This window comes from Theobroma cacao, chromosome 1, assembly GCF_053813885.1.
Source record: "Theobroma cacao isolate CCN51 chromosome 1, ASM5381388v1, whole genome shotgun sequence".
In the NCBI taxonomy this organism is placed as follows: Eukaryota; Viridiplantae; Streptophyta; class Magnoliopsida; order Malvales; family Malvaceae; genus Theobroma; species Theobroma cacao.
The window spans coordinates 38,068,664-38,130,272 of NC_142639.1; the positions used below are offsets into that span (position 1 = coordinate 38,068,664).

The 61,609-nt window shown below is 36.6% G+C and overlaps 10 protein-coding genes and 2 long non-coding RNA genes across 14 annotated transcripts; 6 read left to right on the forward strand and 6 right to left on the reverse strand.

Moving 5' to 3' along the window:
* Positions 1–657: 657 nt before the first annotated feature.
* LOC18613808 (Sec23/Sec24 protein transport family protein) lies at positions 658–5,368 on the forward strand. Its single transcript, XM_007051230.3, has 6 exons — positions 658–953; positions 1,067–1,937; positions 2,152–3,972; positions 4,418–4,534; positions 4,642–4,713; positions 4,857–5,368. Exons 2-6 carry the CDS (start codon positions 1,458–1,460, stop codon positions 4,992–4,994), a joined length of 2,628 nt encoding a protein of 875 aa, XP_007051292.3. The 5' UTR covers positions 658–953; positions 1,067–1,457; the 3' UTR covers positions 4,995–5,368.
* Positions 5,369–5,865: 497 nt separating this feature from the next.
* On the forward strand, positions 5,866–11,442 carry LOC18613809 (Class II aaRS and biotin synthetases superfamily protein). Its single transcript, XM_007051234.3, has 13 exons — positions 5,866–6,046; positions 6,618–6,659; positions 6,762–6,847; positions 6,948–7,040; positions 7,200–7,316; positions 7,751–7,938; positions 8,212–8,278; positions 8,945–9,067; positions 9,208–9,360; positions 9,579–9,863; positions 9,972–10,190; positions 10,454–10,547; positions 11,081–11,442. Exons 2-13 carry the CDS (start codon positions 6,626–6,628, stop codon positions 11,143–11,145), a joined length of 1,524 nt encoding a protein of 507 aa, XP_007051296.3. The 5' UTR covers positions 5,866–6,046; positions 6,618–6,625; the 3' UTR covers positions 11,146–11,442.
* A 543-nt stretch (positions 11,443–11,985) lies between these two features.
* Positions 11,986–19,105, forward strand: AGY1 (Albino or Glassy Yellow 1). Its single transcript, XM_088808135.1, has 20 exons — positions 11,986–12,632; positions 12,853–12,925; positions 13,361–13,567; positions 13,779–13,881; positions 14,009–14,189; positions 14,553–14,771; positions 14,933–15,046; positions 15,139–15,252; positions 15,437–15,604; positions 15,832–16,007; positions 16,144–16,210; positions 16,342–16,488; positions 16,627–16,722; positions 16,808–16,876; positions 17,099–17,200; positions 17,281–17,532; positions 17,635–17,702; positions 18,010–18,127; positions 18,388–18,627; positions 18,725–19,105. The coding sequence occupies exons 1-20, from the start codon at positions 12,210–12,212 to the stop codon at positions 18,860–18,862; spliced, it is 3,075 nt and encodes a 1,024-aa protein (XP_088664261.1). The 5' UTR covers positions 11,986–12,209; the 3' UTR covers positions 18,863–19,105.
* A 65-nt stretch (positions 19,106–19,170) lies between these two features.
* On the reverse strand, positions 19,171–20,542 carry LOC18613811 (Ribosomal protein L7Ae/L30e/S12e/Gadd45 family protein). The gene is made up of 6 exons (XM_007051239.3): positions 20,347–20,542; positions 20,207–20,254; positions 20,042–20,102; positions 19,838–19,942; positions 19,574–19,741; positions 19,171–19,489 (listed from the first exon to the last, which is right to left on the reverse strand). Exons 1-6 carry the CDS (start codon positions 20,406–20,408, stop codon positions 19,403–19,405), a joined length of 531 nt encoding a protein of 176 aa, XP_007051301.3. The 5' UTR covers positions 20,409–20,542; the 3' UTR covers positions 19,171–19,402.
* A 4,229-nt stretch (positions 20,543–24,771) lies between these two features.
* LOC18613812 (Pectin lyase-like superfamily protein) lies at positions 24,772–28,784 on the forward strand. Its single transcript, XM_007051240.3, has 7 exons — positions 24,772–25,482; positions 26,149–26,466; positions 26,864–26,984; positions 27,061–27,235; positions 27,376–27,446; positions 27,688–28,347; positions 28,489–28,784. The coding sequence occupies exons 1-7, from the start codon at positions 25,465–25,467 to the stop codon at positions 28,530–28,532; spliced, it is 1,407 nt and encodes a 468-aa protein (XP_007051302.3). The 5' UTR covers positions 24,772–25,464; the 3' UTR covers positions 28,533–28,784.
* A 217-nt stretch (positions 28,785–29,001) lies between these two features.
* On the reverse strand, positions 29,002–32,456 carry LOC18613813 (DHHC-type zinc finger family protein). Of its 2 annotated transcripts, XM_018113987.2 has the most exons (9): positions 32,247–32,455; positions 32,029–32,142; positions 31,585–31,911; positions 31,421–31,489; positions 31,228–31,299; positions 30,983–31,111; positions 30,817–30,897; positions 29,784–29,951; positions 29,002–29,704 (listed from the first exon to the last, which is right to left on the reverse strand). In XM_018113987.2, the coding sequence occupies exons 1-9, from the start codon at positions 32,295–32,297 to the stop codon at positions 29,192–29,194; spliced, it is 1,524 nt and encodes a 507-aa protein (XP_017969476.2). In that variant the 5' UTR covers positions 32,298–32,455; the 3' UTR covers positions 29,002–29,191. The 2 variants fall into 2 exon arrangements, with proteins under 2 accessions (XP_017969476.2, XP_088663914.1); XM_088807788.1 differs by lacking the exon at positions 30,817–30,897 and having other exon boundaries at positions 32,247–32,456.
* A 768-nt stretch (positions 32,457–33,224) lies between these two features.
* On the forward strand, positions 33,225–34,385 carry LOC148764797 (uncharacterized). The gene is made up of 2 exons (XR_016027250.1): positions 33,225–33,819; positions 33,932–34,385. It is a non-coding gene; the product is annotated as an uncharacterized LOC148764797 (long non-coding RNA).
* A 1,103-nt stretch (positions 34,386–35,488) lies between these two features.
* On the reverse strand, positions 35,489–39,118 carry WRKY47 (WRKY family transcription factor). Of its 2 annotated transcripts, none has more exons than XM_088808531.1 (6): positions 38,705–39,118; positions 38,496–38,567; positions 38,232–38,384; positions 37,050–37,400; positions 36,831–36,944; positions 35,489–36,678 (listed from the first exon to the last, which is right to left on the reverse strand). In XM_088808531.1, exons 1-6 carry the CDS (start codon positions 38,924–38,926, stop codon positions 36,058–36,060), a joined length of 1,533 nt encoding a protein of 510 aa, XP_088664657.1. In that variant the 5' UTR covers positions 38,927–39,118; the 3' UTR covers positions 35,489–36,057. The 2 variants fall into 2 exon arrangements, with proteins under 2 accessions (XP_088664657.1, XP_017969824.2); XM_018114335.2 differs by having other exon boundaries at positions 37,050–37,403; positions 38,705–39,116.
* An 11,468-nt stretch (positions 39,119–50,586) lies between these two features.
* LOC18613815 (Chitinase family protein) lies at positions 50,587–51,692 on the forward strand. Its single transcript, XM_007051247.3, has 2 exons — positions 50,587–51,091; positions 51,193–51,692. Exons 1-2 carry the CDS (start codon positions 50,634–50,636, stop codon positions 51,557–51,559), a joined length of 825 nt encoding a protein of 274 aa, XP_007051309.3. The 5' UTR covers positions 50,587–50,633; the 3' UTR covers positions 51,560–51,692.
* Positions 51,659–53,086, reverse strand: LOC18613816 (uncharacterized). The gene is made up of 3 exons (XR_001926262.2): positions 52,749–53,086; positions 52,004–52,120; positions 51,659–51,922 (listed from the first exon to the last, which is right to left on the reverse strand). It is a non-coding gene; the product is annotated as an uncharacterized LOC18613816 (long non-coding RNA).
* A 2,108-nt stretch (positions 53,087–55,194) lies between these two features.
* LOC18613817 (plasma membrane proteolipid 3-like) lies at positions 55,195–55,836 on the reverse strand. Its single transcript, XM_088810573.1, has 2 exons — positions 55,588–55,836; positions 55,195–55,429 (listed from the first exon to the last, which is right to left on the reverse strand). Exons 1-2 carry the CDS (start codon positions 55,720–55,722, stop codon positions 55,343–55,345), a joined length of 222 nt encoding a protein of 73 aa, XP_088666699.1. The 5' UTR covers positions 55,723–55,836; the 3' UTR covers positions 55,195–55,342.
* Positions 55,837–57,260: 1,424 nt separating this feature from the next.
* On the reverse strand, positions 57,261–58,321 carry LOC18613818 (auxin-responsive protein IAA20-like). The gene is made up of 4 exons (XM_007051250.3): positions 58,088–58,321; positions 57,787–57,992; positions 57,579–57,681; positions 57,261–57,480 (listed from the first exon to the last, which is right to left on the reverse strand). Exons 1-4 carry the CDS (start codon positions 58,237–58,239, stop codon positions 57,435–57,437), a joined length of 507 nt encoding a protein of 168 aa, XP_007051312.1. The 5' UTR covers positions 58,240–58,321; the 3' UTR covers positions 57,261–57,434.
* Between the last annotated feature and the right edge of the window lie 3,288 nt (positions 58,322–61,609).

The window sequence follows — 61,609 nt, forward strand, 5'->3', positions numbered from 1 at the left end:
ATCGGTTCAACTCATCCATAATGAAACTTGTTCACGAGTAAAAAGAAAAAAAAGGAAAGATAAAATAAAAAAGGTAAAAAAAAAAACACTTATATTTCAAAAAAAATAAAGAAACAGTTAACTTTCACTATTTACATGGATGAATGTAAGAATTATATATTTTTCTCATGTTGGGGCAAAAATTCCTGCATAATTCTACTATCCTAAGGGCTTTAGGAGGTTGGGAAGAGGAACTTGCTTGTGACAGTTCTCACTCTTTTCTAAAGCTACCTTGGACAGTTTACATACTTTACATTTAGAAAGAGCGTTATCCTAGGAAGCATACCGTGAAGCAAAATCCCCAGATGTTATTTTGCAACAATTGGTAACAGACATTATTATTAGATTTACTACTGTCTCTCTTGTACTGTCATTGATTTTTATAGAAAGTAACCTCTGAACCAGTCTGTTTAACTAGCTAGGTGCTATTTCTGGAATATCCCAGCTTGTACTCTCCTGGTAGTAGTAGGTTTATTCTGTAAAAAATTTGATTATAAAAAAAAAAAAGAAAATCAGGGGCCCAAATAATTTGACACGTAGGACACTCAACGGCAACGTTTCGACAAGAACACGTCATAGGTCGTGCTGCCAACAGCATTAGACCAATCAAAGGAATCGATCGATCCAGCAGTGCGAAAAACATTGCCATGGGTGGGGTGGGCGCGTCAATGGTTACTAATTACCAAGCATAATACACCAAAGAGACAATGGGCTCTTCTGGGGGTTGCCTCGCGTCGCCCGTTTCGTAAGCCTAACCATAACCCAACACACAGACGAAGAAGGAGAGTTTAAAGACATGATCACATGATGATGAAAATGAAAAAGAGTCAAAGATTATTACTTCTATGATTCCAAGTCTTTGATAATTCAAATAAAAGACTCTGCCGTTCTATCTAATTTTCCTTTCACATCAGGTATGAAATTTCCTTATTTGTCTATTCTTTTTTTTTTCTTTCTCTATATACCGTAAAACCCTAGATTTAATTCCAGTTGTTATCTGTTTTTTTCCTGTAATTTTGAATTTTAGATTGAGTTATGGAAGAAGGGATTATATTGAAGCTTGAATTGAAGTGAAGATAGAGACCTAAGTGATCAAGTTCCGTTCTTTTTTTATCTGGGAAGGTGAATTGTGGTGAATTTATGGGGATTCTTGGATCTTGATTGACTTCTTGCATTTGATGTGGATATCTTGAATTGGGTTTCCTTCAAAATCCAATCTTGTTCATTATATTTTTATGTGGTTTTAAGGTTTTGATTGGGCTTTTTCTCTTGTGAACATTGCATTGAAGTTCTTGGCAAAAGCTTAAAACCTGCACCTTTTCTTCTCGTCCAAGAGCTGGAATTTGGTTGGCATTATTTGATATATCTCTGGTGTTTCACTGTTCGTGATATTCAATTAAGAAAAGCTTTCATTTGCAATGGCTACTCCGCCACAAGCTTCTCCTGGATACTCTAAGACTATTACTCCTCAGATGGATTCTCCTTCACCTAATCCTGATAGAAGTCCAATTGTTCCTGCCCCTTCCACAATCTCACCTGCAGCACCTAGATTTCCTCCGCCCAATTTACGAAAAGATCAGATCCCTTCCCCTTCAATAAAAAATCCTACTATGCTATCACCAGCAAATGGGGTCAAAACTGGAAGCCCTATTCCCCATCTGAGTACTCCACCTGGCCCTCCTGTATTTACATCACCTGTACGGCCTGCTGCTGTGCCTTTCCGGACCTCTCCTGCAACTCCTCAGCCAGTTGCTTTCTCATCAGGTTCATCTTTGCCCACATCTTCACCTCCCCACTTTTCAAATGGGTCAGTTGAGCTGCAACAGCAGCTTCCCAGTGCTATAGAGGAATCTTTGCCCGATGGAGAGTCACCATGCGTTTTGTTCTCAGCTCAGAAGGTATCTTTCATTTTGTGTGGTAGGAAATGAAAAGCTAAATTATTTTTTATTGGTCTGTTTTGTATGATTTCGATACTGAAGTCTCAAATTCCTTTTTTCAGATTTTATGATGGTAGATAGTATTAAATTTTACAATATATTTAGCTTTGCAATTATATGCACTATTTCTACTTATTATTTATTTGTACCCCTCTTCCTTCCAATTTTATATTAGGTGTTGAAACAGAAGAAACAAGCAAATGTACCTAGCTTAGGCTTTGGAGTATTAGTTTCTCCTGGGAGGGAGACTTCACCAGGTCCTCAAGTGATACAACGTGACCCTCATCGATGCCATAATTGTGGAGCTTATTCAAATTTCTATTGCAACATACTAATTGGCTCAGGCCAATGGCAGTGTGTAATCTGCCGGAATCTGAATGGAAGTGAAGGTGAATACATAACATCAAGCAAGGAGGATCTCTGCAATTTTCCGGAGCTGTCATCACCTTTGGTTGATTTCATTCAAACGGGGAATAAGAGACCAAGTTTTGTTCCAGTTACTGATTCAAGAACATCTGCACCGATTGTTCTTGTCATTGATGAATGTTTAGATGAGCCACATCTTCAGCATTTACAGAGCTCCCTGCATGCATTTGTCGAGTCAGTTCTACCAACAACAAGAATTGGAATTATTTTGTATGGTCGCACAGTATCAGTCTATGACTTTTCAGAGGAATCGATAGCATCTGCTGATGTGATTCCAGGTGGCACTTCACCAACTCAAGAGAACTTGAAAGCATTGATTTATGGAACTGGCATATACTTGTCACCAATGCATGCTTCCAAAGAGGTGGCACACCAGATATTCTCTTCATTGAGGCCATACAAGTTGAATGTGCCAGAAGCGTCAAGAGATAGATGCTTGGGTACTGCAGTCGAGGTTGCTTTGGCTATTATTCAAGGACCATCTGCAGATATGTCTCGAGGTGTAGTTAAAAGGCCAGGTGGTAATAGCAGAATCATTGTGTGCTCTGGTGGACCAAATACTTATGGCCCTGGATCTGTCCCTCATTCTTATACTCACCCTAATTATCCTCATAAGGAAAAGACAGCATTGAAATGGATGGAGGGTCTTGGTCGTGAGGCTCATCAACATAACACAGTGGTTGACATTCTCTGTGCTGGAACTTGCCCTGTAAGAGTTCCTGTGTTGCAGCCTCTTGCAAAAGCTTCAGGGGGTGTTTTGGTTCTTCATGATGACTTTGGTGAAGCCTTCGGTGTGAACTTACAAAGGGCATCTGCAAGGGCAGCTGGTTCCCATGGTTTGTTGGAGATACGCTGTTCTGATGATATTCTTGTTACTCACGTTGTGGGTCCTGGTGAAGAGGCACACATAGACACCCATGAAACCTTCAAAAATGATATTTCTCTCTGTATTCAATTGCTGAGTGTCGAAGAAACACAATGCTTCTCCATATCGATGGAGAATAAACATGACATCAAGAGTGATTATGTATATTTCCAGTTTGCTATTCAATACTCAAATGTTTATCAAGCTGACATAGCTAGAGTGATTACTATCAGATTGCCAACTGTGGATAGTGTTTCAGCCTATCTTCAAAGTGTTCAAGATGAGGTGGCTGCAGTCCTAATTGCCAAGAGGACTCTCTTGCGAGCAAACAATTATTCTGATGCAATTGACATGCGAACAACAATCGATGAAAGAGTTAAAGACATTGCATTAAAATTTGGGTCTCAAGTGCCAAAGTCAAAGCTTTATCGGTTCCCAAAGGAAATCTCTTTACTACCAGAGCTTCTATTCCATCTTAGAAGGGGCCCACTGTTGGGAAGTATAGTTGGTCATGAGGATGAGAGGTCTGTACTGCGTAATTTGTTTTTGAATGCATCCTTTGATCTGTCACTTCGCATGGTTGCCCCTCGTTGTTTGATGCACCGAGAAGGAGGCACTTTTGAAGAATTGCCAGCTTATGATCTTGCCATGCAGTCTGATACAGCTGTTGTTCTAGACCATGGTACCGATGTCTTCATTTGGTTGGTATGTAGATAACCTGTCTTTTGGCTTTGCAATGTTCTATAACTGCTATACTTGCTTTTTGCCTATTTTTGCTTCTATGTTGTTCATCTTTGAGCAATGGAGTCTGGCATGCATGTGTGTGCTATGTGGGGTCCATTTTTTGCTTTGTGATTGAACAGGAGATCCAAGGCAAGTTGCAAGCAAAGAGCTTAGCACATTTGTTCCTATATATATACAACACACACACACGCACACACACACACACCTGTGATAATCTGACCCTGGATGTATGCATTTTCTTTCGCAATGTTCTTCCACCTGTATGTATTTGCATGGTATGTTTGTGTTCTGAGAGAAAGGTTGGTGGATTACCGTGTTTAGATTTGTATTTATAAGCCACGTGTATTTATCAATTTATTTTCATGGGAATAATATTGAACATCTTCCTGTTGACTGCTGGCTACAGGGTGCTGAACTTGCAGCTGATGAAGGAAGAAGTGCAGCAGCTTTGGCAGCTTGTAGAACATTGGCAGAAGAGCTCACGGAGTTACGGTTTCCAGCTCCTCGGATCCTTGCATTCAAGGTTCTTTTTCACTTGAATGGTCCCCACATTCTATTAACTGTTCATTGTTGTGTTTTTATTTTGTTAGCCAACAGACAGAAGAACCTGATGATCTGGTTTTATTGCAGGAGGGGAGTTCTCAGGCTCGCTATTTTGTTTCTCGGCTAATACCAGCACACAAGGATCCTCCTTACGAGCAGGTACGAAAAATACAACGGGAATCCTCTTAGCTTTTAGTTCTAATAGGTCTATTTGTTTCTGTGTGTATTTAGTGGAAAATTAAGGACTACATATTTTGAAAAGTTAAAGTAATAAGTAACGTATTGGGTGATACTAAATGCAGGAGGCAAGATTTCCACAGCTTCGAACCCTGACAACAGAACAGCGGACAAAACTGAAAAGCAGTTTTATTCATTTTGATGATCCCAGCTTCTGTGAATGGATTCGGAGTTTGAAAGTAGTGCCACCAGAACCAAGCTAAGAGATTTTCTTAAAGATTTTTGCAGTTAATATTCCTCCAAAGGGGAGCACCGGGGAGTTGCATCCAACCATCATTTATTGGAATCTTTCTACTCTTCTTTTTGTTCTTCTTCTCCCTCTAAAGGGAATGTAACTCCGTTCATCTTTTCTCTTTATTATTATTTTTTTCTTGTCTAGCCCTCACTTTACAAAAATCCCCTTTCCCTCTTTTAAACTACAAAGAAACAGTTATACTTGGTAGTAACTCCCCTCTCAAAATTAACATTGTTGTCTCATTTTTTAGTTCAAAATACTTTGCTAGAGCAATAGTTTTAATTTAACTTTGTATCATTCCTGTATAAGTTATGCCCTTTTATAAATCTCTTCCAATTGGTATCCCTACTATCACTGCAACATATCTAGTTCTGGGCAAAGTCTAATCCCAGGAAGTCAGACTCAGTTCTCGCTCTGGCTTTGTGCACCATTGAGCCAGCAAATAACAGATATTGCAGTTGGTGCAATCAAATTTGGTTTGATTGAGAAGAACAGATGAAAAGATTGACTGGTAAGTAAATTTTGTGTCGGTGGCCAAGTTAATATGCGGATAACGCAATGGGAAGCAATGGAAGTTTCCTTGAAAAGAGTTAAATGTAAATCTCTCCTTCAACTCTAGCTATGATGATAGAAAAATTAAGTGGGCACACAAAATTATTGAAACCAAACTATTTCTTTCTATTTAATGAACATTTTGACCACTATCCCACCATTCCTAAAGAATCAGGCTTAGTATCGAATGGACCCGTAATGGGCGGCTGTATGGTGAGTTACTGAGCTGGTCTGACTCGGAGTCAGGACGACTATTTAGTATTTACCAACTAAACGGGTCCCTCATTTCCCAACGAATAAATTATTAAAAAACGAATATTGTAACTTGTGCAAATCCAGGGTTTTACACACTCTACCAGCACCTTTCTCCCTCTCGCCCCCGCCTATCTTCTTTCTTCATTTCTTTATCTTTTCTTCACTGTGTCGAGGGAAGGAGCCAACGCAACCAAGGAATCCAAACCATTCTCGGTAAGCCTTCACTTCTTCCCCTTGCTTCCATTTTTATTTACTTTCCCAGTTTTTCATTTCTACTTTTTGTTTCCTTACTTGGAAAATTTTATCTGATCTTCCAATTCTAATTCTAAAATCTGATATGGCAAGCATTTCTAGTTTGTGGGTGATTTAGGGTTAGCCATCTGAATTTTGATGAGAATGCACGCATCCTGCTTATGTTTATGTTGTTTTGTTAAAAAGTCAAAGAGACCTCGGACAATCCTGGAAAAATTACTTTTAAATCGGCAGGTGGTAATATCTTCTTGTCTTGATCTGAAAGTTAGCCAACGCGGTTAAAGGATAATTGCTTGTTCACTAACAAGATACTTGATCTGCAAGGATTTTTTAGCATGTTCGGGACCCAGCATTAATAGGCTTAAACAGATTTTAAACTCTTTAAGTTAAGAAAAAAAAGACTATAGTAATATGTGCAATTAGTAGGGCAACGGCTTTATTTTCCCTTATTCTGGCTATTAGCGTTTAAACTGATTGAGATGCACTGTTTCTAATTGTTCTAATTTAAGTTTTGTTTTAATTGTACTTTAAGTTGATGATATGGCTGGACGGGAGCAGAAAAAGTCTGGCGGTGGTAAGTATTTTTTTGCTCAGGTTTGTTAGATTTCGTTGTTAATGCATGCATAAAAGTATGGCTGTTTCTAATTTTGCAAATGACGTGTTGTTCATATTTTAGGAGGGAAAAAGAAGGAAGTGAAGAAGGAGACTGGCTTGGGTCTCTCCTTCACTAAGGATGAGAATTTCGGGGAATGGTACTCTGAGGTATATATTGTTGCAATGGTTTAATTGATTTGTGATTGTTATACTAATTTAACAAGATCTTAGTATCTTATGATTATATCAGAAATTTTGGCTTTTGTAGGTTGTTGTCAATGGTGAAATGATTGAGTACTATGACATTTCTGGCTGTTATATTCTGAGGCCATGGGCAATTTCAATTTGGGAGAACATGCAAGTAAGTCATATGATATTTATGTTCATTGTAGCTTAATTAGTAAATAACAAATGTTAATTAATTACAAGGGAAAAAGGGTCATGGATGCCATTCCTTGATCTTTTTTTTTTTCTTTCCCTTTCCTTTCGTGGTTAACTTATCCATGATGTTAAATTGCAGACATTCTTTGATGCAGAAATCAAGAAAATGAAAGTCAAGAACTGCTATTTCCCTCTCTTTGTATCTCCAGGTGTTTTGCAAAAGGAGAAGGATCACGTTGAGGGTTTTGCTCCAGAGGTGAGAACTAAGTTTTTCATGGCCTTGTGGAATGTGCTTCAGCTTGGAATTGTTAATTTCTGTTTTTATTAAATTTTTTGAAGCCATTGGAAACTCTTTTTGTACCTAAAGTTTTCTGCCTGTTTTTTAATGATTTACTTCTTTTGGTGGAAATCCATACTTTAGTTTTTATCTTGGAATTAGATTTTATCTAGGGCTCAAATTGGACTTAGTTTTTATCTAGGCCTCAAATATGGAGTAAGTTCTTCCTGTTTTGAGCAAGATACTTTCATTAATATGCTGAAAAAATGGCAATATTTCAATGTTTATAGACTTCTTGGCACTGGACTGAAGAAACACTTATCTTTAAAATTTATGCATTTTTTTACTGGAAATGTTATGTAATTTAAAGGAAAAATGACCAGTGAATGGTTTTGGGATCCTGTTTTAATCAGGTTGCTTGGGTGACCAAATCTGGGGAGTCTGACTTGGAGGTGCCAATTGCAATCCGCCCAACTAGTGAGACAGTTATGTATCCCTACTATTCTAAGTGGATAAGAGGCCACCGTGACTTGCCTTTGAAACTTAACCAGTGGTGCAATGTTGTTCGATGGGAATTTAGCCATCCCACACCATTTATCAGGTAATTTGTCTTAAACTTGGTCAACTTTCGTTTTCCAGTGTCCTTTTCCCTCCTTTCATTCCACCCATTGGATGGGATATGTATGCCATACATTTAATGAGATGTTAATTTCCAGATAATTTTCTAATCTTGGATCAATTTTCTTAGCCTTATTTATTAATGTTTACTGATGTGCAAAATATTTTCTCAATTCTTTTGATGTCTATTTAAAAAATTTGTTTTAAAATGATTTGATGATAGATTGGTCACTACTAACTTGCTTCTTGACTGTAGGAGTCGTGAATTTCTCTGGCAGGAAGGGCATACTGCCTTTTCAACAAAGGAAGAGGCAGACACAGAGGTACCATAGATGTAAAATTTTTATTTCTGATCAATATTACTACCATGGAGAGGTGAAGTTTGTCCATTTTACTATTGGTGTATGATGGAATAGGGTTTACTGAAATTTTGTGTAGCTGTTCCTTTTCGATATTTAGAAGCAATTGATTTTAGTTTAAGTTGGCTGTTAGAATTGCTGAATTTAGCTTTTAAGTAAACGTTTCACAAATTTCATGTGTGATCTTGTTTTGAATAATGTCAATATTTTGTTGGTCTCTGCACTGTGTCAAAAATCAAATAGCCATGATTCATTCCTTTTCCAAATGTCACTCATGTTACCTTTTGAAGTATCATTGAAAAATATGCCAGATCCTTAGAACCTTTTACTTGTGTTTCCAAATATGGATTTGTTGGTGAATATATTATTAAAGGATGAATGAAGTGCCAAAAATAATATTCTGGGTGATGTGTACTTTGAATTACTTTGTGCTAGGTGAAATTTGGACTTTAGCTCCAACATCTAATCCCTCATGCAATATTGCTCTGAATTATGATGCTTCTCATCTGCGCATTAATTATGATATCTTATGCTCTTAACTAACCAGGCCAAAAAGGGAATTAGTAACTAATAACAATGGGGGAGATGTCACCTGCTCTTTACATATATCTAAATTTCATTATATTTCAGGTTCTTCAAATATTGGAACTGTACCGACGTATATATGAAGAATTCTTGGCTATTCCTGTTATAAAAGGCAGGAAGAGTGAATTGGAGAAGTTTGCTGGTGGACTTTACACAACTAGTGTTGAGGTATAGTATAAACTCTCAAGCATTTATGCTTGTAATAATGATCTGCACTCTTTGTCATGATCAAGGAACGCAAATTGTCTGCTTGAACCATGCGCTTTAATCTAAATTAAGGATCTTTTAATCTGTTCATAATTTGATAGGCATTTATTCCAAATACCGGGCGTGGTATTCAAGGTGCAACGTCCCATTGTTTGGGCCAAAATTTTGCAAAAATGTTTGAGATAAACTTTGAAAATGAAAAGGGTGAGAAGGCTATGGTCTGGCAGAATTCCTGGGCGTATAGTACACGAACGGTAAAATTTTTTTATCTCTTTACTTGGAATGCTATTAGCGTTTGTTATTTCAAGTCCATTGTCATGCCATCACTGCTATTTGTATTTTGTTATTTTAAATGATTACATGAGCTTGCAAGTCAAATGAATCATGAGCTACTCATAATTCCCATGCTATCCCATGCTCCTTATACCTGCTATTGTGCTTATGTTTTCTATTGTTTTTGAATTTTTCATAGATTGGGGTAATGGTGATGGTTCATGGGGATGACAAAGGCTTGGTGCTACCTCCAAAAGTAGCAGCTGTGCAAGTTATTGTGATTCCTGTGCCTTACAAGGATGCAGATACTCAAGGTATTTTTGATGCCTGTGTTGCCACTGTGGCAACCCTGACAGAAGCTGGTATTCTTGCTGAAGCTGATCTTAGAGATAACTACTCACCTGGTTGGAAGTACTCAGACTGGGAGATGAAAGGTGTTCCCCTAAGGATTGAAATAGGGCCTAGAGACTTGGCAAATAATCAGGTGAACCCCCATCCCTTTCTTTAAGTGCCTCTTTCCTTCGATTCCTTGATTTACTATTTTCCTATTATATCTATACAGTTGAAACCGGAAAAGTGCTTTATTTGACAGGTGCGTGCAGTTCGCCGTGACAATGGAGCAAAAACTGATATCTCTAGAGTATTTTTGGTTGAACAAGTAAAAGGAATGTTGGATAAGATTCAACAGAACCTGTTTGACGTTGCAAAACAAAAGCGAGATGCCTGTGTTGAAGTTGTAAAAACTTGGGAAGAGTTTGTAACAGCTCTTGGTCAGAAGAAAATGATCTTAGCTCCTTGGTGTGATGAGGAGGTATGCTTTGAATTGGCAGAATCCATACTTTGTAGAGGCTTTATTATTTAGTATTTAATCAGTGTTGTGTTAGTGCTTTCTTTATGCCCTTTATCTCTGCATTGCATCAATATCATTAACCTGAAGTGTTTTATTGGGCATCAATGAGTTGGATCATATTTAAAAGTCATTAATTTCCAAGACTTCCTCTCTGGTGCAACTGTTGGTCATAATGGATCAAGCTCATTTTCTTAAAAGACTTTTTGTGTTTTGTATATCTGTAGGATGTGGAGAAAGATGTGAAAGCACGAACAAAGGGTGAGATGGGAGCAGCCAAGTCTCTTTGTACCCCATTTGAGCAGCCTGAACTCCCAGAAGGTACCTGACTACATCTAAGCAGGGATCACATTTTAAACAAGAGGATACTTTTCCTCTCTCATAATATTAGTGTTATTCCATTTTATGGAAAACTGGTGTGCTTCTGCATGAGGTGACCTGGAACTGACAGGAATCTTAATTTGTGAAAAAACTGGGAAAAGTTATTGGAAATTTAGAGAAATCATACTATATTGGGAGGAATAGGAGATAATATTAACCAATTGTTCAATTAAGTTGAAGGATTAAGTAAAAGTCAGGGCAGCCAGTGATCCTGGTTTAGGTGAGGATGTGATTGCATATGTCTCATGTGAATAGGGATCAAAGCTTCCTAGTTCCTGTTGTCATTAACATGCAGTCTTTTCTGACAGTATGAATTTGTAAAGCTTGCACTAGTATGGATGAGAATCATGTGTGGATGCAATTTGATTATCTGTAACTTTACATCTATCAAAAAAGATAAGAATGGGGGACAAAAAGAGAGGAGATTGTATGACTCCTGTAGAATTCTTGACTCATCTGAAAAATTAACGCAGGTACTAAATGCTTTGCTTCTGGGAAGCCTGCAAAGAAGTGGACCTATTGGGGCAGAAGTTACTAAGATCATTGTCTTTTACGACCATCTCCTTCCCATGGTCCTGTGGCTGATGTCAGCAGTGCTGGTGTGTCTGGACCATTCTAAACATGGCCATTTTCAATTTAAAATTGTTATAGAAAACTAATGAGAAGTCTCAGTTTTGTTATCATATTGTTAAAACTTCTGGGATTTTTGTTTTTGGCAAGGGTGTTTTGTTGAATTGTAGCTTTGCTGCAATTGATCTACTGGTTTATCCTGTGTTATTACAAACTGTTAGAATATGATTATAATTACTTGAAAGTCTTGATACTTATTTTTTTACTTTGGCATTACTTTCTGATGCTGCTACATAGTGGATTGTTCTTTAATTATGCTGTTGAAAGAGAATTCCACATAATCAGTTTGCATGTGCAAATGTATAACTGGAGCAATACATGAGGGTGGCAGAGTCAGATGCCATGCCCCACTGGCCTGCATCTGTGCTGTTGAGGTGCTTGAAGCAAATGTAGCATGAATCATTGTATTATTGTAAACATCTTTGACCTTTTGGAGTAAGAACTTTGGATCGAAATACCTTGAGACAGGGTATAAGCTGGAACACCTCTTGCTTGCTTCATTTTAATGGTGCCAGTGGCAACTCATTTTGGTGCAGTTGAGCGGAAAGGAAACAAGGAATTCCATCAAACTAAAAAAAAAAAATTTCTTTTGATGGTAATTCTTTATCCAACAAGAAGGGAGAAAAGAAAGTACCTTTCACTAAACGGCTCGTAACTCGATGTGGTTGTGTTAAAAAAGGAAGGGGCTTGACTATTTGATTGATTGATGGTTGTACGCAACGCCACATGTTAACCGTAAGTTTCAACGACTAGATTCTCCCACCACACACCTTATCCCCGCAACGTCTCAGTGTCTTCTTTCTCACCTTCACTCAACAAAAGTAAAAACAAAACAGAGCATGAAAACAGAGCACCCTTCCTCGCCACCTTCTCTAACCTCTCTAGTTCCTCTTCCTTCACACTGTCTTCGCTTCTCATAACAAAATAATCCCAAATCCACCCACTTCCCAGTAATTGAATCTCTCCTCAATAATGGCAGCACCCTTCTTCGACTCCACTCTGGTAAACCACCACTCGCCCTCTGTTTCACCATTTGCTTCCAAATTTATCTTCAACTACAGAAACAAAAACTACCCTCCAATTCTCCATGCGGGTTCCTCGTTCTTTACTGGGAAGTCCCTTAGAGTGGCTGAACTTGGAGCGGGAACACCTAGATTGGGAAGTTGGAGGAGGCGGAGGATGGGTGTTAGGGCTTCATTGGGAGGTCTTTTGGGTGGGATTTTCAAAGGTAATGATACTGGAGAGTCCACCAGGCAGCAATACGCGGGGACTGTGACGGCTATTAACAGATTGGAATCGGAGATGGCTGCGTTAACTGATGCAGAGCTGAGGGAAAAGACTTTTGCTTTGAAGGAACGTGCCTCTCAAGGCGAATCTTTGGACTCTCTTTTGCCTGTAAGTTTGAATCATTGTTAAGAAATAAATGTTTTTGAATGGGAAATGGTGGATTACAATTTCACTAGTATTTTAGTATTCTATAGTTAGATAACGTACAACGTTCAAAGCAAAAGTTTAAAAAATTTTCTTCTAATTTTCAGTCTCATTCGTCACTTTGTCCTGGTTTTCTTGGTATGATACACTTTAGTTTATAATTAAATAAGTAATTTTGTTGCAGGAGGCATTTGCTGTTGTAAGAGAGGCCTCCAAGAGGGTCCTTGGCCTCCGTCCCTTTGATGTCCAACTGATAGGTAAAGTCTTATGTTCATATCTAACACCTGGTCAGAATCCATATGTACTAATTTGACTCTCTCTTGCCTTCTAAACGGCAGTGTCCGGTCCTTCTAAATAAATTCAATTTGATGCTTGTTGCCGATTGCTATTTTGATTTCTGTACCAAAAGTTTTAGGTGCCAAGTAACTGTGGCAATAATATATATGCTAGTTGAAAATGTTATTGGGACATTGGGACTACTTCTACACCAATCCAATGTATAGTGCTTGCTTCCACCCACATTTAGTTTGAAGTATAACTTGTTACTATCAATTGTGTTTGAATTGCAAGTGGAGATAAGTGCCCACTTCATTTGTGAATTGCAATCTTGATTTTTTACTTATCTAGTTCTAGAAGTTTTTCTTATACTTGTAATGGAAGTTCCTCAAGCTTCTTGAAGTTTGGTCATGTAGGTGGCATGGTTCTTCATAAGGGAGAAATAGCTGAAATGAGAACTGGAGAAGGAAAGACCCTTGTTGCTGTCTTACCAGCTTATTTGAATGCATTAAGTGGGAAAGGAGTTCATGTGGTTACCGTCAATGATTATCTGGCCAGACGTGATTGTGAGTGGGTTGGTCAAGTTCCTCGCTTTCTTGGGTTGAAGGTTGGACTAATACAACGTAGGTCTCATTCTTTTGCATATATTATACTCTATGTGCCCCCCCCCCCCACAACCTTCTGCTCCCCTTTTCTTTTTCTTTTTTTTTTTCTGATCTTCACTTCTTTTACTGAAGGCAGTCAATCAGACCTCAGCGGATTTGAGCTGCATGTTGATTTGTAAATTTAATGATCATTGTAGTATAACAACTAACTATTTTTCTTTTTTGGCAGAGAACATGACAAGTGAACAGAGAAGGGAAAATTACTTGTGTGACATCACTTATGTCACCAATAGTGAGCTAGGTTTTGATTACTTGAGAGACAATCTTGCCACGGAAAGTAATTCTTGTCTCGCCTTATATGCGGTTTTTTTTTTTTTTTTAACTAGTGGTTGCTTCAATTCAATCAAGATATTACTTAATAGCATTTCTACTTTCTGAGTGGACTTTTTGCTATATGCAGAGTGTTGAGGAGCTTGTTTTGAGGGATTTCAATTATTGTATCATAGATGAGGTCGATTCCATCCTTATTGATGAAGCAAGAACACCTCTTATCATATCTGGGACTGCCGAAAAACCTAGTGATCAGTATTATAAAGCAGCAAAAATAGCTGCTGCCTTTGAACGAGATATACATTATACCGTAAGCCTGCTAACCTGTATTATTTTTCTTTTTCTCAAAAAACTAGTACAATCTAAATACTAGGACTGTTTTTCTTCGACCAAACCAATCCTCTTATTACTTTCATTGTTACATCAGCAAAAATTATTATAATACTTAGAATATTGAAGTTGGAGTCTCGTTATATGGTTCTTGTAAATTTATTGGTGTAAGGGTGATTCTTAATCTTTTGTTTTGGTCAATATAAGCATGATTTCAAGTTGGCGTTGTGCTGATTGAGAATCACTGTCAACATAGATCCAAGGACATGAAAGAAATAAGAAAGTGGGATTTGAAAGGGAAAAAAATTAAAATCCCCTTTTAGTAACAAGGTTGTTTTTGCAGGTAGATGAGAAGCAGAAAACTGTTCTTCTTACAGAACAGGGTTATGAAGATGCTGAAGAAATTCTGGATGTGAAAGATTTGTATGATCCACGGGAACAATGGGCATCTTTTGTTTTGAATGCTATTAAAGCAAAGGAATTGTTTCTTAGAGATGTAAATTATATTATCCGTGGCCAGGAGGTGCTTATTGTAGATGAATTTACTGGTCGAGTTATGCAGGTAAATCTATTTCTCTGGCTTGCTTACTGAATGAAGAAAATGTAGCTAGCAGTTAATTTTAATATCACTTGCATGAGAATAAAAAATTTAGGGAAACAATTCAATTTATCTATAAATTAGGACATTGAATTGTATATATAATGTTGTTGTCTTTCCATCAGGGGAGGCGATGGAGTGATGGACTTCATCAAGCAGTTGAAGCAAAAGAGGGTTTACCTATTCAAAATGAAACTATAACTCTGGCCTCAATCAGTTACCAGAACTTTTTTCTCCAGGTTGGAGAATATGTTCTCTCAGACAATTTAGTGGAACTCTTTCAGAATTTATGTTCATTCAACTTCCTAATGCTTACACATTTGCTCAATAGTTTCCAAAACTTTGTGGAATGACTGGCACTGCAGCAACTGAAAGCACAGAATTTGAGAGCATATACAAGCTTAAAGTTACGATTGTCCCCACAAACAAGCCCATGATTAGAAAGGTGCCTTCTAGTTTGCCATCCATGGTGTATATCTTTTTGAATTGTACTTCAGGTCCTTATATGCAAGAAAGGATTTTGAAAGAAAAAGGAGAAAAAACCTTAAATGTAATTTTTCCATTTTGATCTGAATCTCAAAAGTCTGTAGTTTTATCCTAATCCCGTTGCACTTTAATGTCTTTCTCAGGATGAGTCTGATGTAGTTTTCAGAGCAACTAATGGAAAATGGCGGGCCGTTGTTGTAGAAATTTCTAGAATGAATAAGACAGGTTGTCCAGTACTTGTTGGCACAACAAGTGTTGAGCAAAGTGACTCATTGTCAGAGCAATTGCAAGAAGCAGGAATTTCCCATGAGGTAAGGCCTTTTTTGAGTTGTCAATAAGGTTATTAAATTTGGGAGACTGCAGATTACTTAAACGTTAAAAACAAAGACTTGTCCCTGAAATGAAGGACTTTATTGAAGTCTTTTTCAACAGACCTATTTAACTTCTTCTCAAGCTTTGAGGAAAAGAAAGTCAAACATAACCTAGCTGCCATATTTAATGGATTCTGGGTGAGAGATTAATAGATTTATTTGTAAAGGTTCTCAATGCGAAACCAGAGAATGTAGAAAGAGAAGCAGAGATTGTAGCACAGAGCGGTCGTCTAGGGGCAGTGACTATTGCTACCAATATGGCTGGTCGTGGAACAGACATAATCCTTGGTGGCAATGCAGAATTTATGGCCAGGCTGAAGCTACGTGAGATGCTAATGCCAAGGTTCAAGCTGATATTCATTAAATTCGTTTTTCTTGTAATGGTTTCTAGGTTGTTGCTGTGTGGCTCAGCCTCATAATGGCTGCTTGCATCTTGGAAAGTGGATTACATTGTCTCTAAAAGTGCATATATGTTGCAGAGTTGTTAAGCCAGCTGAGGGAGTCTTTGTCTCAGTGAAGAAACCTCCTCCTATGAAGACATGGAAGGTTTTATTTGTATTGCTATATGAAACTAACTTTGATTTTGGTAGATAAATTTAATTCATGTTAAGATTGCTGCATTCTTGACTTCTAGTTTTGTTTGGATAGCTGGTGCTAACTATTACTTCATATTCTAGGTGAATGAGAAGTTATTCCCTTGCAAGCTATCCAGCAAGAATTCCAAGTTAGCCGAGGAAGCTGTAGAGTTGGCTGTCAAAACTTGGGGCAAGAAATCTTTAAGTGAGCTGGAAGCTGAGGAGCGCCTGTCTTATTCTTGTGAAAAGGTGTACTATGAATGAAAGAGATTTTTCTGCATATGTTATATGATTTGTTTCACTTTTAAACCTCTTGTTACCTGTTAAGAATTATTGAGTCCATTAATATACTACCAAATAGTTGTCATTTTACTTTTATATATACAGGGCCCTGCTGAGGATGAAGTTATTGCCAAGCTGCGAAGTGCGTTTTTAGAAATTGTAAAGGAATATAAGGCCTACACTGAGGAAGAGAGGAAGCAGGTTGACTTTTCCCCCCTGAATAAACTTATAATTGTTTTTAGTTGTTAGTGTTACCTGCAATTTCTTAATTTCTATGTCGCTGCAGGTTGTGGCAGCAGGTGGGCTTCATGTGGTGGGGACAGAACGTCATGAGTCACGGCGAATAGACAATCAGGTTAATTTGAAATACATTTATAAAATTTAATTTGGCAATTTGATTACAGCATTGTCCGTTTGAGTCAAGGGGCTTTTCCCAGTTCTTTATTTTTGTTGTTTCAAAATGAGAGGGAAAAAATAGAAAAGAAAAACATTTCTGCTTTCTTGTTATGTTCATTTTGCATAAAATAAGCTTCTGTAGTGTATTTTCAAATTTAAATTGCATTTTGTGTCCATGCAGCTGCGTGGCCGAAGTGGCAGGCAAGGGGATCCTGGAAGTTCTCGCTTTTTTCTTAGTCTAGAAGATAACATCTTTCGTATTTTTGGGGGAGACAGAATTCAGGTTTACCCTGTGTTGCAGTTTTCTAGTTTCTGTTCACTATTTGATATGCTTGTTAAACTTTTTGATGTCAACACTTGAAGGGCTTGATGAGAGCTTTCAGAGTTGAAGACCTACCAATTGAATCCAAGATGTTGACTAAAGCACTTGATGAAGCTCAGCGCAAAGTGGAAAACTACTTTTTTGATATTCGTAAACAATTGTTTGAGTATGATGAGGTCTTGAACAGTCAAAGGGACCGTGTCTATACAGAGAGAAGACGGGCCCTTATGTCCGACAATCTGCAATCTCTTATTATTGAATATGCTGAATTGACAATGGATGACATCTTAGAGGTGAACTATTTGTGAATTGGGCTAAATCTCTCTCTTTCATGTCTATCTAGGTTCTAATCAGGTCTCAAGGAATTTATTCATTTTAATTCTTATGACTAATAGGCGAATATTGGTCCGGATGCTCCAAAGGAAAGCTGGGATCTTGAAAAGCTCATTGCAAAACTTCAACAGTAAGAGGCTCCTTTTATTCTCTGCTTGATTCTAAAAAAGATCCAAATGCACAAGAAGCTAGTGACAGGAATTCTGTCTAATTACTTGAAGCAATGTTCACTTATAATCCGGTCAACTAATTGCAACTATTATTCTAGCCTGCTTCCTTTTCAGGGTTTCAAAACAAGGATTTACACTTCTGCACTTAAAAGTAAAAATTGCCTGAAGGTTGTAGGATATCGTTCATCATGATAATGTTCTGGATCTTGTCGTGTTTTATGTGGAAACATTATAATTTTTCTGGCAAACATACTGCCACAATTTTAGGTACTGCTACCTGTTGAATGATCTGACCCCAGATGTATTGAGGAGCCAGTGTTCAAGTTATGAGGAATTACAGGATTACCTTCGTCTTCGTGGTCGTGAAGCATATTTGCAGAAAAGGGTCAGTATATTTATCTTTTGCAGATATCAAGTTTCTGCTGAATTGTTGTAAATCGTGAACATGTGTAAGCCCTAAATGGAATTTGTATATTAGCACATCTAAGCTTCCAAGTATCAACATCTTTGCTTGGTTTATGGATAATTAGGAGTCTTGAATGCTTAAACTGTTTTTTCTTGGGGTGCCTACACAAGATTCAAGCATATGGTATTCTGTATTTTGCTTATTTCTTGGTGGTGATTTCCCCAAAATTTTGGATTTAGGATACCATGGAGAAGCAAGCAGAAGGGTTGATGAAGGAAGCTGAAAGATTCTTAATTTTGAGCAATATTGATCGCCTGTGGAAAGAACATTTGCAAGCTCTCAAGTTTGTACAACAAGCCGTAGGCTTACGTGGATATGCTCAGCGTGATCCACTGATCGAGTATAAGCTTGAAGGCTATAATCTCTTCTTGGATATGATGGCACAGATAAGACGAAATGTAATATATTCAATATATCAGGTATGAAACGGAAACCTGGACCTAAAAATTATGGAAGCTCTACTTTTTCCATACATGGCATGTCATGTTAACTAGTTCTTTGTTCACAATTTGTCAGTTCCAACCAGTGATGGTAAAGAAGGATCAGGAGAAGTCGGATAAAGTTGTTACAAATGGTAGTAGTAATCAGAGACCTAAACCAGTTGGTGCAGTTGAGTCATCTTCGTCAGCTGCGAGCCCCCAAGCCAGCGCCTAATGCTCGTATCAAGTACAAATCTTGGGATCATTCAAAGGGCCTAGTGATAAATTAGAAGTATCCTTTTGTTCTAGTATATGATTATGTCAAGGCTGTATAGATCTCAGTTGAAAAACGAAAAAGTATGTCCTGTTTATTGTACCATAGAACCACACCGCTCAGATTTTTAGGAACTGAAACATTTTTGCTAAAGGTCATGTAACTCACATTTGAAGATCAATGAAAGTTTTTTCTTTCCTTTTCCCCCTTTTTATTATTGGCAATATCACTGATCTACCATTTCTTTGAGGTGATTAAACTAGGCAAAATGGCAAAATAGTATCCATTTCTGTAAGTTAAAAGTTAATAATTCCAGAATAGATAGTCTTCATTTACAACCGCTGTCAAGATTTACCACATCAGGCATCTAACCAGGGAAAATGAGCTCTCAGGATTTACAGCCAAGCATTTCCAACTTTGCCAAGTAGTGACATCCATTCCATTCTACTCCGAGGGCCAGTGACTGGCAGGCAGGTTATTAAACATTGTCGCCAAGGCATCTCAATGGACTTCAAGCAATGCTCCATCATTCACTTCACCTCCATCAAGAATTTCCTCGATTATCTGATTGATTGCATTTCCTCTAGCCTGCATTTAGAAGACAAATATTTCAGCAAATAACAAGAAATACCATCGGAATAGTAAGACAATCTGCAGATTAAAACCCCTAACCTTCACTCCAATTGCAATGGCTGTCTTTAGCTTGACGAGCTCACCCAATCTTAAAGATCCCTTTTTATTATCTTTAACAAAGATCAATGGTACCTTTCTTGATGAAGCCAAGGTCGGCAGGTGCTTCGTTAACCACCGTGGATTGCAATCAGCAGCTAACAAAATGGCCTACAAACTCAAACAACAATAAACAACTACATACTGCATGTTCTAAAAACATTGGCAGATCACTTAAATTTCAAATTTACAAACAGGGTAGCCAACCTGAAGCCTAACGCAAGGGGCTTGTGCAGAGCTCCCCTTGTCAGCAATGGGCGCCATCCGTTCAAGTACACGTGTCACGTCATTAACACCAATTGCAAATTGTTGCTAATAACAGTGACCCAAATACATATAATCAGATTTTAATTAAACCACAAAGTCCAAACAACTAAACAATTCAATAAAGCATTGAATAAGGAATTAAACCTTAAGCCATATTTTTTCAGGGAAGGAGTTTCCAGCCAATTCTCTTGCTGACTCTACCCCTCTGTTCATAGCAATAATTTTAAAATATTAAATAACAAGTAGCTGACTCCCGAAAAAAAAGGGGTATTTTTCTTTAATTATCAATAATGCGTTTGAATCATTTACCTTTGGATTGATTTAAGCACGCGAACGAGACGTTCCCCTTCATAGCAACTGCCAGGACAAATAAATAAATTAATTAATGAAGGAATTAAATCAAAGACCCAGAATTTGTATAAGAGCAATAAAAGGGAAGACAGACTTACTCTGGCTGCTGAGGAAGAGAGCCATCGACGATGTTCTTGGCAGCCTTATTTCTAATCGGCATGCTTCTCTTCAGAGTTCGCTACTTGTTTGATGAAAAGCTTGAAAGAATGGTTTTGAAAAGGGTAATTTGCCAGAGACAGCTTCGATTAGCCCAAAAACTGAGTAAAAGGACATTGGGCCATCAAACTTTACGCTGTGTAGATGATGATAGGCCAGGAATTAGCCCAATTACTAAATTATCAAGTTATTAGGCCCACAGCTGGCTCCAGCTTAGAGCTCTAATTTAATTTTCTTTTCTTAATGTTCTTCATTCCTTTTGGTACCATAAAAGGGGAAAAAAAAAGAAAAGAAAATACTAAACCCAATCTAATGACCTGCCCAGAAAGGACAAAAAAAAGTTTAGTCTTACGATACAAAAGAAAAGGGAAGAGAGGAATAAGAAAAGAGTTGGAGCTATGGTATCATCATCAAGTGTAAATAAAAAGTAAAGCAACAGGAAAATTTCATGTGTACGGACATTTATATATTTTTAAAAAAAAATTGGTTCGAGGGCCCATCAATTGGGGAGGAGGGGACAATTTCCAGTATTGGTCCCATATCCTTAGCATGTTTTGTGCCCAATATGAAATTATTGGAATAAGTTCCCAAAAACATAAAAATCGAGTATCAATGTAGTAAATTATTATGATTAATTCGTTCTAAAGCTAAAATAAATAAAAAATCAAGCAAAAAGATTGGGTGTGGTCCTCACTCAAAGATCTTGGATGGAGTAAAAAAGAACTACTCTAAGGACACACTTGAGACAGTACTGATCCAAAGAAAACAAAAAACCCAGAATTTTAAAGTGATTTTTGTAGAGAAATTGGGATGGTCACTGCCTTTAATCCAATGTTATGCCAAGTAGGGGTATGCTGCATCATAACCTTTTTTTAATCAATTAATTCAATAATCATCGTATCAACACATTAAATATATCATCATCAACAATGGGTCAACGGCAACGTTTCTTCTAAGCATTATTCATTTTTAATAATTAATTGTGTAATGCATAAATCCAGGCACATAGCATCTATTACAAAATGGTCCTACCAAGCAGCAATGTATTGGTGTTCTTGTTAGGTTTTATTTGTTTGTTTCGGGTGATGCTATAGGCACGATTCTCTTTGCTTCAGACGATGATGAATCGTTTCGTTTTTGACAGATTCTTAACAGAAGAATATACCCATAGGCCATAGCAGCTCAATGGGGTTAGATGAAATTTCTCTTGTTTGTTTACCTGTAAAGTCAATGTGCAAATCATCTTAACTAGAGATGGTTTACCTTTGTGTACATTTTGCTTCGCATATTCCATTATAGAGGACTGTCATCAGCAGTGATTAATGACCATTAGTCTTGTTTCAGTCAGTGCAGACTGACATGCACTAACAATATTATAATTAAAAACAAATGGGGTGTAGCCGTGTAGATGCAACGATGTGTGAGGGTCTCTACCACATGGAAACGCGATGCTTTTGCCTGCATTATTATGGTGAAGTATTATTATTTATACACAACAGACAAGGAAGTATGTGGGTTTGTTGCTAACATGGCGGTCCATTAAAGCTACCTGTCAGTCTACTGTAGACAAGGAAAAACCTTTGACAATATTGTCAAGTTTGTCCTGTGGTAATAATGCACACGAGAATAAAATTGCTACAACATCGTTTCTTTTTGTTGCTTGTTCCATTAGTATTATTTCGTTAGGCATTTTATAATCAGGATTCCCCAAGTCCTCCTCCCATTAGATACTGTTAGCTTCCATGGAGGGAGAAAAAAAGGGCTAAACCGATTCCTGCAGCAGTCTACATAGCACCAGATGGTTGGCGAAATGTTCTTTCTTTCCCAGATGGAATCCAAACAACATAAAAAAGAGGGCATAAAGAAACCTAAGAAATCTAATGATTCTCAGAAAAAGGTTGGGTCAGCTCAATAACTGTTTTTTTCCCATTGCTGACAGGGATGGACTACTGTTACTAGTAAAATATATATATACTTTGTTTGCTTAAATTGTTTAGGAATGGCGTATAGACCCATACTTTAAAGGGAAATTCAATCATGCCATCACGTAATGAATTGACATGATGAACTGTTAATATTTTAATGAATATAAGTCGTACCAAATCAGCATTAATTAGACATTATATTAATTTATATCCCCAAATACTCTCTTGGCACTTCAACACCAACATGCTTGATAAAAGAGTTCAGATCAATTAGGTAGCTTAAGTAAGGGCACGCCGAGTTAAATGTTAATTAGAAATAAACCCAAGTTAATTATTGCTATTAAGTATTGATTATGCGTGTGGAAGTCAAATAAGCCGTATTATTAACTCAGAGTTGTAGAGCTGTGAAAGTTGATCCAAGAAAACATGAGGAAATGGTCATGATGTGTAATGAAAATTCATTGGCCAATGTAAAAGCAAAAACCCCTTATTCCTTGAGAGTTTCCTGTAACATTGTTAGTTAAGTCTAGCACATATTAATGGTACTAGTAATGGAAGTTGCTTGAATTGTCATTTTCATATATGTAATGAATGGAGTTGTTCTTTCGATCAATAAAATTTCAAACTATCCTACTAAACCTTACTCCAAATCCAAGATTACTTTCTCCTATACAAAATCATGATTGATGTGGAAGAAAGGAGGTCAGAAACCAGAACAGGGTTAGCACACATTCAATGTATGTCGTTGTCGTTCCTTTTCAATGAGTCAAATGCAATATATAAGGCAAAATCTAAGAAAGATTTGGTAAAAAATAAGGAAACTTTGATGGAAGAAATAGGTAAACATCGAACTTGAAGCAAAAAAACACAAACCGAAAACCCTTTAGTCCCACAAATGAAGTGGCTCGAGCCTTGCACGCGGGGAGCCTGCAGCATGTTGACACTTGACTGTCACAAAATACACTTGAGAAATCTGTTTTTAAGAGTTTTGGTTTGAATGGTCATTGGATGCCTGACTTTGGAAACCTTTTCGTTTTGCATTACCGTGATAAAGACTTCCCCTTTGTCTCTCTCGTCCTGCCCCTCGGACTTTGTCCCCTTCTTTCAGGACATTTTTTCTTATTTCCTTAATATTCGCAGTTAGTATTTAGTACCTTCACCGATTCACAGCCATGAGATTAACACAGAATGCTTTGTAAGATCTTTATTAAGTAATCAGATGGTCAGTTGGTCACTGACTTTTTGCTCACTGTCAGCCTGTTCTCTATGTTGTTTTGTTGAAGCCAAGTTATAAAAAACCATTGGGACCGGGATTCTTGTCTGGGTTTTTTCTGTTTCTCTTAATTAGTAAAAGAGAAATGTTAGTCTAATAATCATGATGTTTCAAAGTAGTTTCATAATTTCGTCCGTAAGACAGGAATGAGAATGAGACATAACCTCGTGGAGGTGGAACCGAGGAGTAGACTTTCTGGCATGGGATAGTATTTTTTTTAAAACGTTTTACGTAAAAACAATAAAAATATCGTGAAAGGGGATGCTTAAACTCTACCTGAATGCAGTTTGTTTTGTCTAAGTAAAAAGAAGAAGAAAAAACAGAAAAGGGCGAAGGCATGAGTGAAGAAGGAGATGTGGAAAATGATTTTAAGGGCATAATAATGGCCAATCAAAAGGGATTTGTTAAGGTTACCCTTTAGGGGTCAAACGATTAAACCCCCCGAGTCATGGAGAGAGAAAGACAGAGGTGGTCCCTGCTTCCAAAGCCTGCGCTGTGGGTGTGAGAGACTTCACCACGCCCACTGGTTTAAACCGCTCGGCTCCTGTTTAACTGGTCAAGCCCGTTTTGGTCAAACAAGCGAAGCCACATGTGAACATGAAAGAAAAATTTGACCCACAGCTTATAGTATTGTTTTTTAATTTTTTAATGTAACGATGAACTCGGGATTAGTGACACCAAGAGCTACCCATGTACGTCAGTTACGAAAACGGACTATCCCCAACAAAAACAATTTGGACAAAGCAAACGACGCCGTTGCTCTTGTAAATTGTAATGCTTTCCCTGGCAGGAACTATATGTCCCTTCCCAAAATCAAAACTTTGTTGTATTTCCTTATCAGCTCCTTTTTGTTTTGTTTTATGCATAGTTATGTCCTGCCTTCGGTTTATCAGCTTATGTATATTGGAAACTACTAGTAAAAAACACAAAAACAGAAAAAGAAGGAAACTGCTTTATGGAAATCCCTGTTTTGAACATGTGATGGAGGAGGTGAAATTAGTGGTGTTTTTTTGGCATGTATTACCTTTTTGACGGATTTTACAAACTCAAATTAAAGTAAGTAAGATTGTCACATGAAATGAGATAGGAACATGGATGGATAGAGATAAAGTGAGTTTAGCTAGGATGCCTTATCTCATGCAAGAGTTTTAATCTGTGTGTAAGTGTGACTCTTCCAGTCCAACCCCACTACGAAGACTCGCTCTCTCTATAGGGAAAGGTCCCTCTGTTTCTCTCAAAATAGAAGCCAACAGTCACAAACGCAAACAAAAACAAGCCCAGAGCAGACACCAAAAAGCTCACTCACCCTTCACTTATCAGAACATATATACCAGGTTACCAACCACTCCCATCTTCGATTTCATCGAGTTTGTACCTATTTTCAGCTTCCTTAAAGCTTTAACTTTTCTGGGTAATCCTTCGTTTCTTCTCATCAGTTTAATGTATAGAGCAAGGACAGAGAGAGAGAAAGAGTAGCAATGGAGCAGGTGAAGACATAAGAGGGACCTACTGCTTAATTTTTGGCGGGCAGCAACGGTCACTTTCAATGATTTTTCTTTGGGTGGTGGTGGTGGTTCTCTCAATGACCCATCTAATCACCCACACTCACACACATACACACACTTGCCTTACTGCTAGCTAGCTAGCTAGAGAAAGGAGATCTTATTCTTGATCAGAAAAATAAAATAAACAAAAAAAAAAAACAACCCTTCCTCCTCTTCCAAGTGTTTTCCTTCGTCTTTATTTTGTTTTGATCAAATAAAAAGGACAGGGCTTTAGTTGGAGAGTGTGGTCTTTGTGGAATCTGCGAGTTGTCTTCTTAGGTGCTTTGGCTGAAGGGGAAAATTGCAGATCTCATTCATATGAAGAGATCTTTCAGTGTGAGTTGTTTGATCATTGCTTCTCCTGCCCTTGACTTTCTTTTTTTTGTTGTTTTGAAAAAAAAATTTTCTCTGTTGAATGGGTCTTAATTTGTCCCTAGTCATTCTGCTACAACACTAAGTGCTTGAACTTTGAACAAGATCTGAACAAAATGTTCAAAATGTGTTATGGGAGAACAGTTTGACTCATCTAAATTCTTTTACACTCGTTACAAAATTGATTAAGAACATTGTTGGGATCTAAATGAGCGAAATGGTTCTTCTTTTTAGCTTTTATGAGTGTTGTAGACAATTAGTGGTTGTGAGTAAACGCATTTAGCTTCTTCCATTTGGGATCAGCTGTTGCTTAGATATCCTTTTTGTAAAATGTAGCCCAGCTTCATCGACTTTTCTGTATATCTGCTAGTTTTATGGCATGAAATCTGTGAGTCATTTATTATCCATGACTTGGTTGATAAAGTTACTCGCTCACTACTTTTGCATGTTTCTCATTACCAATTTTCAGACTTCGTTTGATTGGCATTGTTGTTAATCTGGCTTTCATTTTTATTTGAACTCCGAGTTTGTTGACTGGTCAATCAGGAATAACTAAAGAATAAAGAGGAGGAAAGCTGCTTAATCTCTGATTCAACATTCATGATCAATTCTAAAATCATTTATTTTCAGCTGTTGGATGTGCTTCTGCTACTTGCATTTGTCAGTCATACTACATGGGCTGTCAAGGGCAGCTTGCATTGCAAACGGACCAACTTAGGCGAGACTCGGCCTCACAGTGTCACTATTACTGAATTTGGCGCAGTTGGAGATGGTGTCACTCTCAATACGAAAGCGTTTCAGAATGCCATCTTCTATCTCAATTCATTTGCTGACAAAGGTGGGGCCAAGCTTTTTGTCCCAGCTGGCCGGTGGTTGACAGGAAGCTTCGATCTCATCAGTCACCTAACTTTGTGGTTAGATAAGGATGCAGTAATTCTTGGATCAAAGGTAAGTCCTTAACTTATTTCAAAAGAACATTTACCCCTAAGATGTGAAAAGAACATCGCAACCTGGTCGCGTGGTCTTTCCTATGATCCCCTTCTGTCTGGAAATTTTCTTGTATGTGGGAACTGTTGTTACAATGCTATGTAATCAACGTGTTGACACCAGAGAATTTGCATTTGGCTATCTGTAAGCGAGTCAATGCTCTATATGGTGAGCATACTAATTTAGTAATGCGAGAATAACATCTCATTTATGATCATTGATGCTCTGCTGCTAGTCTATATGATATTTTTCTGCCTATGCCCAAATTCAACTGGGCATTCCCATCTGTTGTAAGCCTACTGCTCGAGATGTTTTCTTATCACATATTGAATAATAGCATATCTTCTGGGTGTTTCAGAATTCTGATGACTGGCCGGTTGTTGATCCTCTGCCTTCATATGGCCGAGGTAGGGAGTTACCTGGTGGAAGGCATCGAAGCCTCATATATGGACGCAATTTGACTGATGTCATAATAACAGGTTAGTAACATTGATGAAGAAAGCTCTTCCCTGAGCATTTTGTTTCATTTGTTGATGCCATTGGTTCTCCGTGCAGGTGATAATGGAACTGTTGATGGCCAAGGCAGTGTTTGGTGGAACTGGTTCAGAAGTAAAACTCTGAATTATACTCGGCCCCATCTGGTTGAGTTGATGAACTCAACTGGGGTATTAATCACAAACTTGACTTTCTTGAATTCACCATTTTGGACCATCCACCCAGTATACTGCAGGTTTGTGCTCTTCATTAATATTAGCATGCTCTTGTTGTTTGTTGCAATTAAAGTGTTTACATTACCATTTTAGAACAGAGCTATTAAGAGTGAAAGCATTTATCAATTAAGTTGAGACTTTTTTTTTTCTTGATGAACAGCCATGTTACAGTCCAGAATGTCACAATTCTTGCTCCTCTGGATTCACCAAACACAGATGGGATTGATCCAGGTGAGTTCTATATGCGAACCTAAAAATTCTGTTTGATTCATCAATAATAAGTATTCTTGAATGATTGCAATGCAAGCAATTAAAGCTGTAACAACTTTAAAATGTAACAAATTTTGCAAGACGCAAGATTCTACTTTGTAACACATGTTTGTATCCAAGTGTAATCAACATTCTTGTCTCTATTTTCTACTCCATTTTAACCTCTCATATCTTTCTTACTGATATGTTTGAATACATCCAGATTCTTCTGATGATGTTTGCATTGAAGACTGTTATATCAGCACTGGCGATGACCTAATTGCCATCAAAAGTGGGTGGGATGAGTATGGCATTTCATTTGCTCATCCCAGCACAAATATTACCATCCGCGGGCTAACTGGTCACAATCGAAATGGCTCTGGGATTGCAATTGGAAGTGAGATGTCTGGAGGTGTTTCTGAAGTTTATGCAGAAAACATATTTTTTTTCAATACCAGCACAGCTATCATAATAAAGACAGCTCGTGGAAGGGGTGGCTATGTGAGAAATATCTATATATCAAACGTTACTTTGGCTGGTGTAGACACAGCTCTAAAGTTCAATAGTAATTTTTCTCAGCATCCAGATGAGTTTTATGATCCAAATGCTCTCCCTGTAATAGAAAGGATTACGATTAAAGATGTTGTAGGAGATAACATAAAAGTTGCAGGCCTCCTCAAGGGCATAGAAGGGGACAGTTTTCGTAATGTTTGCTTATTGAATATTACTCTCAATGTAACCTCAGAGTCTTCATGGAACTGCTCTAATATTCGAGGATACTCTGCCTTGGTTTCCCCAGAAACTTGTGAACCTCTGAAGGAAAGTATCTTCCCGAAGCATTATTCAGACTGTTACCGTCTATCAAATCATTTGTGGAGTTCAGGTAATGAAAACAGAGGTTCTTGGTTGCTTTCTTGGTAAATAGTGGAAACATAGCATTTGCTTTGCGGTGAAATCACCCTCTTTCATGAGTTTTGAAATTTTTAGTTGGAAATTTGATTCTTGCCATTTCTCAACACAACAGCCCATTACCTCGCCAAGGAAATGATGCCCGACATAAGAAGTTGATTGGAGTAGCTGATAAGTGGTTGTTGACTTGTGAGATGGTGTTGAGAGATTGTTTCTTGTAACTTTGTGTGCAGTAACAAATAATTGAGTGATTTGTAAGAAAAATGCATAGATGAGTATGTCTCTGAAAGGGTTTTTTTTTTTTTTGCTTGTCGCAGTCTGAAATCCCAACATATTAAATTTTGGTATGTTACGAAGGGCAAGTTATTCAAAAGCTCAATGAAAACAGAATCACAGAAAATTTTACATAAACTGTGTAATTTCTTGAGGTGCCTTTCATTGTGGTGGTGGTCAATCCAGCCTGTTTCCTGGGAAGTTGCATCCTTTTCATGAAATGGAAGTGCAATTTCTACGCTTTGGAAGGTTATGCAGAGTAAGTTCTCAGGTAATATACTACAACAATTACGTGCCCGACCTGTCCTTGTTTTTGGTACGGTACAAGATTCGTTGCATCAATGCATGTGCTAAGTTAGGTGGAAGTTCTTCAACTGTATTTGTATTGAATAATCCAAGGAGTATCCAATTATAGTCTGTGAAAGAGATGACAAAGAAATGAAATACACTTGTAAATCTAATGAGATGAGAAGCTTCATCAAGAATGAACACAGGCAACCAACGAATCTTTCTCAGAGGCTGAGAACCTTGAAATTCAAACGTCTTTATCTGGGAGATGCCTCACTGCCATCTTTTTTAATAACAGAACATAAAACCTGCCTTGAGATGTATGTTTCAAGCTCCTTGGAAACCTCTGTTAACTTCAAATCGAAATTGCTTCTATATTTTTGTTTTGGTGATGGCATAACACTCGAGAACATAGTAGTAGAACCAGAAAATCGACGCCTTGGGCTTGAAAACCTTCCTGGTGAACCTGGAAGCCTGCCTTTGGAAATAAGAGGCGTTGTTGCTGTTCCTGAATTGGCTATATTTCTCTCTGGGTTCATTAGTGGGCCACGTTTTGTCTCCAGTGGTAGTGGCTTCAATGGATCAAGTTCCACCGCTAGCTTTGGTTTCATAAGCCTTTCTCTAGCCTTCTCTGCTGCTAGAAGAGCTTTCTCCCTGCTAAGATTTATCAGTTTCCACGGGTCAATGCTTACATGGAACCCTTGTTTCTTGCTTGTTAAGGTGGAAGCTTCAGGATCTCCATCAATTCGTATGGACAATCTTGATGGGTTCTGAAATTGTAACTGACCAGTAAGACAAGCCTGCTCAAAATCTTTGGATAAAGTTTAAGATGGGATGTCTTGTATATACCTGAGTTCTCTGTCCTCTGCACAAAAACCTTGACACAAATGTTGGTTTTTCAGGTGAATCAAAATCAGAACTATCATCCGACGAGATATCTGAGTCGTCAAATGGGTCGTCTACTGTAAATTGGTTCTCCTCTTTCATTGCCAGTATATAATCATAAGTTCTCATTCCCTGTAACAAGAATCAACACATACTATTGAGGCTGGAACGGAACTAAACAGCTCAAGCCTGTGTAGTAACAAGTTAAGGGCATTGATTCCGAACCCTCTTCAGTGCATTCAAAGGCATAGATGCAGCAAGATATGCCACAACTCAAGTTGAAAGCACGAATAAAACAAACAACCAAAGTCCTCACATTTACTTAAAAACTGCTAATTAACTTATCATGTGGGTACATACGAACATAATAGTTACTATATTTCAAATGTCAAATTGTTAGGACAGGCAAGAACTGCGAAAGTGAAAAGTTCCATTGGGCTTCCAAATGTCACGCATGCTGAGATAGTGACAATTCGAATCCTATACTAAGAAACGTAAGGAAATTTTCGTCAAGGACTGGGGCATGAAGTTAACAAATGCATGCCAAAGTTTAGCTGACGAGTAGTGACATGCTCGAAATTGTTATAATTACAAATGGGGTACACTATGAAAACGACAGAAAATTTCCCTTATTTCTTAGCTTTACAGTAATGATTGGAATATATAATTCATCAGCATAGGAAATGCAAAATGATTTTCTAGTACCGAACGGAATGATAATGGAGTGACAATTAAATGAATATGACTCACACCAGAACCACATCTTTTCTTGTAAATTGACCACATGGGAAAGAGCCTCATTCATGTGCATAAAGTTGCAGTGGTGATGTTGAAGGAAGCCAAGTGATGGGAAGCTTGAAGTAGAAACGACCGAGCACGTAACTTAGTACAACAATGTTTCTATTTTTTACCTAACCAAACTGACATGGCATCTTATTTTTTCAAATTACTCTATTGGGTTTTGCAAATTAATCCTAAGAGGGAAGCTATAACTTACCTTTCTTATCAGAACTACATGAAAGAAGAAAAGTTGTCCCATTGCTGCCGAGCCATAAGCAGTAAACAAAGCCAACAAAATCTGTTATAGTTCCATGAGTTAAACTAAACCCCCACCAGAATTTGTACTCCAAATATAGCTGCAATGTAAGAAAGATAATACTTACTGTGATTGTGGCAAGAACTTCTCTAGGAAACTCTATATAGAGCCTTTTCTCCAGCTCCTGCTCAATTCCTATCTTATCTGCAAAGCACCTGACGAATATGGCAATAGCAGTTCCTCCTTCTAGGATTAGCTGTAAGAGTAACGATTCAATTGTCAGGGTGAATAGAATTTCAAGCCCTTTTAGAGGTAAGATAGAGCGTAATATAGTTGATCTCTAGCAATTGAAGGACATAAAACACCACTTACCATTAACAATACAAAAATCATCAGAAGAATGAATGTCGTATAATTCCTTTTCCCTACACAATTGTTCAGCCACTGACATAAAACAAGCAACTCTACATCAATGCACAGCAATTGCTTTCTAAAATACACTACAAACTGAAAAAAGAAACGAAAAAAAAAAGGCCCAAAATTAGACTCAAAACCCGCTCCTTACCCTGCAATGATGATCAAAACCTTCAACACACCGGTTGCAAGTCCTACAGTGCTTGCTATGTTTTTTCACCTAAGATAAAGTAGAGAAAGTTGTAAAAGACAAAATACAAGGGAACCCATCTGTTATTATTATTTTTTTTAAATGTTACTAGCACAAATGCAAACCTCAAAATCACAGAGAGAACAGTAGGAGATGTCATCCTCTTTAAGGTCAGGTGAAATTGCATCATCTTTCATGACAAGGGGAAATGGTAGCAACGGTTCCATTTGGACATTGGTTTTCAATGGATCCAAATACTTCCTCCTTATGAAAGTCCTAAGAATCTTCTTCTCCAACCTCCTAAAAAACCTTACAACAATCTGGGTCAATATGAACCCGTAATTGAGCTTCAAAACCCCTTTAGATTTGTCTCTTTTCTTCTTCCTAGAGCTGGTTTTATCAGTAGGGTCAATAGCAGTACACCTAATAAACAGGAACATAACAGAGAGTGCCTGGAATTGGAAAACCAAATTAAAACAGCTCATTAATTCTCAGTGAGTTTTGGGCTATCAAAACTGATAAGAAGAAACGAATAAAAAGGTTCAAACGTTTTGCTTAGAGAAGATTACCACAAAGGAAAAGATAGTTGTGACAATTATTTCTGCAATTCTGTTTCCAAGCAAGAGGCCTAGAAATGTATAAAAGGCCACAACTAGAAAGCTGTATACCGCCATTCCCACCATCTGCAAATCCAATAATTTCAACTCAATTCAAAGTTTCAATCCAAAAAACAAATGGTCAGCAATTCTAAGACAATAAAAGAAAAGGGTCTAAGTTTGACATTTACCTGCAAAGGATGGAGAGGTCGCTGCCAACCATGGCGTCTCATGATCCTCATGGCCCTAAACTTTGCAGCTTTTTGAATCCAAACAACAACAGATTTTTTCTTTGTGTTAAATTAATTTAAATTAAGTTACTTAGCAATCCATGGGATTTGCTTTCAAAGTCATAAAGAGCAGAAAAGTTCTCTTTTGTTAGCTGTTTTTATGTGTTTTGTGTTTTTTAATGTTTTCCCTTGAAGTTCACGCTTAGCTTGAGGAGCAGCTCCCCCCCCAACGGTCGAATGTCGATAAGGCGGTTTAAAATTTGAACGGCCATTCTTGTTGCAGATCTAGCCCCATCTGACGGCTGTGAGTTCATCATCATTGTTCCCTTTTCCATGTTTGGGGGCCCGAAAAGGCAAAAAAAATTTATGCGTGGGGCCATTGCATTAGTACGACTAAACATTCCGTGGGCCGCCAGGCGTAAACTCAGTTTCCCTATAATGTTGACCTGTCGAAACTTTGGGAATGTTAGGTTAAATGGTCAATGAATGGGGCTCAGAAGTTTTAGCCCATAAAACCCAGATTGTGAAATACAAGGCCCAATACTTGAGACAAAGGGTTTCACTGGTATTGCAGGGGATTTGAGCTCGTATTCTTTTTGTTCTCCTCAATGTGATCATGTAATGCAGGTGCCTGTTGATTCTCACCTCACATCAAATATGTATTAAAAGTGATTTTGAGCTTAGAACAGAAGAATTATCACTTCAACTAGTTTTCCAAGTTGAGAATCTGTGACAAATGCATCTTCGTCATCATTGAAAGAAAATTTGGCGGCATCCATGAGTTCCTCCAAACTCTTCAGTGAGTTCTTTGATATTAACAAATAACGATCCACATGATATTAAAATACCCCATCATTGAATAAGAAACTGTACCCTTTTAAGGGATTATATCCGAAAAGAAATTGGTAGCTAGTAAAAGGTCTTTTGGTGCGTAAAAACAAAATGGCAACTACCAAAGCATCACCTGTTGCATAAATAACCCATGTTTTTAAAGTCAAAAATAGACCAAAACCAAAAAAACAGAACCCATTAATGCGAAAGCGAATTGCAAAGAAAGCACGACGCTGCAAAGATTAATCACTGAAGCATCTGGAGGAACTCAAGGTTGGCACCAAACGTGCGGTTTCTTTCTTCTTCTCGACTTCTGACTTGAAAGCCATAAATATTGCCTGTTGGGTTGGATAGCTAGCTAGGTTTGTTTTTCATTTGTCTCTCGAAACCGGTTGTGATGCTGCTTATATAGATAAAATTGCACCTTCGAAACTGAGCTTCCTAGAGCCCGAAGACGTCTCTCAGGTGCAACTGGCGAATCTTTTTTAATTTGGATGATAAGAAAAGCCGCGTGCCTAGTTGAACCTGGCGTTTTTTCCTGGTCGGATTCGTTATAAAACCCAAGGAGATTCATTGAACGTGGACACTGCATGGTGCTTTATTCTCATGGGTGTAACTTGCAAGGAGACGGAATCTTATCTACACCGACAACCATGTGTTCGGTTTAACATGTTGTTGAGGAAATCCTTTGTCCTGAGTTGAGGTAAACGTGTGGAAAAAGGTTTCCTGGGTAAACCCTGATCATATTTTCAACAAAAGCAGGCTTTCTCCTGATTGATTCGTACGATATATTTATGTAGCTTCTGCTGCTGCAGCTCCTCCTCCTCCTCGGATTGGCTAGCTGGAGTCAGACTCTGGAGAAATTGGGAAAGTAACGGTTCACGATCGATAATCTATGTCAGGATGAGTTGGAGATATTTCCATGTGTAGGTTACAAGGCGACAGAAATATCTATATCTTTACGTTGAAAGATGAAACCAGAAAATGGAGCAACCTAATTAAAACGCGAGAGGAACAGAACTAGGGAGACAAAAGAAGTGGATTAATTTGTCCTTTTCTTCCCTCTTTATTTGGTGGAATACATATACAGTAGAGAAATTAGGTGGAGTATTATTTATTTAGTTTTTCTTCTTTATGCCGCTAAGCAATTAATGCCGTTTAACATAGGCTTAACCCAAAATCATAGCACCGAAACTATATCCCTTTCTAGTTTATAATTAGAATTAGTTTTTCTGTTTGATTACTAAGAGTCTGTTTGGTTTAATTTTTTTAGTTTAAAAACTATTATGAAATTCTTATAAAAAATAATAACTTTTAAAATTAAATTAAAAGTTATTTGGTAATCTATTTGGTAGAATAAATTATATAAACTTCAATATTTATTAAACTTATCATAAAAGCTATTGATACTATTTTCAATTACCTAATAAAAACAAATTTATTTCGAGTTTATATATAATTTTAAATATTAAGATAAAAAAAATCTATAAAGAAATGAAACAACTTTCAAACTTGTATAATAGTAATAGTATTAAATTTTTATTGATCTAATAAGCAATATGACCATTATGCTTCAATTTCTCAAAAAAGAAAAGAAAAGATGAAACAATGTATTTGACATTAAAATCTTTTCTAGTGAAAAAGGAGATGAGAGGGAGATTGATTAAGAGAGAGGAATATTTCTTAAAAGACTTGACGTAATTTTTTTTTTAAAAAAAAGCTCCTCTCTGGATTGAGTTAAGTTTTGTGGAAAATTTAACCTAATTCCGTTAATTTTCCTCATTCTCTTACTTTCTAATCCAACCAAACGAGAAAAAAAAATTGGGCTCCTATAGTCTTATACTAAACTAATAAACACCTTGGAGGACGCGCATTTCTTCATTTCGTTTTTTTCTTCTTAAATAAGTAAAATTTTCTTAATCATTGCCTAATATGCTGACTATTTATTTTCAATTAGTGAATAAGGATCAATATTTTGTTTATTAAAAAGCATCTTGAGATTAGCCCCTAAATTAATTAACTAGCTGATGGGTCATTCTAGTCACACTAGAGATTTAGGTCAAGGGTTTTTTTTGTTTTCCTTTGAAAAGCAACTTGTATATTCATTCCATCAAGAGAGCCAAAAAAATGCTGCTGTAAGTCTATTCCTATGGGTAGAAATAGACTAACAGCAGCAAATTACAATTCTCAACAAGCTCCAAATTAAGAGATGAAAAAAACAGTGCCCGGAACATACAAGTGACCAAAAAGAAAATAGTAATTGGCCGGGGTTCAGCAAGCTTCTTCCTCTAGCAATATATATATATGTAGTATGTATAGAATGTTTTAAAGTTATGGCAGTAAACAATAACTAAAACAAGGGAAACAAAAACTTCAACTCAAGCAAATAATTGCTAGTATATAATTCTGCAAAAGTTATATAAATCCCTTTCACTATACATGTATATCCCTTCATACTTATTTAATTATGTACAAAGCAAAATCATCTCCAACAAAAGAAATACTTAAAAATTTTGTCCACCAATTCGTTCTTACAACCCACTCTAAGCTTTCAGTATGCTTACACTGCATGTGACAACATATCATAATTCTCTACAATGAAGAGTATAGAAATATTGGATTAGGAAAGGCGGTAATGATCAGATTCTGAAAGTCTTTTCTTACGGCTATAGCGACACCAAACTGCAAGCCCGAACCACCAACCATCAGTACACTGTTGTTGATCAAAAGAGTTCGCTATGATGAATTCTTCTACATATAACCCGGATCAGGTGTAACAACATCTACGTGCACGTCAAAGCTTGCTCCATATATTCTACTGCTCTGATCATAAAAAAGATGGGTTCTTCCCTCAAACTGTCTACTTACCAAGCAAAAGGTTATGCAAAAAAGTGATAAATAACCTGAGAATGCGAAGACCCAAAAGTGCTTATCACCCTAGCTAGTTAGTAGAGAAAGTGGTGCAAGACTGTGGAAGCTGTGGTGATCCTGGAAGACCAGGCACCCTATTGGAGGCATTGCTATTCCCACCATTGTTAATAGTGTTTCCACTGTTGCTCGGTGGTGCTCCCATAATTGTCGAAATAGCTGCAGCTAAGGCTGCGGTGAAATTCGGATCAGAAGCAATGGCTGCTGTAACTGTGTCAACCATAGAAGCAGGACGTTGCCCTAACTGCGTTACAGGCAATGCAGATAACTTGGTAGGAGAGAACATAGAGTGCCCTAAAAGCTGCGGATAGCCTTGCAACGGTAATGGAAATGTAGCTGTGGAAGGCGGGGGACGGAAGAATGGAACAGCATTTGGGCCTTGAGTTAAGTCAAGGGTTATGGTGGGAAACGGCGCAGAGGCAGACAGGGTGGCCATTGTTGATCCATAAGGTAAGGAAGGGAAGTAGCCCGAACTCGATAGGCCATCCTTGCTTGTGGTTGAACCTGATAGTAGCATGGCTGCTGCAGCTGACGTAGTGTTAGCCATAGCTGTGGCTGCTGGTGGAAGAGGGTGATTGTGATTTCCTTCATATGTTGTTATGAGAATGCTTTTATCCTCAGCGCATCTTTGCACCTGACAGAAAATAAGGTAAGTTTAAGTAGTTGGAAGTGTTAAAAGGACGTTAAGGTTTAAGTAGTTGAAGGTTTTTCAGAATAATCGAGCCCATTTTACTCTCTTCTTATTCCCAAAATAAACAATATTAACTAGAAGAAAAAGACAAGTACCTGCTTACGGACTGGGCAGCCAACAGCCATGGTGCAACGGTAGTAGGCGCGTGGACAAGGGTTTCCCTTGGCCATCTTTTGACCATACTTCCTCCATTGACATCCATCGCTTATCTGCGCCAAAGAAAAATAAGATCCATCGTTAATTTCGACATATTCTTCAAAGTTTTTTCACATAAATGAGGAATTAAAATTGTACAGTTGCAAAATAGTCCTTACCAAGGGAGCTTCTGATCTCGCTCGAACCGACACCCTGGCCTTCCTGAAAGGTACTTCAGAGACTTGCTCTTCATTCTTTGACTGTTCTACCTTTGGACTCTTGGGCGACCCCCAGCTTTGGGACGTTCGATCAGTACCATCTTCAACAGAAACGTGCTTTCCTGGAATTCGAGTCATTTGATGGTCGCGTTCCTTTGACACGACTTCCATAGTGTTTACTGGGGATACTGACAATTCCTGCGTCTTGTCGTCAGATGCCGAAGGTGCATTGACATCCAAGGCAGTCGATGGTCGTGGGTCCATGAATTGTTGGACTGACTCTGTGAGACTTGACATGCCATTAACTGCACCCTTCTGTTTGAAAACCAACCATTTGATTAGTCTTAACCTTGGATCGTGATATTCCTCAGAGAGAGAAGAAAAAAGCGATGGGCTTAATTATCAACCAATCTTCATTACCTCTAAATATCAAACGGCAAAATGTTTATGGTACTACTCTTTATGCTAATCCCCAGATTATCTCACTCAGCCCTCTAACTGGTTTAACGTAAACTTGTAAAATGAGAGAAACAGTGAAAGTACATAGATACATAGGTTATCTTTCTCAAAGAATCATGGCGGGTCTTTTAACCTGCTTTGAAGCAAGAGAAAAAGATCCTTTTAGGTTGTCCAAAGTGCACACGAGGGGGTGCAAATAAGCCTAAATAGGCAACTAGCTGAGCAAACGCCTCCTATTCTACAGTAGGCTTTACTCTATTATCATTTACAAGGACCATTGCAGGCACACGGTGAATCATATAGATTGGCGATCGAATAACTGTGTATGAAATTTACTGAAAATTTCTTTTTGAAGATAGGAAGGAGTCCAAACTTCAATGTGGTTTTGCATAAAAATAAGGCGAAAACTGAGATTAGCAAAGATATATTACGAATAAGATATTGAAAAAAAGATGATACGGGATCAGGAGAGCACACTTTCCAATTCTAGTGAAGCACGTTAGCCAATTTTTTACGCATTAAAAAAAAGATACATCCAATATCCATATCATACAGTTAAATTTTAATGGATAATTAAAACCCTCTTACTCTAATTTAAACCACAGGAATCACCTAGCAAACTGATGTATATATTCGAATCTGGTGTGCTTGACCTTATGGTAACTTAATCAAACTTAAATTCACCTGTTCTCCTTGATTTCCATGTGCCTGTTTTTGCACCGCCATGAACAGTTGACCTTGTAGTTCGTTGTAGTTTTTGGTAATCTGATCCAACATGCTTCTCAGTCTCCGATTTTCTTCGTGTAACCTTTGTAACTCGATTCTAAGAGCCCTCATCTGAAAACCCAATTTTCCATTAATAAGTTTAAGCTCACAAATAAAAAAGAAATGAAAACATTTACATGGTAAAACGTTTTTCATGTAAAATTTTCTCTTCGGAAAACTCACTTCAGAATTGGGTGTCTCTTCATTAGCTGTCCTTGAAACTCTCGGGCTTGAACTGAGAAGATTTAATCCAGTCTGAACAACAAAATTTTAGTCAATGAGAAGTAAACTCAAATTTCCATAATAATTCCAACTAGTATTTCCATATCACACGATAGGTTCAATGAATATATAAACATAATAAAAAAATTAATAATAATCCAAAACCTTACGTTTACACCGGAATCAAACAAGGAAGATGATCCATTATTAATCTTGCTCTCTTGAAGAGGATCATGTGGTTGACTGTTAGTAGAAAAGAAATCCATTTCCTTGATGGTTGGCTTAACATGATCACTAGAATCATCAAGCGTACGATCAGGCACACCAGAATTCGGCCGGAGGAAGTCACCAGTGCGCAAGAACTTCAATTCTCGACGGTGCTGCTTCTCCATGACTAAAGGAGAAAGAAAGAGAAAAAAAAAGAGATAGATAGAGAGAGAGAAGAGAGGAGGAGTAGTTATGGAGCCTTTTCAAGCTTTCAACAAGAAGAAAGAGTCTTTTCACTGTAGTAGTTATATAATAAATCACTAAGAATGCCAGAGAAAAAAGAAGAGAGAAATGACTTAGCTTTAGGGGTGGTCCAAAAAAGATTAAAAAATAAAAGAAAGGGCTTATTAGAGAGAAAGAGTAAGCGAAGACCAGCCGTTTTTTTCGCGGAAGATATGACGTAACAGTTGATGTAGAGGGCGACGTGGCAAATTCTGGTTGAGGTAGGACTAAGCAAGGAGTGAAACGATGGGTGAGGGCGGTGAGACGGAATGGCGTTAAAGATAACGGAGGATAGAGGTACTTAGCGTTTTTAGTGTAAAAGAGAGAGATAGGGTACGGGCGGTCCACGTGGGGGCGTCTTCTCGAGGTCAACGAAGTTGACGGCACGGCTCTATCTGACGGTGGTTAGGGATTAAAAAAAAAAGAAAGAATGAGGAAACAAGGGGAGGGGTCCACCTAGGGGAGGATACCTAATCCCACTTGACTTATGAAGCCAGGCCCCCCACGTCATTTTTTGGATCCCTCCCCCGGATGCTGGCTCACCTGGCTAGCTCGGCTCCTTGCTGCCCTACATGCACTCAACCACCTACGTTTTGGTCCCATTGAATTTCTTTGCAACTTTTAATCTTAGTCTAATTACCCCATTTATATATATCCCTTTCATTTTCCTAGAATATTATTAGTATTGGTTTATCGGTGCTTCTATTTTTAAGCACATTTTTTTACATAAATCAATCCCTTTTGTTGATATATAAATTTTAATTATCTATTTATATGATAATTGATGTGAACATAAAATAAATTAAATTTCGTGTACTTTAAATTTATTTATTTTTATATTGGTCAAATGAATATGATATATGAGTTTTTTTTTTTTTTAAAAGTGAAAAAGGACTATGGGAGATCAAAGAAACTCCTCATCATGGAAATATCATATATATGAGAAAGGGGAAACAAGAGATGAAGAAAAAGAAAAAAGAGTGGGTGAAACTTAATATTAGGCCAATCAAAATCAATTAAAAGGGTTGAACACCCATAATGAAAAAGAATTAGTTAACAGCAGGACCCCTAGCATAATTGTACAACTGAATTATTGCTCTTCGGTATCAATCAACTTCAAATAGACATGTGTCACCACAAATGGATATATTACCTCCCCTCCCTTCATGCAATTATCTTGTACAAATTGCCCGTGGTAAGGGTTAGTCGCCCCTAGAAATAATAGATTCTTCCAAAGACATGATAAACCTAAAGAAATGAAAGTTAATTAGTCGAGTTTAATTAGTCTGCTAATTATGCAATGAATGTCGATATGGGAAATGGCCAGGAAAGAAAGGAAAAAAAAAAGAATCATGCTGAGCAGAAACTTTTGACATCTACTTAGTCATCCTTGAGTTGATTCCAATGGAAGACCAAATTATGTGCAAAAATGGTCCTAGCTATAGCTACCAAGTTATTCTTTTTTCCCACATATCTGAGGTGTGGTTTCTGACTTCTTTCCACAATTTCGAACAAAGAGCTCATCTCTCTAAGACTGAATTGTTGGGGTACCGTAATCAGTCAAGATTCTAGAAGTTCCTTAATCTAATACCGTGGCAAAACTTCTTTGCTTTTGCTTGCTCAGCATCATTCCTCTTTGCCATAAATAAAGTCCATTTATTGTAACTGCAAACTTTACTACAATACTTTTTCTTTCCTCCAAGTCTATTAAAGAAAAAAACGAGAGAAAGAAAGAACCTTTTTTTTTACAAGTCATGAATTAAGTCATTGATAAATGGGGTTACTTGAAACTCATAACCCTCCATAGGTGCACAAAAGTTTGTCCTATATTCTCCCTCCATGCAGAAAAAAAAAGAGTCATTGATAATAACTCTATAATATAGAGTTATTTTGACATATTTTAGGAACTTAAATAGTTAGATTTTTTATATTTTAGATGCGAATTTTAACATTTTAAGTATTTTTATAGTTTAAGTTTGATTACTTGTTAAGTGATTAATTTAAGTTATTTTAGTTAAATTTAATGTTATTTTATTTTAAATTACTTTAAGAGTAGTTATTGTTAATTTTTCTTATTGCTTTTGTAGAAAATTTGATGAAAAAAACTCATTTGATAAAAATTAGTGCAAGTATGGTGATGGCTTCATTCGTCTATGTTTCGTTCTGATCGGATCGTGGTCAAAATATTTGTCTAAGTCCAAGCACTGTAGCAGTACCTATGGACTGAATATGATCCAGTATTTGGAGTATATCTTTCAATCTAGAAGTCCAATTGATGTAATTCTTGATCCATTGAAAAGCTAAGAGATATGGGTAAAACTTTTATGTTTACTACTTTGCCTAGTTCTGATCATATTAGGGTGAAACTCATGTTTGAACTTGATAGACCGCCACAACATTGAGAGAACAAGGCTGCAGCGTTGATAAAAGGAAGCACACATACAATTTTTCAGAGAGCTCAACGTCGTAGCACTGAAGAAGTAGCGTCACAGAGTTGGGCTATTTTTCAAAAATAAAAAAGTTGACTAGATTTTGGAAATTAGGTTATTTAAACCCTATTTAAGAGACATTTTTCAGAGATTTTAAGATGAAGGAGCAAGCAATTTCTCTTGAGAAAAGAAGCCAAGAACAAAGCAAGAAAGTAAGAGAATTGGAGGGTTAATTGAGGTCACAAAGCTTCAACTATTAGTTTTCTATCTCTACTTTTGTGTTTTTCTTATTTTCTTTGATTTGGATTAATCGCTAATTTTCTTTGGATGAAATTTTTATTAGATATTATGAGCTAAACTATTTTTCTAGGATTGTAATTGAACTCACATGTAATCTAAATTTTTAATCTCTTTCTTGGTTATCTATAGTGGGATTTGAATTGTTTATTATAATTTGTTCTTAATGCTTTTAATTGCTTGATGACCAATTAAATTGATTTAGGAACTTAAACAAACTTGGAAAATAGAGTTTATTGTAAATTAAAATTAAGATAGCATATGATCATATTAATTAATTTACGTATAGTATAAGGATATACCTATAAGCTTTATGTAACCAGATTAGAACCTGAACTTAATGAGTCTGTTTTAATTTCAATTCACATAGGGATATAGTGTTTTGGATAAATAAATATTTTTATAAGATAAGTCAAGAGACCCTTATAAATAATTGAGAACTCTAGGTTAACAATTTAACCCATTAAAATAATTTAAGGAAGAGAGTTAAGATTTAGATAAAATGTGAGGGATACTATAATCCCAGGCTTGTTTGATTTGATTTTTATCCAATTATCTTGTTGCTTCGATTTCTCTTTTTAGTATAAATTTTGGTTAATTAGTTTTAGTTAATTAATTTAGTTATTTGAATTTGATTGTTTGGATAAGATTAAATTGTTCTAATTTTAATACTTAGTAAAATTTTAGATCAATTTTCCGTTGGATCGATACTTTGCTTGCTTATATACTATTTGTTTGATACGTATACTTACGTAGTAGAAGTTTAAATGACAATGATAACTGTGTTTATTTGCTTGCAAATTTTATAAAAAAGTTAATAAAATTTAAACACTTGAGCATTTGTTTCATTAATTGGTGTATGATATTTTTGTTTAAAAAATAAAATTCGAATCTCGTTTTTCTATTTTCAAAAAAAATTAATGAAATTTAATTAAACGCGTGAACGTAGTAGAAAGTGGGGGTGCTTGCCTATAACTCTAGAAGTCGGCATATTCCAAATAGTACTCTTTGAGTCTGTGTCTCTTTCCAAGTGGATGCATGCTTGATTGTTAGCTTTTTATTTTGAAATTGGCATAATAAATCTTACTATAAAATTAAAACAAACCATTCTCTCTTGTTTGAATAAGAGGGTTTCAAATTCAATTCTTTAAATAGAAAAGTATATGATATCTTTTTCTTTTTGGAAAAACATAATTGAAATTTTCATTAGAAAATAATAGATACAAAATCTACCCTTTTAAGCGGGTAGAAATGCATAACCAAGCCAGAAAATGAAGAAACTAACTAAAAATGTCCTTTAAGATCAAAATAGGTGCCCTGATGTATTCAACAAGCCAACGAAATAAACAAACCTACTCGTGAACATCCCACAATAATATGTGACATCTATTGAGACAAGTGTTAGAATAAATTTTTTTTATAAAGGGGAAATACTAAATAATCAATTACATCATTCAAGGTCATGAAACGTCTAACGTGTCTGTTAAAAGACAGGAACTAACATAAGATGGTGGAAAATCAAAAATATGTAAATTAAGTTGTAAGCTTCCACGGGACGTGACCATCAGATCAGCACACTGATTGGCTTCACGATAAACGTGAGTTAGAAAGCAATCTCAATCTTTTTGGAATAAGTCCCTAATACGTATGAGAAGATGAAAATAAAAATTTTCAAACGATATAAAGAGAATTTTCAAATTATATTTTATATATATACCCATCATTTTGTATCACTTGGATAATGCTACCTAGACTATAATCTCAATCAATCTTCCAAAGAATTCATTTATGTGTACACGGTACCTAAATTTTATATTGACTTTGGTTAACATTACAATATATAAATATAATAGATTGACTAAAAATATATTAATGTGCATACGCATGACAATTGTATTCCAATAATTATAATAGCTATTATAAAAACGAATAGTTGAACTTTTTTTATTCATCAGCAATCAATGTGATTCAACTTCTCAAGTCTTTTACATATATATATTTCCATAAAACACATTGATTGACAAGTTCAAAAACAAAAACAAAAAAAAAAATTGAAACGTGGTAGGAAGTAGTCTATTTTTTTTTTTTAAGCATTGCTAAGTGGAATCTATTGTTTTTCTTTCAAGTTAATATGCACCACAAGAAATCCTACCTTAGGCAACGTTAAATGTGGAGGCTGAAAATGTCTTTCGTCGTCGTCATAACCAAAGACACAACTTAAAAGTAGCAGCTTCACCCCTCCTCCAATTGAAAAAAAAAAAAATTAAAAGTAGCACCCAATCCTGTGGTTTTAGGTTTAGATCACACTGATTTTGAAATCGCGGTCGAAAGTGAAATACTTAAAACCACGACTGTTTAAGTCATTTGGAGGGAAGTATGTGAAAAAAAAAAGAGAGAATGTAATTGAAAATTCATTAAAATTTTATGATGTATAATTAAATTTTAAAAAGATTAAATGAAGCTTCTCTCATTTTCTCGACAACCAAATAAATGATTACTTGTTTCAACAATTTTAGATTCTATAAAAATTGCGCTTCAATAAAACTATTTTTAAAAATATATATATAGAATTAAAAAAATCAAATATTAGATGATAAATAATTATATAAAAAAGAATGAAGATAAATAAGAGACCAGGATTGGACAAATAAATGGTGTCGCTTTTAATAAGCTTCGAAGAAAATTAAATCGTTGCCAAAAACTTAAAAATTCTTGCAGTGATTGTGCACAAAAATTTCCGAGTTCTAACCATGCTATCACAAAATGTGCATTGTTTGGAGTAAGGTGCTTCCAAATTATGATTAATAATTAATTTAGGTAACATTAAATTACTAGAGAAACTATGTATCGTTATTGGAGGAAATTGGATTATAAAACAATACCTTATTATGGTACTAAATTTCTACAAACTAATTGCTTGTAGATTGGGAAAAATGAAAGAAAAAATGGTATTTCTCATTTGGAGTATACTGAAAGTTGGTGGTAAAATGCCTGGTCTTGAAGCTATGTTTTCCTAGTGGCCAGAAAATAGACCATTCACTCACCTAATGAGGAAATTGGGTAGAAAGAGTTCATTACATATTTCTCCTTTGATAGAGATGGAACTATTTTCTTTGATAAAAGAAATTCTGGCAAGCTATTTAATTTCAATAATACTTATATATATACACATATAAATATACAGGATAAAAAATAATTCTGTCACTTTTGTTGATAATTACCTTACCTGTGTGTATTAAACTTGAATTTAAGTTTCCTATTGATTATAAAACATGAAATATTGTAAGGTTAATGAATAAACCGCATTCAGTTCTTCAACCAATATAAGTGGGGAATCAATACCAATTATTTTAACCCTATTCGATTCTCCTTTCTCCCATCCATGCCATCGATTAACCTCAAATTTTCCAAGACATTTTTCAAGTAGTTGAATTTCCAGCTGCTAATTGCTACTACCATTTAGCTAGTTTTCGTTTGAGAATCTTATAGCATTTGAATCAGGATATTAGCTTCCCCTCTTTTAGAGCTTTATGCTATATTTGCTTTTCTTTTTTGAAAACATAAAGATTAATAACACATGAATCATAATTAAATTTCTAATTTTGTCTTCAAAATAAAAGAAAAATTACTGCACTCTGTATATATATACACACCACCTCTTCCAGTTTTAAAATGTTGTTGTCAACGTAGATATCATGTAATCAACACCATATTTTTATATACAAAAATCTCAGTTTAATTAGTCAATATGTGGAAAAGTTTGGTCAATGGTAGAAAGATGCCCCATTGATTGTGAGAACTACAGCTGGAAGGTCCCTCTCTTTTGTTTTATATATAAAAAAATATATACAAGTATTGAGAATGATCATATTGTCTCCAGCTTTACACAATCACAAGACCTAGATCTAATTAATATAAATGTTGATTTCCATGTGAAGGATATCTTTCAAGTCAATGATAAACTAAACAAATTTAAAAGGGTAATCTCCTATTCTTCTTTCTTTGTCCATTATTTTGAAATTGTAGGCCTTTCAAACCTGGAAGTATTCATCCCTGATTACGTCGTGCCTACCAACTCGATCTTTTCGTCTACACGCCCAGCTGCATGCTGATGTTGAATGAGGGCTTTTCTCTGTTTCCTTCCTGGAGTTTTAATTGAAAGCAACCTTTTTATTTGTTTAATTCTATATGTAATTAAATCTGGATCGTTCAAAAGCGCTGTTAACTTTTTCCAACCAAAAGGGAGACAGAGAAATTAAGCTGACGAAATTCTTTACGAAGTCCCCAGAGTTTTCATTCACACATACAAGGGGGTGAGATAAACGATTAATAATCCTTCCTTTAAAAATAGTAATCAAAAGGGACAAATCTTTTCGGCAATCATCAAGAAACCAACACATCAGCTTACATCAATCAAGTGGTTAATTATTATCTGTCAAGCAATTACTGATCATCTCGGATCATGTGTGATACGCAGTAGTTATTACTAGCATCCAAAAGAAATCTCCAGTTTTCATCATTTTTTGTGATGAACATCAAATTCAGTAGCTGAAGCAAGATTTTAAATTTCAGAAAACAGTTGGAAACCCAATTTTTAATTTATATTTTTATATAATAATGTAGCCGTCTTATATGGGTTCATATGGTGGCTAGTTAGGCATCTAGATTGTAGTTGGTAACTGGGAAAAAAGATTCAAGGAATATGTCCTAATAATGGGGTCGTGAAGGTAGGGGAAGTCACATGCATGATTCATCGTGGGTTTACTAGCTTTCTGGTTTTGAGTCAAAACATCAAAGAGAAAAACAAAAGAAAATTGAAGCCAAGCAAGCACATTAATGGTGGAGCGGCTAGCTCTTGTAGCTGGCTGGCACTGAAAGCACAGCCAAAGCCGCGTGGGAGCGGCTAGAATAACCAAATAAGTACAAATAAGTGATAACCCAGGATGACGGAACCACCTTAGCCCACGCGTTCGGCCGCCGCCCTCTCGCCTCTTCTTCCCCAACCAACAAAAAAAAAAAAGAATGATAAAATCGGGCTTCCCGTGTAGATTAACACTAGCTGTTTCTTTTGTCTCATTATATTTATTTTTTACTAACATTTCATATATAAATTTTATATAATATTTTTAAAATAATAAGTAAAGTTAAGTTTTTTTTGACAAAAAAAAAACTTACAAAATGGTAGCGAGGGGTATTACTCACGTTGACAGCTCCTTACAAAGTAAGAACCACAAACACACTCTAGAGTCTAGAATAGACGAACAGCCGCCCGCACCCTACAGTTGTGTTTTGGCCTTTCGCCTCAAAACTTAGGTCAACCTACGTTCGCATGACGTTTACATATCTAGATTCTAGACACTACACTAAAAGTATACATGTTCATATATATCATTGGTATCTTAATTTCATTCCCGATTCATGCTGAGAATTGTTCTTGGGTTTTCTTTTCTTTGTAACCCAAAGCAATAACATTATGTATTTATCTATACACGAACCAAAACTACAATTTCATCACATGTTTGTTTATTTAAAAAAGGGAAATTAATAATTAATTATACAAAAATATTTGTTGCACTTTCATTTCCGAATTTCTGTTTATAGCAATCCTTGATATATATGCCTAGTTCTTGATCTCTAGAAATAGTTTATAATTGGCCAAAAGACAAAAAGAACCATGATGCTGGTGATAAAGTGCCTGGAAAAAGAAAAGAAGTGAGGAGTCCTCAAGCTAGCTAATCAGCTAGGTTGCACGTACAAACTTTTTATATATATGGATTATTCTAGTTATTAGTATATTTAATTAATGGAAAGGTTTTCAGTGTGGGAAAAGAGGGGGAGAAATAGTTATATGGTTAAGGGTTTGTTCCGTGTAGAACTCAACCAAAGTGATGGAAGCTGACAAAGAGATGCTTTTCCTTTTCCTTCTGTTTTAGGTTTTGTTGTCGTTTTCTCATAGCAAATGAGAGGCTGACTTTATTTTATCCCAAAAGTCACGCTCTCCCATGGGACCAAACTTGAAGGGATTAGCTATCAAATGGGCCAATCTCCTCTTAGCAACTTTGAAAAGGGAGCGACCTCGGGAGAGGGAGAGAGGTACTGCAAACTATATATAAGGACATAAGATGATGATCAAAGGCTGGGTGGTTTTCACTTTCTTTCAAGCTTGTAGACTTTGAAGCCCCCTCTAGATATTTGTTCTTTAATAATTGAATTTTTTTCAATATCGCTCTCCCCCTTTCCATGCTTATTTTGTTTGTGTGTGTAGAAAAAGGGTACTTGTATGAAGCTGTGACTCACCTAACCTAGCTCTCCAAAATCTTTTTCAGCTCAGCTTTAGGCTTGAGCTTAGAGTAAAGCATTTCACACGTAAATTACCCAAAGAAAACAAAAAAGGCGTTCTCTTTCAGATGAATAACACAAAAGCAAAAGCAAAATATCTAGTGGTAGAGAATATGATTAAAAACGGTCAATCAATGTTGTTTTTACTGATAAATGGGGTGGATAGATAGTGTAATTACTTTACTTTAATCTTCAGATATAAAGGGAAAAAAGGCAACATGCACCTCGTAATTCTAGTTGGGTTCCATGTATAAATGTTTGATATCCAGTTGAGCAAAATAAGACGTGCCACAAAGGGAGTGGACAGCCAGTAGCACCTTTCAATGGAGCCAATATTAATCAATGCTTAATTAATAAAAATTACTTTGTAAATATATATTTCAATTAATTCTTTGACTTGTAAATTCGATTTCAAATAGAGTCGGCACATCTTCAATTTCAACATAAAACACATTTCTCCACTGTTTGAAGTCTCCATCTCATATGGGAAAAATCAAAGGGACCACAACCCCATTGAAAGTTTGATATATAATGGAACTGTTTTTTTTAAGTTTTGATCTAATCAGAAAAGTTTTAGCAACAAAACGTCTAAAAAGAAAAAAGGCAAAACATTAATTACGAGACTAATTAAGGATGTGGGCGCGCGTGGTTATGAAAAATTTTCTGCTTTAGTTTTTGCATTAGCCTCTGTGGTGTTGAGAGATTGCATGCAGCACAAGTAGGGTTCGGTAAGAGAAAACGAAAGTGATTTTAGTAGAAAGCAATAAGGCAGACAGATGGGTTGTTTGGGCTTAGAATAAGTGTTGAAGAATGGTCTTTGATGGGGACGAGATGACTCTATAAAAGGCAATTTAACTCCCACGTTACTCCATTCAAAACTCTCAACTATGCTCCTTGATGGGATGGGTTGGGATGGGCCTTTTCCCCTGTTTTGTCAAGATGGAACCAACTTTCTTTCGTTATTCCAAACCAATTTTGTTTTTGTCTTAACTCTTCAAAGACAGGACCACTTTTGTTTAGCTTAAAAAGTCCTAACCTCCCTAGCTTCTTTTCCTCTACCTCTCTCGTTAGTCTTCGGGGGATAGTGGAGTTTCAAGAGGGAAATATGAATGAATGAAATATTTTGAGAGGCTTACGATTTTCTGGTCCTATTTGCTGGTGGGGTAATCCATTTTCAGCCCAGATAGAAGCTTCGAATGCAGGCCGCTCTTCTACCAGAACTTTGGGCTCTCATTACAAAAGAAAAAGGCCTAATTAAGCTCAACATGAGCTGTGTTGGGAAAACTTTGATTAGTGGCACGTGCTTTTACGTATTAATCCATGAAGGAGTCAGATCCGCCGCCCCTTTGAGCCCTGGTTGGCAGGACTTGTGGGAACATAACTGAACAACTGGGGCTGATTCTTGAAAGTCCAATTCCTTGGTGGGATTAGTTTGATGACCATGTTTAGGACTTGGTCCAATTATTATGTTGACAACTTCTTTTTCTCTCTTTTTTTATTAGGATTTCGTGTTCATTATTTGCTGCAGTAAAGCTTGAATACGGCCTGTAACTACCTAAATTCTCCATGTATACCAATGATAAACTGAAGGAAAGAGAAGGGAGGAGCCTTGATGTAGATAATGAAAGGGGGTAGACTGTAGAGGAGCTTTTCTCTTATGGTTCTTGGGTGAACTCTGTTCTTCTCTGATTTACGCCTGATTCCGGATAAATCCAACCATTTTGGGCTTTTAACAAGTCAACTTTTCACCAAACTACTTCAAAAGCTTTGATTCCATTGCATCATCACCGGTCAAAATTACAAAAATGCTTGAAATAGTGGACCTTTTTAAACGGCTCTTATGCGTCCCCAACCCCATCTTTACCAATTACTACTACCATTTAGCAGAAGTACATCTTCGAGCACTCACCTTTTACACGGATGCAAACAAATCCCTAGTTGATGCTGAAGCAATGTAAAGCTCTCCCTTAATGTCAAATGCAACTTGAAAATTGAAATGTTCATATAACAAAAAGTTTCGAAATTTAAGTAAAAAATAAATAAAATTTAAATCCTGATAATGGTTTTCTTCATAGAAGAGTAAGGATTTAATTTTATGCTTTTAAAATTTTATGATAAACATATAATTGATAATAAACCGAAAAAATTCTTTATTATAATTTACTTCCAAATTTTGAAAGTCATATGCGCGGTGTCGACATTGCCACCATATATGAGATGAGGCTAGTTGTATCAACCGATGACAGTGCCCTGGTCAACTCTTACAATCATCTTAATGGATTGACTAGTCAAAAATGAGTTTTTTTATAAAAAAAATATTAATTATCTATATTTCTCAATCCCCATTGGTCAGCAAACCAAAATTACTACCTAATATAAAAAAACTTGATCGATTTTTGAAGTTTATAACAAGTCAAAAACTCGGATGGCTGACTTTATTTGTCGTATATAAACAAACACCGGCCCTGCCGTGTGCAATTTCAGGAGGACGTGAATGTATAAATAATAGGAGTCTCTTCATCATTTCCCCACACATGAAACAATTATGGAATCCTCTTCTCTTGTCTCCTTCTCATTAATCTTCTGCTCTATTCTCCTCTCCTTTGCATCAAATGGAGTTGAAGCTCGAAAACTCCCAGCCATTTCATACTTGATCAGTGAAGATCTCTTTGCTTCTATATTCCTACACAAGGATGATAATGCATGCCCTGCTAGAAATTTCTACACTTACAACTCCTTTATTCAAGCCACGAAATGGTTTCCAAGATTCGGAAACAGTGGGGATTTAGTCACCCGGAAGCGTGAAATCGCAGCTTTTCTTGCTCAAATATCCCACGAGACGACGGGCGGATGGGCTACTGCACCCGATGGACCATACGCTTGGGGTTTGTGCTTCAAAGAGGAAGTGAGTCCTCAAAGCAACTACTGTGACTCTACCAACAAACAATGGCCTTGCTACCCTGGAAAATCCTACAAAGGAAGAGGACCCATTCAACTGTCCTGGTAATATTACACTTTTCCTAACACGTTGCACTCCTTAAATCGTATTTCAGTGACTTCAAAGGCAAAGCTTTTTAACTGATTATATCGTTATTGTTAAACAGGAATTTCAATTATGGACCAGCTGGCAAGGCGTTGGGTTTTGATGGGCTAAGGAACCCAGAAATAGTAGCCAATAACTCCTTGATTGCATTCAAAACTGCTCTTTGGTTCTGGATGACCGAGCAGAAGCCAAAACCCTCTTGCCACGATGTCATGGTTGGTAAATTTGTCCCCACGGAAGCCGACTTGGCAGCTAACCGGACGGCTGGATATGGGTTGGTGACAAACATAATCAACGGTGGCCTTGAGTGTGGAATACCCAACGATGGACGTGTAAATGATCGAATTGGATACTTTCAGAGATATGCTCAGTTGTTTAACGTTGATACCGGACCTAACCTAGACTGCGAAAATCAAAAGTCGTTTTAAAGGGTTTCCTAGTTTTGTGTGCTTGTTATTAGAATAATACATAGGGCAGTGCTTGTGATGCAATTGTAATTTCTATCATAATGCTTTTGGACCGAAGGCTTCTCAATGGAATTTTCTGTTTTGTTTCATGTTATCCGTGATTCCTGGTGATATTTGATGTTTAGAATATACACGTTCTAACATCTTAATGCTTAAACATGCCAATAGCACGGTTCCAAGAAGAAAACGTCAAAGCACAAGGTGACACTGATTTGGTAAATCCTTTGTCTGCAGCTATCACCTGATTGAATTTAGGCCTATAAATCCATTCAAATTGGGGCCGAATGGGCTCTACGTTACTGCTTTAGACACATAATCTATTGACTGCAAATGAATTCAGAGCAGTTAGACTATAAATTCCATTAAATCAAAGATGGCCAAACAGGGGGAAAGAATGCGAGATACCCGAATCACAATTTATTTTGTTCCATTGTTTTCCTTGGATGTAACGATGTTGAAAGCATAGATGCTTCCTGGCAAGAACAATGCCAAGGTCAGGCAAATACTGAGCCAGAATTCACTCTGCATTATCAGAAAAGAAATAAGGACTTAGCTTCACCAAATAGCTTTTCCCCACGGCCATTATAAATTTATAACCTTCCTTTTCTATCTTAGGTTCATCACTTGCATAACAAAATCTAGTTTTTAGAAGAAGATTCTATATTCATTAGAATTAATACTGAAATAAATAGTTGCAGCAACTGAAGGATTATGTTCAATCCTCTAAGCAAGCAGCTTCAGAGTTATTTAGAGACAGGATGATTATGTGGACTATGCATCTTAATAAAATATATATGATGCCGTTAAACAGGAAATATTAGCCTCTAGCTTGGACATAAAGATACTTAACCCTTTAGAGGTAACTTCAGTAAAATGAATTTTAAACTGAAAGAAGCACGATTGTCAAGGGGAGTACATTAACTAAAACTAAATCCTGCCATTCCTCAAGGCGTTGCCTTCATTTGTTCAGTCTGAATTTAATTAGCAGCTGCTAGCTGCATACCCGCAAAAAAATCCTGTTTTTATTTTTTCAATGAAGGGTATTGATCACAGATGAAAGACAGAAAGGAAAGAAATGTATATACTGAAGAAACAAGAGGCTGTTGGCAGAAGATCAAATTAAGTTGATTTGAAGTGGACAGTGACAAACCTTAGTTCCTCTTTTCCTGAAAACTCCAAGAGGAGGCATGATCAATGCCAACGTTAAGTCAAGGCACCCTGCATCTCCCACCAAGTCGCACGCTAGACATATGCTCATGGTTAAAGAAAATGGAGGTTGGTACGGTGGAAAATGGATCAGCAGGGCTAATTCTTTGGGCCGGAGGGGGCATTGAGTTATTATACTGGAAAGAGAGGCTGCGTTACTACTCAGAGTGACGAATGAGACCAAACATTTGCAAAACGTAAACTAAGGAATCAAGAAGAAAACATAAGGGCCCCTTGGTCATGTTAATTAGGCTTGTGCTCACCAGCTCATTTTGTATCAAGTTTTTCTTCCAAATAGTCGGTTTAAAAGTGATAATACTAATGACAATTAAACAGGAAGCAATCCAAGTGTCAATTCAATGGTGTGTAGCTGAAGAATTAGATTCTGTTCTCTGCATTCTGTCTGAATTGAGACAGGTCTGCTCTGGACTCCAATATGTACTTAGGGGCATCTATTCCCCCACTTGTTCTCGTGTTTCTCATCCACAGAAACTAGGCTCCCCTTTTTGCCTGGGACTGTTTTCTGCTATTGCTAAATTATATGAATATATGATGCTTTCAGCTTCTACAAGAATCACTGGGAAAGTCTTAATTTCTAAATAGTTAAAGGGTAATTGCCTTACTGAATTTAGAACACAAGCAAATATCAATATAATCTTAGATTGCATGATAAATTACACTCTCCATCAGCTCATTTCTCTCTTCTCACTGCATAATTGCACAAGGAGTCGGATTAATTTGGGTCGAAATAAGCTTATAAATCATAGCAGATCTGAGGTTTGAGCCTTGGGGACAAATACTTAACCCATTCGGCTGAAAGAATACTGAGCTTCTTTTTGGGCCGGTTTTGATCTCAGCACATTGACGTATGCATGGTGATCATATACTAAAGAATGGAATCAAAGTGATGGAATTCGAAAAGAATGAGTGCCTAACTAGTTCTTCTTAATTAATTGCCATCTCTTATAAATTATTATTAGCATCAAAGAATGAGCTTGATAACTTGAGTTATAAAAGTAATTAATATTCTGTTTTCAATTATCTTTTCATTACTATACAATGCAGTAGATTGCAAGTCTATCATAAGCAAAAAGGGGGTCATGAACACTTTACATAGTGAGAGAAGGAATTTGGTTCTTTCACTTTTCGTTTCCCTCTATTGGAAGGATAAGCTAGAGATGAACTTATGGGCCATCCTTAGCTAAATGCATGGACGGACCCACATTGGAGAGAGTGTTGTCACACACTTCTTTAAATGTTTTAGTTTTTGTATCATTTATCTGGGAATTTATTAATATACTAGTGAACTTATTATTTTTTTGTAATTTTATAAAAAGTGAGGTCAAAAACTCCAAGTAAAAGTAATTTATGTATTAATATTTAAATACTATAAGTAAAGACACAAAAAAATTTATAATTTAAGATTTTATTACAAAAGTCAAAACCTAAACTACTTTCTTGTCTAAAAATTCAAGTCTTTCCTCTTCTCAAATCCTTTGGTTATGTTTTTCAATCTCTCAAAGCAACTCATTTAAACTTCAATTGTATAAGAAATTTTCAATCTAAATTAAATTTTTAAATACTTCATGTCTAAATATTTTTTATTAGTTTGATAATTTGGGTTTATAATTATAATCTAGATAATAGAAAACATTATTGCATATCAAATAATATCTTGAAATTGTGAGTCTTAATTTTTTTTATTTATTTTGTAGATATATAATTTGATTATTTGATTTTTGTATTTAATTTTATGTGGTTTATGAAAGTTTATATTTAGTTTTGATCAATGAATAGAAAATTCATATGATTAGTTATTGAACCTGATAACTTGTTATGTAAAATCATATTTTATTTAATTTTAATAAGTTTTATAATTTTAAATAAATAAGTCATGAAAAGATATTTAAAAAAAAAATTATTTTACAAGATTCAAATCTTGGGCAACAACAACAAAATTCTACTAATAATGATACTCAATAATATTCTTTTAAGCAAAGTCGTATTGAATTTAATTTAAATACTCTTCCAACAGATTTTAGATTGAAAAAAAAAATTCTGAATATTATCCTAATGATTCCATTTTAAAAAAAATTGAGTCTGTCCTAACTGAATGAGGGCTGCCAATTTTATCTTCTGTTAAACATAAGTACTTCTCATTGTTGGTACAGCGACTAATCATTTTTCACTAAAGTAATAATCAGGAAAGTGAATGAAAAGTAAGCCAAAATTTTTCAAACAAGAACAAGAAGCGACCTTTATTCTTGTTTGAGGCATTCAAGAACACAGGATTCATTCACCCAAACATTACATTCATAGTCAAAATTAAAGTTTATCTTGTTCACTTGATTCCTTGTTTGCAACAATATCACCCGCGGGTAGACGCTTCCTGGCACGAATAATGCCGTTGTCCGGCCAACAGCCCATGCCGTTTATACAAAATATGGAGAAAAGATTCAGCAAGACATACAAGAAAACAGAGGAAACCCTTCTTCAAGTACGTAATCTTTTACAGTTCAATAAATAAGGTTATAAAGTTCAATTCGAAGATATGACGATCACAGCGTGGACGCTTCCCGGCACGTACCCTGTCACCGTCAGAATTACAGATATCCAGAAATTGCACTGCAACTCAAAAGCAAATGGAGGCAGCAAGATTACTCGTTTTTCTCGACTTAATACAGCTAGATGAATATATAGGTGCCAGCCTAAATATCTTGTAATTAATGAATGAATTCATTAAGTTTAAAAGAAATGTGGGAATAAAAGGAGAGACTAGTTACCGAGCAGCCTTCCTTTCTATATATCATAGCTGGAGGCAGCAGGATTGCTAGGATCACGTCAAGGCAATCTGTTTTCTTCTCTTTCTTGCATGCACTTCCGCAGCAAAGGCATCGCCATAATTTCAGGCAACACATGTTGATCGGCCTATATATGCTTGAACCAGTGATTGTTTACGAAGACGCTGTCGTCTACTTACTTTTATAGTATCCAAAACGCTATGCTGATTTTCTGTTTGCTGCTGCCTTTTTTTTGTAATCAAATTCCAATAGACGGAATCAAATTAACGAGTGGTTGGTCTTGAGTATCGAGGACCAGGCTGGACAGCGTGAATGGGATGGGATTGCTGAGTTCAGGGGTGACATCCGCAAGCTATTGTCACGATGCTGATTTCATGTTAATACTTACCATTGGTGATACAAATTTTAGCTTGACTTGGTTGATTAAGGTCAATTGAATTAACCATCTTGTGCTTTTACAAGATGCATGCCTGGTTCTATACTTTAGCCTTTGTGGGCATCAAGCCGATCGCTTTCGTACGTGTTTTACAGAATGCCCCCCAATTACGGAAATTAATATTGCATGCCTTCCTGAAGTTCCAGAGCACTTGAAAATGGATTATTTGGGAAAACTCTTGCTCTGGTTCTAGATATCTCGATTGCTACACAAGTGAGAAAGAGAAAAGAATAAAGTTGACATATACAGCACTTGAGCTTCCAAATCACATTAGAAATCATTCGAGGTACTCTGCCAAAGAATACTTTGCTTTCCATCCCCACTTTAGAAGGAAAATCAACTGCCCTTTGTAAACGGGGCTTGTAAAAGTCAGGAGAAAGGAATTTGGTTCTGTCTCCTTCTCCCTCCCTTTGGAATTTTTTTTTTTTTAAAAGTCTCCCTTTGGAAGTTAGCTAGATTAAAACAATGCATTTTCAAAAAATAATCCAAGTTTTGTCCATACAAATCTCTTTCATTTCCAATCTGCTAGGACTATTTGAGTTTGTTTATCAAGCTGTACAAATGCTGCATTGTTGCTTTAAAGAAGAAGCCTAGGCAGACATATTTAGTTTTGTTATGGAGAAATAACGTTACAATGGGTTTAATTTTCATGTCTCGAAAGGATTGGGATCACAAACCAAAACACAGCCAGTCCTCTCAACATAATCAGAGCATCAGGAAATAGTAGGAACCGACAAGACAGTATTTCAAAGCATTAATTGATTTGTTGGGCCCATCTAATCTCAGATTTAAAACCTGCAATCTCTATAGGTCCAAACCTGCAGCCAGCAGTCCGATCGTGTTGGCCCTCACTTGGCTATTGGTTCTAAATGGGCTGCGGGTTCGATCTTGGGCTAGGAACAAGTGACAAAATGTTATTACTGTGATTAAAACATTAATAAGACGATATAATTTTCTGTTTTTGTTCATTTAGAATTTGCAAAATTTTCTTTTGAATTTTCAAGCTACTTCCGTTTGATTGAATAAATATTCAATCACATTTTATTACTGGTATTTTGTTTTTTTTTTCCTCTTTGGTTGGCTTAATATGTACTTCTCGTTTTTTGTTTGCCACCAAACTGTAGGAAAATGGACAGGCTTCCATTCACTGTAAATTGAATCTATGAGGGTGCTTTGGAAACAAAATAAAAAAGAAAGCATCACAATCTTGCGCAAAAGATTTACAGCCCAAAGGCAAAACTGATGCTTGTTACTATCATTTTAGTATGCGAATGTACATTCGAAATCCTAAACATATCCCACCCTATATTTTCTGCCTAGCTACCTATTGATTTCCACTCCACAAAAGACAGCAAGAGAAAAGAGAAAAGACAGAAAGATTTTATATCAAAATTCAGCACTTAGTGATCTTCAATCTCCTCACAGCTGACAAGAACATCCTACATAGAAAGCATTAGAAGAACAGATTCAGGTTTGGTACATAAATTGAATTTGGAAAATATGGGAATGTTTTGAATGGAGAAACTGGTTTACTTACTCCCAAGGAACATCACCAACCATCATCCAATCCCCTTCCTTGTCTTCATATGTTAGCACATGATATTTCTCATAATGATCTGCATCCACCTCAGCCTCAGCCCCTGCATATCAAAAACATCACTCTCGATTTGTCAATATTTTTGTTCACAAAGATCAGAAGAAGAGAAAGGTAAAAGGAAATCAAACACCAAAGACGGAAACTTAACAGATAATGTTTGCGTTGAACATTTGTTCAAGAGTCTTTATCAGGTCATAGTAACTCTCGTGAGCCAACAGGTCTAGTTTTCTGCCAATAGGAATCCCTTCCATGTAAACCTTAACAAAGAAAGTTGCACTGTTGCACTCATTTTCATCTTCCGCCAGCGCCTGCCCTAGCAGAGGCTTGATTGGTGGCCAATCCGATTGTTGCTCCCTGATATATACATGTAATAATTTACCCATTAATCCAGAACAAGTACCAGTGAGAGATAAAAAAACAAAAGGAAAGGATTGTGACGGAATAAACACCTTCCATAAGAAGGAGAGGTTGAAATGCTAAGACCAAGCCTGAGATCAGTGCTGAGGTCCCTCTGCGAGGAAGAAGAAGCGCCAGTGTTTGAGAAAGCAAAGTGGTTGCTGCTCTCGATAGAAGATGAAGAAGAACTGGTTGCCCTGCCCATTTTCGGAGGAAGAGTGAAGACAAATGAGCCGCCACCTTGGGTTTAAATAACCAGAAAGAGTAGGGGAAATATTTTTTATATTGGAAATCTACCAGTAGTACTAAATTTTTGTTGGGAGAACCAAGGGAGGCAATTCTTTCATGTTACTGGCTCTGGTTGGGCTGATATGTTGTCAGGGCAGCCGACACGTACACGTGTCCTCTACGAACCCAACTCGTATTAATCATGATTTTTACATTTTTTGGACTTTTTATTCAACTTCATGTGCGGGTTTATGTTTTGTGCTGCTTCTGTTCAAGGATTCACGGGTAATTCATGGCAGTTATTTGCGGCATCCCTTGGTTGAAAAAGTGTGTGAACTGCATTTAAATTTTAGTTCTTTAATTGATGGTTATGTCTCTCTTTTACGGGAAAAAAGAAATAAATTCAAAGTCATTTCCACAGCTAATTAATACAACAAGGATTTACTAATTAAATCTGTTTTACCTGTGGGCTTCAACATGAGTTGAAACTACAGCTAGCAGAAACAAGTCGTGAACATTATATAAAAGTTTTAGGGTCATCAAGCTTGCTGTCTTATTTAAAGGCATAACCAGTTAAAACGAATGCGAGAATTTTGAATCTTTGACAAAGCTAATGCAAGATTCTGCACTGAATAAAGCTACTAATGACAATACAATAATATTGACGATCAGAAATATGGAATATATATTTCCAGAGTATTGGTTGAAAGTAACGGCAGAGTAGACACTTGAGAGGAAATGAATGTAGACAGGTGATGAACAATTTCAAACAGGATACAAAAGCATCGAAGTTGGAAACGTTTTACATGGGAAGAACACGTAAGGTAAGCTTCCAAATCCTGTCCCAAATCAATGTTCAATGGATAGAATCATCGTGCTGCGTAAACATAATGAAGGGGGGGTATTGGTAATGATGAGTCTCTGCTTCTATATTATATACAACTGTTGCTGTGCAGTGCGTCATGTTTTAATAAGATGTTTGAAACAGTGCCTAATCAAACATACCCAAACCATGAGGGGGTTGCGAAACTCAACATGCAAGAAAGACATCAAACGTTAAAATGTCTGGGATGTAGGAATCGATGGGTCCCTAGTGCTTCACACAGGAAATTTTGAAATCAGTTCATTGTATACTTCTCTTGCCATCTTCTTTGCATGTCTTTTGTTCAGAAAAGGGCTTTCTCGCACGTTCCTCAATCATCACAATACGAAGTTATACAGTGGGTTTGATCGGACAACATCTCTCATACGTAAGAAGGAGAGATTTTCCTAATTCTCTGGTTTTCCCGACTAGATCTAATTAATAAAGTGTTAAACTTTAGGAATTATAAATTAAATAAAGAAATTAGTGTACAGTAGAAACAAAAAGTTGTTTACGAGAGCCTATTCTGTTGTACTCTTTGCTGCTAATGACTTGTCCTTAAAGAGAGAGCACCTAAAGATCCCATCATGGAGATATGCAATCAACTCAATTTGCAAGCACAAGAAAAAGAAATGGTAGAAAAGAAGAAAAGACACAAAGGGGCAATTGTTTTTTTTCTTTAGTTTACTTATTACATTTCCTTCAATCAAATCTTTCCCCACGTGTCGAAGGTAACCCTAATCTCTCTCCACAAAAAAAATCAAACTGTGGTTGATGATTTATATTAATCTCCCACGTTGAACAAACAAAAGAAGGGACCAAGAAATGTTGCTTACACCAAAAGAAACGCCGATTGCGATACAAGGCAAAGGAAACTAATAACAAGTAAACAAAAAACAAACGAGGAGAAAAGCAAAAGCGGATGTCCCCCACCAGCCCTACCGAAATGTTTGCTTCCAATGGCCATCGAGGGGGAAACTTTTTACTGCTCCAAAGACTTTTTGGTCTCTCAAAAAAAACACTAATAAACGTTGAACCTAAAGCTTTTAAACAAAAGACGCCCACTTTTCTCCAGAAGCCTCAAATCTTCAATTCTTTTGCCAAAATTCTTATCTCCCTCCCATGAAAATCTCCATCATCGTGTCTACGCCTGTATGGGTTGGGTTTCGTTTGGTGTTTTTAATTTTTTTTTACAGTTGTTTTTGTTAGTCAAACTTAGGATTGCTTTTTATTTGTCTATGCTGAAATGTCTAGCGTATAGGTCCCGGGGGTGGGGGCATGATCCCATTTTCGGGCTTTGCTTTTATCAACTTTTTTCTCTCCCTGCACTTGCCTATAATTTTCCCTCATCACTTTTGCTTTGATGTTAATCTGGCTTTGTTTTACATGTCAATCAACCTAGGCGCCTTGGTTTTTACCAGTCAGGACAAAAGATAAATAAGAAATCGGCCGCCTAAGCAGTACTAGGCTAAACATTATGCTCCCCTACTGTCCAAAGCGGAACAAAGTTTCATGTCTAACCTTTTTTTTTGGGCAGTTACTAGAATAATGTCTTTTACACATTTTTAAGTAGATTCTATATACGCCTGCGTGGGCGTAGCAAGATCTTCCACCCAATTTCATTCATTTGGGTTAAACCATGATTCAGATTTACTGCCTGGCATCAAACAGAGCAATTACCCTGTCGTTCATTTGCAACTCTTGGTTAAGTGGGGACTTGACTGACTCCCATCAAAGGATTACTTTGATAAGTAGTGATGATGTTTGTGCTCAGGTTAATTCCATCACATCGTCTATAGATAAAATCTATCTAATTAAAAGGTTTGGTACTGGAATGCATAACAGGAAGTACAGTAAATTAATTAACACTACTATCACTATTAAAATTATATTGGTCAAAGAAAAGAGTGGAATTACTTTAGGCAAAGGCTTTTTATATAATTGGACTCTCTCCCCGACTCCTCATTGCTGTTTAAATGAAAATAAAGAGAAGAGGCTTGCCTAAAAAATCAGAGACAAGGCTCTGCCAAGTAGCCTGTTATTCTTCGTAATAATTGTAGAATGACTCGTTATTCGCTATCAAAAGAATAAATACAACAACAATTAAGGACTTGCCGTTGCAGTAAAAGAAATAAATAGACATGGTAAGTGTAAAAGTTGCTGGAAATGAAATAAATAGCAGAATCCCAGGCCCGGAGGCACCGCAGCAAAGTTCGCCCACCAATGGGGAACATAAATGAAATGGAAGAGACCAACACTGTTCATAATTTGGCTCTACCACAACCATTTTATGAGTTATGACCACTCTTGACCCGTCAACTTTAAGGGTCCTTTTTTTGCCGGCCCATCGCTAAGTTTGACCACTCAAACATTTTTAGGGGAAAGCTTCAAAGAACTTTCGTTAGCAAAGGAAGCGAAACATTCATTCCTACCCATTTGCGTCTAATAACTCACGGATAATACCACTCTCTTGAGTGCAAGTGAG

Coding starts and splice junctions, on each gene's coding strand:
- LOC18613818 (XM_007051250.3), bottom strand. CDS start 58,239: ATGGGCAGGGCAACCAGTTCTTCTTCATCTTCTATCGAGAGCAGCAAC. Junction 57,682..57,786: donor GTTCAACGCAAACATTATCT/GTTAAGTTTCCG, acceptor TTTGATATGCAG/GGGCTGAGGCTGAGGTGGAT. Junction 57,481..57,578: donor GTTGGTGATGTTCCTTGGGA/GTAAGTAAACCA, acceptor CTTTCTATGTAG/GATGTTCTTGTCAGCTGTGA.
- LOC18613811 (XM_007051239.3), bottom strand. CDS start 20,408: ATGCCGATTAGAAATAAGGCTGCCAAGAACATCGTCGATGGCTCTCTT. Junction 20,255..20,346: donor TCTCTTCCTCAGCAGCCAGA/GTAAGTCTGTCT, acceptor TTGTCCTGGCAG/TTGCTATGAAGGGGAACGTC. Junction 19,742..19,837: donor CCCCTTGCGTTAGGCTTCAG/GTTGGCTACCCT, acceptor TTGAGTTTGTAG/GCCATTTTGTTAGCTGCTGA.
- AGY1 (XM_088808135.1), top strand. CDS start 12,210: ATGGCAGCACCCTTCTTCGACTCCACTCTGGTAAACCACCACTCGCCC. Junction 16,008..16,143: donor CGTGAGATGCTAATGCCAAG/GTTCAAGCTGAT, acceptor TATATGTTGCAG/AGTTGTTAAGCCAGCTGAGG. Junction 16,723..16,807: donor CTGAGGAAGAGAGGAAGCAG/GTTGACTTTTCC, acceptor ATGTCGCTGCAG/GTTGTGGCAGCAGGTGGGCT.
- WRKY47 (XM_018114335.2), bottom strand. CDS start 38,926: ATGGAGAAGCAGCACCGTCGAGAATTGAAGTTCTTGCGCACTGGTGAC. Junction 38,385..38,495: donor AAGAGACACCCAATTCTGAA/GTGAGTTTTCCG, acceptor TTGGGTTTTCAG/ATGAGGGCTCTTAGAATCGA. Junction 36,679..36,830: donor GCTGCCCAGTCCGTAAGCAG/GTACTTGTCTTT, acceptor ATTTTCTGTCAG/GTGCAAAGATGCGCTGAGGA.
- LOC18613808 (XM_007051230.3), top strand. CDS start 1,458: ATGGCTACTCCGCCACAAGCTTCTCCTGGATACTCTAAGACTATTACT. Junction 3,973..4,417: donor CCGATGTCTTCATTTGGTTG/GTATGTAGATAA, acceptor TGCTGGCTACAG/GGTGCTGAACTTGCAGCTGA. Junction 4,714..4,856: donor AGGATCCTCCTTACGAGCAG/GTACGAAAAATA, acceptor TACTAAATGCAG/GAGGCAAGATTTCCACAGCT.
- LOC18613815 (XM_007051247.3), top strand. CDS start 50,634: ATGGAATCCTCTTCTCTTGTCTCCTTCTCATTAATCTTCTGCTCTATT. Junction 51,092..51,192: donor GGACCCATTCAACTGTCCTG/GTAATATTACAC, acceptor ATTGTTAAACAG/GAATTTCAATTATGGACCAG.
- LOC18613813 (XM_018113987.2), bottom strand. CDS start 32,297: ATGAGGATCATGAGACGCCATGGTTGGCAGCGACCTCTCCATCCTTTG. Junction 31,912..32,028: donor CAACTATCTTTTCCTTTGTG/GTAATCTTCTCT, acceptor TTCCAATTCCAG/GCACTCTCTGTTATGTTCCT. Junction 31,112..31,227: donor TGATTTTTGTATTGTTAATG/GTAAGTGGTGTT, acceptor TTACTCTTACAG/CTAATCCTAGAAGGAGGAAC.
- LOC18613817 (XM_088810573.1), bottom strand. CDS start 55,722: ATGTGTTGCCTGAAATTATGGCGATGCCTTTGCTGCGGAAGTGCATGC. Junction 55,430..55,587: donor ATAGAAAGGAAGGCTGCTCG/GTAACTAGTCTC, acceptor TTTGAGTTGCAG/TGCAATTTCTGGATATCTGT.
- LOC18613812 (XM_007051240.3), top strand. Junction 26,467..26,863: donor CAGTAATTCTTGGATCAAAG/GTAAGTCCTTAA, acceptor TGGGTGTTTCAG/AATTCTGATGACTGGCCGGT. Junction 26,985..27,060: donor GACTGATGTCATAATAACAG/GTTAGTAACATT, acceptor TTCTCCGTGCAG/GTGATAATGGAACTGTTGAT.
- LOC18613809 (XM_007051234.3), top strand. CDS start 6,626: ATGGCTGGACGGGAGCAGAAAAAGTCTGGCGGTG. Junction 6,848..6,947: donor TCGGGGAATGGTACTCTGAG/GTATATATTGTT, acceptor TGGCTTTTGTAG/GTTGTTGTCAATGGTGAAAT. Junction 9,068..9,207: donor TTTACACAACTAGTGTTGAG/GTATAGTATAAA, acceptor ATAATTTGATAG/GCATTTATTCCAAATACCGG.